General features: G+C 36.9%; 1 long non-coding RNA gene across 1 annotated transcript; it reads right to left on the bottom strand.

The window, feature by feature from the left end:
* Nucleotides 1–20,981: 20,981 nt before the first annotated feature.
* On the bottom strand, nucleotides 20,982–51,083 carry LOC123560175 (uncharacterized). Its single transcript, XR_008371379.1, has 5 exons — nucleotides 50,890–51,083; nucleotides 48,133–48,270; nucleotides 37,237–37,338; nucleotides 26,381–26,565; nucleotides 20,982–21,145 (listed from the first exon to the last, which is right to left on the bottom strand). It is a non-coding gene; the product is annotated as an uncharacterized LOC123560175 (long non-coding RNA).
* Nucleotides 51,084–72,089: the final 21,006 nt, after the last annotated feature.

Here is a 72,089-nt window from a genome sequence, read left to right as displayed (position 1 = left end):
CATACACAATGTTTTTCTTCGATTTGACCTATTGACCTAGTTTTTGACCCAGATGACCCATTTTCGAACTCGGCCTAATTTTATCAAGGTAATCATTCTGGCTAAATTTCATGAAGATCAGTTGAAAAATACAGCCTCTATTGCATACACAAGGTTTTTCTTTGATTTGACCTAGTGACCTAGTTTTTTGACCCAGATGACCCATTTTCGAACTTTGTCTAAATTTCATCAAGGTTATCATTCTGACCAAAATTCATGAAGATCAATTGAAAATACAGCCTCTATCGCATACACAAGGTTTTTACGTGATATGACCTAGTGACCTAGTTTTTTACCCAGATGACCATTTTCGAATCGCCTAGATTTCATCAAGGTTATCATTCTGACCAAAATTCATGAAGATCAATTGAAAAATACCGCCTCTATCGCATACACAAGGTTTTTCTTTGATTTGACCTAGTGACCTAGTTTTTGACCCGAGATGACCATTTTCGAACTCGGCCTAGATTTCATCAAGGCAATCATTCTGACCAAAATTCATGAAGAAGAATTGAAAAATACAGCCTCTATCGCATACACAAGGTTTTTCTTTGATTTGACCTAGTGACCTAGTTTTTGACCCGAGATGACCCATTTTCGAACTCGGCCTAGATTTCATCAAGGTTATCATTCTGACCAATATTCATGAAGAAGAATTGAAAAATACAGCCTCTATCGCATACACAAGGTTTTTCTTTGATTTGACCTAGTGACCTAGTTTTTGATCCGAGATGACCCATTTTCGAACTCGCCTAGATTTCATCAAGGTTATCATTCTGACCAATATTCATGAAGATTAATTGAAAAATACCGCCTCTATCGCATACACAAGGTTTTTCTTGATTTGACCTAGTGACCTAGTTTTTGACCCGAGATGACCCATTTTCGAACTCGGCCTAGATTTCATCAAAGTTATCATTCTGACCAACATTCATGAAGATTAAATGAAAAATACAGCCTCTATTCGCATACACAAGGTTTTTCTTTGATTTGACCTAGTGACCTAGTTTTTGACCTGAGATGACCCATTTTCGAACTCGGCCTAGATTTTATCAAGGTTATCATTCTGACCAATATTCATGAAGATTAATTGAAAAATACAGCCTCTATCGCATACACAAGCTAAATGTTGACAGACGACAGACGACAGACGACAGACGACAGACGACGGACGACAGACGCCGGACATCGAGCGATCAGAAAAACTCACCTGAGCATTGCTCAGGTGAGCTAAAAATGTAGCCAGTATACACTGACAAAGTTCGTAACAATAAAAGGTAACCATTTAGTTGATTCTTATAAAATGTAGCCAATACTTGATGACACAAGTTCATAACAATAGAGGGTAAGCTTAATTGGTAATATTCCTACATCTCTTTGTCTGCCTTAATCAGTCATAAAAACATTTAACAACTAGAAATTGCTTTTGTAAAAAAGAGCATGTCTCCCCTAATGCAAAGTCCTATAAGCAAGAAGTCAATAGGGGTCAGGAGCGAAAGTCAAAGAGACACTGATGGTTGGCTGCAATAGGAATCATCTACTTGGCATGTTCAGTCATCCCGCTAAATTTCAACACTCTTGGCCTAGTGGTTCTCAAGTCATTGTTCAGGCTCCTGTGACCTTGACCTCTGATCAAGTGACCTCAAAATAAATAGGAGTCATCTACTCTGCATGTCCAATCCTATTAAGTTTCAACATTCTAGGTCAAGTGGTTCTCAAGTTATTTTCCAGAAATGATTTTACATGACCAAGCCCCTGTGACCTTGACCTTTAGTAGACTGACCCCGAAATCAATAGGGGTCATCTACTCTGCATGTTCAATCATCCTATGAAGTTTCAACATTCTGGGTCAAGTGGTTCTCAAGTTATTGATCGGAAATAGTTTTCCATGTTCAGGCTCCTGAGACCTTGACCTTTACCAGTGACCCCAAAATTGATAGGGGTCATTTACTATGCATGAACAATCATCCTATCAAGTTTCAACATTCTGGGTCGAGAAGTTCTCAAGTTATTGATTGGAAACTGTGACCTTGACCTTTAACGGAGTGACCCCAAAATCGTTAGGGCCATCTACTCTGCATGTACAATCATCCTATGAAGTTTCAACATTCTGGGTCAAGTGGTACTCAAGTTATTGATCGGAAATGGTTTTCAATGTTCAGGCCCCTGTGACTTTTGCCTTTAATGGAACAAGAGGACCATGATGGTCCTGAATCGCTCACCTATCCCCACATGACCCAGTCTTGAACTGAGTATGACATCGTTATTTCTATTATTTGACATAGTGACCTAGTTTTTGAGCACATGTGACCTAGATACAAGAAAAAAAATTCTAAACCTTTTTTCATGAAGACCCATTAAAAAAAATAGGGGGCCTCTAGGAGGTCAAAAGGGTTTTTTTCCTTTTATTTGCCCCTAATGACCTGTTTTTGAAGGCACTGACCCACTTTTAAACTTAAACCTAGATATCATAAAGGGCCCAACATTCTCCCCAAATTTTTTCATGAAAAACTCGTGAAAAATTTTGGCCTCTAAGGGGTCACAAGGGTTTTTCTATTTTTCAAACCCTACAGACCTTTTTTTTTAAAACCGCACGTGCCCCTTTAAAAAAACCCTGACCTGAACATCAAGCTGAACATTCTCCCCCCAAATTTTTTCTTTAAAAAACCATTGAAAAATTATGGCCTTCTAAGAGGTCAAAAGGGTTTTTTCTATTTTTGGGACCTACTGACCTATTTTTGACCCCCCCCCTGACCCTTTTCCCAAAACCTGACCTAGATATCTCAAGGGGGAACTTTCTGACAAAATTTTCCCATGAAGATCTCATGAAAAATATGCCTTTAGAGAGGTCAAAAGGGTTTTTTTTCTTTTTTTTAGACCCAAACTGACCATTTTTTTAACCCCCAAAACCTTGATCCAGTTTCGAATTTAAAACTTAGATATCATAAAGGGTAAAAAATTCTGCCCAAATTTTTTAAATGAAGACCAGAAAGAAAGGCCCCTCTAAGGGGTTCAAAAGGGTTTTTTCCGGTTTTTTTAGACCACTAAACCTATTTTTTTGGACCGCACGTGCCCCAGTTTCAACTTTTTTCTAGATATCATCAAGGTGAACTTTCCCCTAAACCAAATTTTTTCATAAATCCTTTTGAGAAATAGGGCCCTAGGGGGTTCAAAAGGGTTTTCTATTTTTAACCTAGATTTTATTTTTTTGACCCCCATGACCCCAGTTTTCGAACCTGACCAAGATTATAAAAGCTGAACATTCTCCCCAAATTTTTCATAAAGGAAAAACCATTAGAAAAAATGGCCTCCAGAGGGGCCCCAAAAGGTTTTTTCTATTTTTAACCAAATTGACCTATTTTTTTGCCCCCACCTGCCCCCATTTTCAAAACTTGACCTGGGATTTTCATCAAATGAACATTCTGCCCAATTTTCATGAAGACCCCATTGAAAATTATGGCCCTTAGAGAGGCCCACAAGGTTTTTTTTTTTTTTTTAGCCCCTACTGACCAATTTTTTTTGACCCCCGCAGGGTGCCCCAGTTTCCCAAACCCGACCTAAAAAATCATCAAGGTGAACATTCTGACCAATTTTCATGAAGATCCATTGAAAATAAAAAAGGCTTTTGAAAACAAAGGCCCCAGGGAAGGGTTTCCTGAATCCCCTCCCAAACCCCACATGCCCCAAAGGTTTCAACTGAGTATGAAAACGTTATTTCAAATTATTTACATAGGGGACCTAGTTTTTTGAGCACATGTGACCTAGATATCATCAAAAAAAAAATTTCTGACCAATTTTCATGAAGATCCATTAAAAAATAGGGCCCTCTAGAGAGGTCACAAGGTTTTTTTCCCTATTATTTGACCTAATGACCTATTTTTTAAAGGGGCACAAACCCATTTAAAAAACCCATGACCAAGATACCATCAAGGTGAACTTTCTCCCCAAATTTTTTCATGAAAAACTCGGAAAAATATGGCCTCTAAGGGGTCAAAAAAGGGGTTTTTCTTTTTTTTTCGCCCTACGGGCCCCTATTTTTTTGGGACCGCACATGACCCATTTATGAACCGACCTAGATATCCTCAAGCTGAAAAATTCTCCCCAAAATTTTCATGAAGTTTCCATTAATAAATAGGGCCTCAAGAGAGGCCCACAAGGTTTTTTTCTATTTTTGGGACCTACTGACCTTTTTTTTTTGCCCCCCACGTCCCCATTTTCGGAACTGCCCTAATATCATCAAAAATAAAACTTTCTGACCAAAAATTCATGAAGATTCTCATGAAAAATATGGCCTCTAGAAGGTCAAAAAGGTTTTTCTTTTTTTAAGATCTACTGACCTTTTTTTAAACCCCCCCGGGGCCCCCATTTTTTCGAACTTGACCTAGATATTTCAAGTAAACTTTCCTGCCCAAATTTTCATGAAGTTTCCCTTTTGAAAAATATCGCCTCTAAAAGGGGCCCACAAGGTTTTCCTATTTTTAGACCTACTGACCTATTTTTTTACCGCAAAAAGCCCCCAGTTTCGAACTTGACCTAGATATCAAAAAGGGTTTGAAACATTCTGACCAATTTTCATGAAGATCCATTGAGAAAGGGGGCCACTAGAGGGGTCAAAGGGTTTTTCCCTTTTTTTAAGATCAAACTGACCTATTTTTTGATCCCAAAATGACCCATTTCGAATTTGTCCCCAGTTTATCACCCAAGGGTGAAAAATTCTGCCCCAAAAAACATAAAGATCCATGAAAAAAAAGGCCCCTCTAAAGGTCAAAAAGGTTTACCCAATTTTTAGATCTACTGACCTATTTTTTTAAAAACCCCCCCACGTGCCCCCATTTCCCGAACTTGACCTAGATATCATCAAAAAGAAAAATTCAGCCCCCTTTTTTCATGAAGATGCATTGAGAAAAAAAGGGCCCCCTCTAGAGAGGTCACAAGGTTTTTTCTTTTTTTAAGACCTAATTCCCAAAATTTTTTTGACCCTACGGACCCATTTTTTCGAATTTTACCTAGATATCATCAAGATAAACATTCTGACCAATATTCAAAGATCTCATAAAAAATTTAGGGCCCTCTAGAGGGGTTCAAAAAGGTTTTTTCCCCCTTTTTTTAAAGGACCTATTTGACCTTTTTTTTAAACCCCCAAACGAGACCCAGTTTCGAACCTGACCAGATATCATCAAGTTTGAACATTCTGCCCAAATTTTTCATGAAAAAGGGGCCTTTGAGAAATAGGGCCCTTTCTAAGAGGTCAAAAAGGTTTTTTTCCTTTTTTTTAAAGACCTAATGACCTAGTTTTTAAACCCTACGGGGACCCAGTTTCAAAATTTTGGACCTAGATAACATCAAGATAAAAAATTTCTGACCAATACCAAGAAGTCTCATAAAAAAATTTTGGCCTCTAAAGAGGTCACAGGTTTTTTAAAATTTTTTTGGGACCTACTGCCCTAGTTTTTGCCCCCCCACGTGCCCCCATTTTCAACTTGACCTAGAAATCAAAAAAGGTAAACATTCTCCCCCAATTTTCATAAAGACTTGTGAAATATTTTCCCTCTAGAGAGGCCCAAAAGGGTTTTTTTTTTTCTTTTTTTTTTAAAAACCTTTACTGACCTAGTTTATGTTTGGACGCCCCCCCATTTCGAATTTGACCTAAAATCATCAAGATGAACATACGGGACCAATTTTCTAAAGCCCCCATGAAAAATGTAAACCCTTTTAAGGGGTCCCAAAAAAGAAAAATTTTTAAAAGGGGAGGGGCAACGGCCCAAACGGACGCACGGACGAAAACGGGGGGACGCGGACGAGGGAAAAACCCCCGCACCCAAAAAAGCTCCCCTTCATTTTTGTAAAACAGGTGAGCTAAAAATCCCATGTCCCCCCCCCAATGCAAAGTCCTAAAACAAAACAATAGGGGTCAGGAGCGAAAGCAAAGAGACACGAGGGTTTTGGGCTGCCATGGGGATCACAACTTGGCGGGTCCCATTCTTTCCCGCAAAATTTTTAAACCCTCTTGCCCTAGTGGTTCTCAAGTCCCCGGTTCAGGTTCCTGGACCTTACCTTAAACAAGTGACCTCAAAATAAATGGGGCCCCACTCCTGCATGCCCAAAATCCTTTTAATTTTTAAAAACATTGAAAGGTAAATTTGGTTCCCCAAGGGTTTTTTCCAAAAAAATGATTTTACATGAACAAAACCACTGTGCCCCTTGAACTTTAATAGCTGCCCCCCAAAATCAAAATGGGTCATCTCCCTCGCATGTTAAATCATCCTATAAGTTTTCAACATTCGGGGTAAAAAGGGGTTTTCTCAATTTTATTGATCGGAACGGGTTTACAATTTCGGGGCCCCCCTGTCCCTTGGGCCCTTTTAAAACGGAGTGACCCCAAAAACAAAAAAAGGGTCTTTAAACTCTGCATGAACAATCATCCTATAAAAGTTTAAACATCTGGGTCGAGAGGTTTCAAGTTATTGATTGGAAATTGTTTTTTCCTTTAAAGGCCCCTGGGGCCCTTGCCCCAAAAACCCAAGGCCCCCAAAAAATCGTTGGGGTTCATCAACCCCCTGCATGACCCCACATCCTACAAATTTTCATCATTCGGGGTCAATGGTTTTTTCCCCAAAGGGTTACGCCCGGGGAAAGGGTTTTTCCAATTTTTGGGGCCCCTGTGCCCCTTGACCTTTCACAGAGGCCCCCAAAAATCGTTAGGGCCCCTCTACCTTAATGCCCAAATTTCCCCCCCTTTTTAAAATTTTCCCAACATTCGGGTTCAATTTGGTTTCTCAAGTTACTGCCCGGGAAAAATTTTTTTAAAATTTTCAGGCCCCTTAAACCTTTGCCCTTTTAAAAGGAGGGGAAAACCCCCAAACTCGATAGGGCCCATCAACTTTGCAGTAAAAACATCCTATAATTTTTTCAAAAACCCTCTGGGTAAAGTGGTTCTCTAGTTTTTTGATCAAAAAAGGGTTTTCCCAATGTTCAGGCCCCTGTAAACCTTTGACCTTTAAAGGGAGAAAACCCCCAAAATCAAAAAGGGGTCCCTACCCCTTTATGCCCCAAATCATCCAATCAAATTTTAAAAACATTTTTTGGGGTCAGGTGGTTCTCTATTTTTGGGTTTGGGAAATTTTTTTTTCCAATGTTCAGGCCCCTGGGGACCTTCACCTTTGGGGGAAAGTGCCCCCCAAAAAAAATTTTGGGGGTCATCACTCTTCATGACCAATCATCCTAGGGAATTTCAACATTCGGGGTCAAGGGGCCCTCTATTTTATTAAAAGGGAAAAAAGGGTTTTCCCTGTTCGGGCCCCTGGACCTTAAACCTTTTGAGGGAGTGACCCCAAAATCAATGGGGTTTTCATCTACCCCTTTCCATGACCAATCATCCTATGAATTTTTCAACATTCTAGGCCCAATTGTTCCTAGTTATTGATGGGGAAAGGGTTTTTCAATGTTCGGGGCCCCTGTACCTTGACCTTTGATGGAGGGGCCCCCCAAAAATAAAGGGTCGTCTACTCCAGCACCCCCTAAAAACCTTATGAATTTTGAAGGTTCTAGTCAAATGGTTTTCCCATTATTGCTCGGAAATGAATTTGGCCCTACAGAGGGGACGGACGGACGGGGAAAAAAAAATATGTCCCTCCGGGGGGAGACATAAAAAAAGGGCCTCTAGAGAGGTCCCCCAAGGTTTTTTCCTATTTTTAAGACCCCTATTTACATAGTTTTTTTGACGGAAACTTTCCCCAGTTTCGAACTTGACCTAAAATTTACAAGATAAACCATTCTGACCCATTTTCATAAAGACCCCCAATGAAAAAGGGTTATCTCAAAGGGGTTTCCCACAGGGAAAATTTTAGGGAAAACCGGACGCAGGGACACGGACACTGCGCAATCAAAAAAAAAACTCATTTTTGTGACGGGTTAGCTAATGACCCCCAAATCAATAGGGGTCATCTACTGTGCATGTACAATCATCCTATAAAGTTTCAACATTCTGGGTAAAAAGGGGTTTTCCATTTATTGATGGGGAAAATTGTTTTTAAAAATGTTCATTCCCCTGTAAACCTTGACCTTTGACAAAGTGCCCCCAAAAATCGAAAAGGGGTTTTTTCTACTCTTCATGACCAATCATCCTTTTAATTTTCAACTTTCGGGGCAAGGGGTTTCCCTTTATTTTTTAAATCGGAAAGGGAAATTTCAATGTCCAGGCCCCCGTGACCTTGCCCTTTAAAGGGATGACCCCAAAAAAACAATAGGGGCCCATCTACTCTTAATGACCAATCACCCTATGAATTTTCCAACACCCCTGGGAAAAAGTGGTTCACCAGTTATTATGGGAAATTTTTTCAAATGTTCGGGCCCGGGCCCTTTGACCTTTGTTTGGAGTAAACCCCAAAAACATTAGGGGTCGTCTACCTCCAGAAAGCCCAACAACCCATAAAATTTGAATTCCCAAAAGGCCCAAATGGTTCTCCGTTTTTTGGCTGGGAAATAAAGGGTGTGACGTAGGGACGGACGGAGGGGGCAAAAACAATAGGGGTCCTCCACCAGAGGGGGGGAAAGCCCAAAAATAAGAATGGGCCTTACCTTAATAAATTAAGTATTTAAAAAAACACAGCCAGGATTTTTTGGATCAACATGAATTTTTTAAATTATTCATTATAAAAATCCCTAAAAATGTTAATCATCTTTAAAAAAAAAGAGCCTTTTAAATTTTTGGGTAAAATAAAAAAGAAAAAAAAAAAAAATTCATTTTGGACAAAAATGTAAAATTTCCCGTATTCCCCAAATTTTTTTAAAACAAAGACTGGAAATTTTAAAACTTTAAATTCTTTAAAGCAGTCATAAAATTTTTCCCCGGACTGATGATGGGCATTTTAAAAATGAACAAGAGCAAACCCCCTTTGCTGGGCTGACGCCATTCTGATTTTTTTTGGGATAAAAAAATTGTCCCCAAAACCCCTGATTTTTTTAAAAATCTAAAAAGGGCCAACACCTTTCAAAAAACAGGATAAGTTATGTTTTCCCTTTATGTACCTTTTCCACTTTGATTTGGGAAAAAAATGTTTGCAAGTTTTAAAAACAATAGCTTTAAAGAAAATGAGAAAAGTTTTACTTTAAAACCCAAAAAATAAACCAAGAAAATGATTTTCTAAGGGTCCAAAAAAAGGGGAATAAAATTAAATTTCCCAAAAAACAGGATGGGTTAAGTTTTCTTTTCTGTACAAAAGGGGCAGCTTATGATGGTGAACAAGAGTTGCAAGTTTTAAAACAAAAAGCTTCGATAGTTTAAGAGAAAAAGTTGACCTAAACCAAAAAAACTTTTAAACCCAAAAAATCGATATTTTTTAATTTTCCCAAAAGGGGGATAAATCTTGCAAAAAAGCAGGGTGGAGTTTTTGTTTCCCTTTCGAAAAAGGGGCAAACTTTTATGGTAACCCCAAATGTTTTTCAAGTTTAAAAAAGGGAAAAGCTTTGAAAAGTTTAGGATAAAAGCCCACCCAAAAATAAAACTTTTAAACCAAGAAAACTGTTTTCCAAATCCAAAAGGGGCCAAAATTTTTGCCAAAAAGCAAGATGGAGTTAAGTTTTCCCTTTATGTACCAAGGGGCCCGCTAAAGATGGTGAACAAGTATTCCCCAAATTTCAAAGCCAATAGCTTTTATAGTTTAGAGAAAAAATTGACCTAAAAAATAAAACTTTAAAAAAGAAAAACTGATATTTTTTTAAAAATACAAAAGGGGCCCTAAAACTTGGGAAAAAACAAGATGGGGTTATGTTTCTTGCTATAACAAGGGGCAGCCATTGATGGTGAACAAGGGATTCCAAGTTTCAAAGCAATAGCTTTGAAAGTTTAAGGGGAAAAAACTGACCTAAATATAAAAAAATTAACCAGGCAAAAGCCGACGCCCGGGCGCCGACAACCCCCAAGTGGGTGACAATAAAACCCCTCCCTTTTTTTTTTTAAAAAAACAGATGAGCTAAAAAGGAGTTCCCCTTTTTATTTTATCCCCTTTTTGGCCCTTTAAACCCGTCATTAAAAACTACAAATAACCATAACCAAAAACCCGAAAGCAGGCCCCGTTTTGACATTAAATATAGGGAATTTTTGGGTTTTTTCCCGTTCTACATTAAGTAAGAAAATAAGAAAACTTTCATTATATCTTAAAAAAAATGAAAGGCAGATGATGACCCCAGTGGCTAAGGGGGTGATGCTTCCTAAAGAAATACAGGTTTTGCCCAAAAACACCCAAAGTACCCTCCAGAAATTTCAGATAAAGGGCTGGAAAGAACACCGCATACAAAAAAACTTTCTGTTTAAATTACTTAAAAAAATATGAGAACAAACAAATCCCTTCCCCCCCAAATTTTGGCATACTTTTTTCTCCAACACTTCAACTTTAAATTTTTACTGAGAAAAAAGGGAAAAAATGCAATTTCAGTGCAAGGGAAGGAGGGGTACCAAATGCAAGGGAGGAATGGGAAAGCCACCTTCCAACTGAATTCCTTTTCAAAGTCAGAGAAATAAATGAAGCAAAAATTTTTTTAAAAAACAAAATTTTTGAAAGAAAAGCTCAAAAAAAAAAGGTTTTTTTGATTAAGGCAAAACAACTTGGAAATTAAAACTTTGGAAAATAAAATAACCTTTTTTGGGGTTTAAACCCAAAATGGAAAATTCCCCCCATTTATTTGTTCTCCAAGACCTAGTGCCAGTCACTAAAAATAGCACTTAATTTGGGGGCTTTAAAGGGGCCATCCTTTTTGGGTTTTTAAAAATTTTTTCAACCCCCTGTGATTAAAACAGAATCCTTAGGGGGAAAACTGGGCCCCTTGGGGGTTTTTTTTTTATGGGTTAATTAAATTTCAAGGGGGGGGCATAACTCTTAAATAAAATTTTCTAAAATGGGGATTTTTATCACTCTTTTACCTTAAATTAAAGTGGGGGGAGAAATAAAACAAAGGAAAAAAACCATGGGCCAAAAAGGGGGTTTTTGGGTTTTTTTTTTCCTATTTAAAAGCCAAATTAAGGGGGCAGGGAAACAAAAATACTTTCAACCCTAAATTGGGGTATAAAATCTGGTTGCTAAATTTTAAGGAAAGTTTCCTTTCCCCACAAGGCCCGGTGATTTTTATGCTTAAAAATCCATGGAAAAAAAATCACTCTCATCCTGAAAATTTTTCAAAAAAAAGAAAAGAAAAAGCCCCCCCAAAAAGAATCGAAGAAACAAGGGGGTTAAAAAAATTCAAAGCAACAAAATGATAAATTTTAACAAAGGTACGCCAAAAAATTTATATTTTTAAAAAGAGAAAATATTAAATTTCACAAAACTGGGAAATGGAGACACGGCTATTTTAAATTTAAAAGGGAAAAAAAGTTTTAAATTTTTTCTACTGTTGGGTACTGGGTTACCCTTTAGAGAAAAATTTTAGTTATTGAACAGATGCAATTTAATTTTGGGCAAAAATTTTCACAATTTTTTGACCCCCTTTCATTTAACATAAAATATTTTACATTTGTGTTTGGAAAAAAGAATTAAAATTTAAGAGGAAAAATAAAAAAAAACTTTAACCCCTTTGTCTGATTTTTTTTAATAAAGAAAGTGCACGTGAAATTATTTTGCATTAGCAGCTACAAACCCAAAGGGCCTTTTTAATGTTTCCCAAAAAACTTTTTAGGTTGCTTTCTTTATTTAAAAATTTCCCCTTAAAAAAAAATTAAATTGAAAACAAAAAAATTGAAAAAAAATATTGGACAGTACTTGGTAAAAATTCAAATTTCTTACAAAAACAATTTTTTGTTTAAAATTTTTCCCATTCTGGTAAGAACAAATACCTTTTTTTGGAAAAATCCTTGAAAAGAAGTTTTTGTCCATGTAATATTGCAAACAAGTTAAACCCGGGATCAGCGATTGCTTTTGGGGGAAAAAATTAAACCTATACAAAAACGAAACTTGGGAAAAAAAAATTTAATTTCCCCCCTCTCAACACAGGGAAAAACAGTCGCTACAAACCGCGGCCCAGAAATGTAAAATCTGTTGCTCCCAAAAAAGACCCCTTTTTCGGATAATTTACCCAAAAACCTTCAATAGTACCGGGTTGTAGTCTTTAATTTGGGATTCCCCAAAAAGGGCAAAGAATTTTATTAACGACTGTGAGACGGACCTTTAAAAAATGGAAAAGAAAAAATTTTCTGAAAATGGAAGGGAAAAAAAACCTGACAATTTCCGATTTCCCCTCCTCTCCCAAAACTGGAAAAAAACCCTCATCCCAAACACTGCTGGCCCCAAAATTGTAGATCAGTATCTCCAAACCAAAACTCCACCTTTTCGGGGTAAATTGTCACCAGGATCCTAAAAAGGGCCCGATACTGTGTGGACCAACAGAAAAAGGGATCTGGCCGGGCCCCAAAAATCAGAAAAAAAAAAAAGGGGGAAAAAAAAATTTGGGCCCCAACCGAAAACCCGCACCAATGGGGGCCAAACATAAAAATAATTAAAAATTTACCCCAAAATTAACAAAAAAAAAATTTTTTGCTAAATCTAAAAGACCATAACAAAATTTTAATACATAAAAAATCCCCCAAGGTGTAGCAAACACATGACTTCCCTTTAAAACTAAAAGGGGACAAAATCAACAATGGGTATCATTTTAGTTCCTACCTTTTAAAACCCCCCCCTTTAACAAAGACGCAAAGAAGACAAAATTTAAAAAAAAACTTGGCAAAAAAATGAAAGCTAGGAAGCTTCATCAATAAAAGCCAAAATTATACGAAAAAAAAAAAAGCTAACCAGCTATTTTTTCAAATTTAAAAAAAAAATTTTAAAAATTAAAAATTAAAGATAAAACCTAAAAAATTTTATAAATTGGGTACGTAATTTATTTCAAAATGCCTTTTCTTTAAAACTTTAAATTGCATCTCAAAAAAAAAAACTTACTTTGTAGAAAAAAAGAGGCTGATTAAGTGAGTGACTTGAAACAAAAAAAAAATGGCTACTGACAGGGCCAAATTTTAAAATATGAAATACCAAAGGTTTTTTCCACTGATTTACGAATAAAAAACTCCAAAACCTATTTTAACGTTGGTTTGGCCCTTCTACTGACAGAAAAAATGCAAAAAATTCCCCCAAATTTTGTGCATTTTCCACTGTAAGTTGAAAAATCTATTAGAAATTTTAAAACACTTAAAAATAAATTTGCCACTTTGGGGATACCAAAAAAAAAAATCAACTCTAAAAACCCTTTCAGCTGTGTTTTAAAAATTTAAAAAAACCAAAAGTTCTCCACTTTTTCCCAAAACAAAAGAATACTAAAAATTTCCTGCCACTGCCCCCTTTAAAAAAATAAATTTAAATCTGCCACTGCTTTACAAAAATCATTAAATTTTCTACTGTCTTGGGCATTTGTTTTTAAAAAACAAAAATTTGATTTTGATATTCACCGCAAAAATTTTTTCAATATAAAATTTATTTAACATTCAATTTACTGCACTTTCCCTTTCCCCTTTCATCAAGGGGAAAAACTTTTACAGTCCCTTTAATGCACAAAAGCAACATTGGGACAACATTTTTTCAAAAAACCCATTTTCAAATTTAAAAATTCACTTCATGATAAAAAAATTTTTTTTTCAAAAAATTTTTGTTTTTTTAACCCAAAAAATTTTTAACTAATCTTTTCCCTTTTTTGTACCTAAACCCTCCATAATTCTTGAAATTTAAATCCAAAAATTTCCAATATTCCCAATTAAATTGTTGATAAAAAACAGAGTTTTTAATTGATAAAACTTCTAATTCATTTATTAGCAGGATTTTCTCTAACTGGCTACAGTTACAAAATTTTAGCAAAAATAATTATGGTACCTAGTGTTTTGGACTTTAAAGTTTGACATGGCAATAAAACATACAGTCCGCAGTTCAGTCCAGGAGAAAAGAAAACCTCACAAAGTATCCCTCAGCAGTCAGAAATAACAACACAATAACCCCAAAACCACACAAAAAAATGAATAAAAAAGCTGTGGGAAGACCACAACCAAAACATACTTGTATTTAAACCCTTTAAACTCTAAATAATATCTATTACGTAAGTATCAGATTTCTTTGAAAGGGAAAACAAAAATTTCTGTTGCCAAAATGCTGCATTTTTAAACGATGTGCAGGCGAGTGGGGAAAAATTTTTGGGCAAGTTCACACATAAAATTTTAAACAGAAAAAAAGCTATTGTAATTATACTGAAAGACACATACAAGTCATTTTCAGTTTTGATACAATTAACACTTTTGGAAAATATGGAAATGTTTTACGGGCCCAAGTTTTTAATACATTTGACTTTTTGGGCTACGTTGCGGGACTGCCTTAAACTAAACAAACACCTAATCTTTTTCTGTTACAATGAAAGATATTTGGAACTACAAGACTATTTTTCCAAAACACTTGTTACAAAATTAAGTTTTTATCCCAATCAATATGCAGAACTAAATATGACAAACAAAAGCGGTGAAAATGTTTTTCCCCCTTTTGTTATGTTTCACAACTTGACAAAATTTTTAAGTATTTGACAAATGACTCACATTGAAATTTACTTTTTTTTACTACATGAATTATTTAATTTTTTTAACAATTCCATTTAAAACCAAAATAAATTCCTTGCGATTCCCCCTTGAAATTACATAAAGTATCAAATCTAAACACAAGCTGAAAAAATGTTTTTCCCACACTACCATTTTTTACTATCTCGGGCAACGTAAGGGCAACGGTTTGGGTGGAATTTTTCTTCAATAGCTGTACCGGACAGGGGGATTACAGATCCTTCCAAATAGTTTACAGGACTGGTTCTTTTCCCCCACTCAGGGTTTGGGACAGATGGCTTGGGGGAATTTTCCTCCCGACATTTGGGTTTGGGGAACCTTTAAAAAGCTGTTTTGACAACCTATTTGGCCCGTAAGTATGGGACATTAGATGGCTTGGGGGAAATTTTTCTCAAAACAGCTGGGGACGCTGCCAGAAAAGCTTTTGGGAAGACTTTCCTCCCCAAACGGGTTTAAAAGGGCAGGTGCTTGGGGGAACCTCCCGAAATAGCGGGAGGGCAGCTGCTTGGTAGAATTCCTCCTTCGAATTGTCGCAACGCTTATTTGGACAGAAATATGGGACTTTATTGGACAAAAAAAGGGCAGGTGTATGGGGGTTTTTGCTGGTTTTGGGGAATATCATCCTCAGCACTGAGAGAGACGGGGTTGGTTAAATTTCTACAAGGTAGCAGTTCTGGCCACAGCCAATTTTGCTGAATTTCCACTTTTAGATGAACTGGACAGCTATTTGTGGGGAATGGGGGACAGCTACCAGGTTGAATCCACCCCGACAACAAAACCCACAATTGTTTTTGAGCAAAAGCCATGAGACAAAAAGCAGAAAGAGAAAAGAATTTTGACTTTTATTCTATGTAAAGAACTGGATTCCATCCCACATTCTTTCAACAATTTAAATAAATGAGCAGTTAGAAAACCTAATTCAAAAGAGAAAGTTCAGTTTTCCTTTGAAGGAAGTTTTAAACCCTAAAAAAAAATAACAAAATCAGAATAAAACCTTTGAACTGTGAAATTAAGACAATTTTTGACCTCATTTTCTCAAAAAAAAATTTTTGAAGAAAATCAAAAACCAGCCATTACCCGACCTTTTTCGTACCCCGTAAATACTGTTTTAAATACCCGCAGAAGTAGTTTTTAAGTTAAGCTCCATTTTTCAATCTTTTAAAGATAAACAGGGCCCCCAAACTTTTTTTCTAATTTTTAAATAAAGCCATTGAGAATGGATGTATGTTTTAAAAAAAAAAACAATTGTTTTATTTTATCTTCAATGCAGATATTTATATCAACAGCTTTAGAAAGAAGTGAAGGCTGATGATCTTCCTACATTCTACCATACATCCCATTTACGAAATTTTTGTCCAAAAATCATGAGGGGAATTTTTTCAGCCCTTACAATGTTTATATGGCTTTCATATAAAACCAGTACCAGAATGGAACCTTTGCCCTTTTTCTAAACCATAACCCTAAACAGCTACAGGATTTAAACATTAAGAAATTATCAAAATGCAAGAAGAGTTTACTTTTTATTTAAAAGAACCAGTTTTTTCTTTGGCTTTTTCACCATACCAAAGTCCTAGAATGAAATCAGTGTTCCCCTGATTTCTGGATGATGATTACTAATTTTGGACAAATTCTGGGTGAATCCCATTTAAAAAACTGCTGTCAAAATAAAAACTTATAGTAACCTTCACTTTTGAATTAACGCCCTTTTACACCCTCAAAGACTTTAAAAATTTCCCAAAAAACACACTAAGATTAGTGAGTTATGATTTAAATGAATGTTTTAGGTAGAACACTAAATCATATCAAATAAAAAATTTAGGCAAAAAAAGAGAAAAAAAAAATGTCCCACAAAAGCAAAAAAAAAAAAAGAAAAAAAAAAAAGATATGACCGCAAAACCCCAATTTTGATGTTGGGGTTTTCACTAAACCAAAAAAGGCCTGGCTACAACTGATCACACATTGTATGATATGGAGAAAACCATTCTTTGTTATTTGAGGGCACTTTAAACCTATCATAAGTACTCTTCCACACTAACGTTTGCAGAAAACAACCTTATTTTACCTTTTCACCCTACCACGAAAATTAGCCAAAAATCAACCCTTTAAAAGCAGTATAGGTAGTTTCTAGAAACCTTTTGCCTATATCGTCTATCCTACCATATCCCTACAAAAATTTTATATGAGAAAGTCTGCAGTTTTTTTTAGTCTTTTTGTAGTCAGTTATAACCGGTCTCCGCTTGACTTTGTTTTAAACCGGCCGGGTACAAAAGGTTGACAAAGTAAATGAAAAGGGATAGTATCTTAAAAATGTATTTAATTGTGGGGCCAAAGCAATTGGAGACACCTTTCTAAAACCTACTATATTTTTTGCATTTTAATCTAGAACATTACAAGCCGCATTTAATTAACTTTTTCTTTTTCAACCTAACCAGCATAACTTAATTAATGTGTGATATGAATAACAACTATAGACAACATTTTTTACAGTGATTTTTGACCTTCCCAAAAACAATGGCTGCCCTTTCCCAAAACAGTCGACACTTCAAAAATATGAATTTACTTGTTTTAAAACATTTCAGTGACTAAACCTTTTTAAAAAAATTTTTTTTTTTTAATGTGGTTTGTGAACAATGCAATATAAAATAACATCCATAATTTAACCCCAAAGGTTGAAATAATGTACTTTGCGAAAAACAGTTATATAAAAACATAAACCAACCGCATTATACAAAAAATAGCATTTTAGTACCAACTTTCTGCATAAAAATTAGTTAATTTTAAAAATGTAGCCAGTACCTAATGACAAAGTTTTAACAATGAAAAGGGAACCATCAAATTAAACTTATAAAAAAACCAAGAGGGGGCCCAAAATGGCCCCCAGGTCCTCACCCAAGAAACACAACCATAACATTTAAAACATTTGAAAACCCAGTATTTTATGAAACAAATATTCGACCAATTTTCATTTAAATGGACCAAAAAATTGTCCTTTTGATAAAACAAGCAATTTTCTTAGATTAAAAATTTTTTACCCGGATGACCAAAGTTCAAACTCGACCTAATTTTATCAAGGCAATCATTCTGACCAAAATTTATGAAGACAATTGAAAAAAACAGCCTCATCACATACACAAGTTTTTTCTTTTTATTTGACCAATGACCTAGTTTTTGACCTCAAGACCCTATCAAATTTGACCTAGATTTCATTTAAAGGGAATCATCCTGACCAAATTTTATTAAAATCAATTGAAAAAAAAAAGTCTCACGCATACCAAGATTTTCTTTTTAATTTTACCTATGACCTAGTTTTGGGCCCAGATAACCCATATTCAAAACCGACCCGTTTTTATCAAGGCAATCATTTTGACCAAATTTCATGAAGATCAATTTATAACTACATCCTCTATTGCATACACAATGTTTTTCTTCGATTTGACCTAGTGACCTAGTTTTTGACCCCAGATGACCCATTTTCAAACTCGGCCTAGATTTCATCAAGGTAATCATTCTGGCTAAATTTCATGAAGATCAGTTGAAAAATACAGCCTCTATCGCATACACAAGGTTTTTCCTTGATTTGACCTAGTGACCTAGTTTTTTGAACCCAGATGACCCATTTTCGAACTCGACCTAGATTTCATCAAGGTAATCATTCTGACCAAAATTCATGAAGATCAATTGAAAAATACCGCCTCTATCGCATACACAAGGTTTTTCTTTGATTTGACCTAGTGACCTAGTTTTTGAACCGAGATGACCCATTTTCAAACTCGGCCTAGATTTCATCAAGGCAATCATTCTGACCAATATTCATGAAGATCAATTGAAAAATGCAGCCTCTATCACATACACAAGGTTTTTCTTTGATTTGACCTAGTGACCTAGTTTTTGACCCGAGATGACCCATTTTCGAACTCGGCCTAGATTTCATCAAGGTTATCATTCTGACCAATATTCATGAAGAATAATTGAAAAATACAGCCTCTATCGCATACACAATGTTTTTCTTTTATTTGACCTAGTGACCTAGTTTTTGACCCAAGATGACCCATTTTCGAACTCGGCTTAGATTTCATCAAGGTTATCATTCTGACCAATATTCATGAAGATCAATCGAAAAATACAGCCTCTATCACATACACAAGGTTTTTCTTTGATTTGACCTAGTGACCTAGTTTTTGACCCGCGATGACCCATTTTCGAACTCGGCCTAGATTTCATCAAGGTTATCATTCTGACCAATATTCATGAAAATTAATTGAAAAATACAGCCTCTATCGCATACACAAGCTAAATGTTGACAGACGACAGACGACAGACAGACAGACGACGGACGCCGGACATCGAGCGATCAGAAAAACTCACCTGAGCATTGCTCAGGTGAGCTAAAAATGTAGCCAGTATATACTGACAAAGTTCGTAACAATAAAAGGTAACCATTTAGTTAATTCTTATAAAATGTAGCCAGTACTTAATGACACAAGTTCATAACAATAAAGGGTAAGCTTAATTGGTAATATTCCTACATCTCTTTGTCTGCCTTAATCAGTCATAAAAACATTTAACAATAATGAATAGCCAGTACCTTAATCATTCAAGTATTTGAAAAACAGCAGCCAGGATATTTGGATCAGACATGAATTTATTAAATGATTCATTATAAAAATGCCTAACAATGATTAATCATCTTGAAAAACAGAGCCATTAATTCTAGCTAAAATATAATGAAAAAAAAATTCTATTTTGGACAAAAATGTAATTCCAGTATTCCAATTTGTAACACAATGACTAGGAAATTTTAATCTTTACTTCTTAATGCAGTCATACACCTGCACTGATGATGGGTATTTTACAATGAAAAAGGAGTCCGTTTCTTTATCTCTTTGCCTTAATCTGTCATTATAATTACGAATAACCAGTAACCAGAACACTGAATGGCAGGCAGTTTCGAGCATTAAATATATGAATTTCCATTTTGTCTGTTCTACATTAAATAAGAGAAAGTAAGATTACTTTCATGATGATCTTAAATGAAATGAATGGCAGATGATGACCTAGTGGCTAAGTGTGTGATGCTTCCCTAAGAACTACAGGTTAGAGCCCAATAACACCAATATACCTCCAGATTGCAGATAATGGACTGACGAACACCGCATACTAAAACACTGCTTGTTTACTTACTTTAAATAATTATGAGAAACTAGACAAATCTTCCCTCCCAATTTAGGCATACTTATTTCTCCAACACTTCAACTTGGAATTTCTACTGAGAAAGCAGCAAACATGCAAAGTGCAGTGCAAGGGAAGGAGGTGTACAGTGCAAGGGAGGAATGCATGCCACCTTCTCAACTGAATGTTCCTTGTCAAAGATCAGAGAAATAAATGACTGCAAAAATGTTTTTAAAGCATTTATGAAAGAAAAGCTCAAAAATAAAAGTTTGTAGATTAAGCAAAGCAAGCTTGGATTCAGTACTTGGTGAAAGATAATATAGACCTTTCTGGAGTTACCAAGATGGAATTCTCCATGATTATGTTCTCAAGACCTAACCAGATCATATCTGTACATTCAGTAACATAGTGCCAGTCACTACATATAGCACATTAATTTGGACTTTAGACCATCCTTCTTTGTATTAATTTATCAACACTGCTGATCAATGCAGTAACTCTTAGAGATCTGCTCTGGAGTTATATGGTTTATAAATTCAAGGGACATAACTCTGAAGTAACTTCTCTAAAATGGCATTTTTATCACTCTTGACCTAAATTTGTGCAGAAAAAGGTAAGACCAATATCAAAGAAAAAATACAAAATTTGTATTAAGTGCATACACAATTTTCTAAACATTCAGTAATTCAAGGGCAGTAACTCTGAAAATCCTTACATTTTACTGAGAATCCTATAGTGTACTGCTATAGCCAAGATAAATAAACCTATCCTTTTACTGACTCCTATTCACATTCAACTTCAACAAAATCACATGTCATTCAGTACAATAATAGCTGAAAGTGACAAACCTGCTTCAAAGTCCCATAAAAAAACTCCACTAAAATTTCTATGCGATAATAAGAAAGGACTTTGTCAAAAATTCCAAACAGCTATACTTTTGCTTAAGATTTTGCTGGAAGTTGACACAAATTTTCTAAAGGCTGCTTAAAATTCTACACTATTAAATGTAATAATAACAAAGTCACAGGATGCCTACAGATACACTGGCAGGAAGTAAAGAATGGCAATAACAAAGGCATTGTTTTTAAATTTTAGTGGCTGCCACTCAAGCTGAGAAAAAAGTATCAAACTGTTTTCGAGAATCTGTATTGTAAACATAAAAAATCAAGCCAAAGTCAAGATATTCTAAAAAAAAAAACAACCTTACCTGTCCAGATGCACAGCTTCTGCCTTGATACACTGTCGCTTGCTTAGAAAAACATACATGCTGGCATTACACTGTACAGCAATTGCTATGTGAGAATCCCTATTCAATGGTAACCATGGTGAAGATTGTAGAATATTTCCTCAGTGTCATCACAGTTCCTGCAAGATAGATCAAACAAAAAGAATCATTTGGCCATATACAATAAAAGAATTTAATATTAGTTATATTATCTTATTTCAAAGTCCAACAACAAATACACATATTAACTTTAACCTTTAGCCGGCTGGCAGCAAGTGATAGTGCCTTTGCAGCTAGTGCAGACCAAGATCAGCCTACACATCCTTGCAGGCTCATCAAGGTCTGTACTGTTCACTGTTCAGTCAGTAAATTTTCAGTTAACATCCCTTCGATAAACAAGTGAATGAAGTATTGCCATGCAATACAAAGTCCCCTACTGGAAGGCAACTAATATTCTCTACTGCAGTGTAACATAATGAACTCAGGTATCTGCAGTTATGTATAAACAATATAGTACTATATATTTAATATGTTATAACAAAACACTTGGATTAAAATTTGTATGTATAAAAACCTATTGTTAGGCCTATTATCAAAAAGGTATCTTATAAGTTATCTATAGTAAAAAAAAAACCCAACAACAACAAGAGTGCCAGAATGTCACAATGCACGCCCGTCATAGCAAATTTCTTTACACTACTACCTCTATTTGCAAATGGAATTCTAATTCTATGGTTGTGTAGTAATTCTTTGTTTTTCTGAAACCACAAAAAAAAACTCCTTACCAGGCAAAGCTTTCTTAAAATATACCTAAAGTTGAAAGTAACATTATGTTGTACCACAGAAAAGTCATCTTGGTTTTTCCTTATGGTCAATTATAAAAAAGTTACAATATAAGTTATTATTATATTACAACTAAGGAAAGTTAATCTTAAAAAAAATATATAAAAAAAACCTAAGTCCACATAAAAACCCTTACCTGAGGTAGAGATAGGTCAGAATACACCTCAAAATTTGATGTAACATACATGTTATACTACAGAAAAGTGGTCTCGATTTTTCCCAATGACTAGTAATGAAAAAGTTACAATAAAAGCTATTTATAGTAACAACAAAGGGAAGTAATTCTAAAGAAGGGACCTGTGCATGACACTCTGTCTCATGATGGTGTACAATTGTGCTAAGTTACATCAAAATCCCTCCATGCATGAAGAAGAAATGCTCAGAACAAAGTCATTCTTGAATTTGGCATTTGACCTCTAAATGTGACCTTGACCTTAGACCTTGGGACCTGAAGCTTGTGCACAACAATCCGTCTCATGTTAGTGAACATTTTTTGCCAAGTTACATCAAAATCCCTCCATGAAAAAAGAAGGAATGTTCCAGACAAAGTCATTCTTGTAACTGCTTTGGCCTCTATGTGTGACCTTGATCTTTGACCTAGGGATCAGGTTTTTACGCAAGACACCCCGTCTTATAGTGGTGAACATTTGTGCCAAGTAATATTCAAATCCTGTTTGACATGAAAAAGTTATACAGGACAGGAAACAAGAGCTGTCGGAGGACAACAATGCTCGACTATTTCAACAGCCTTGTCAATTGAATTAATAAGAAAGTCGAAAAAGGGGCATAATTTTGTAAAAATGGGAAAAATGGTTATGGAACCTTCACAGTGCTTAACAGCTCATAAAGTGAACAAGTGCGTGAAGTTTCAATCATTTCCCATAGGTGGATACTGAAATACCAGCTTACATACAAAAACTTAACCAAAAACTGCTAAGTCGAAAAAGGGGCATAATTTTGAAAAAATGCAAAGTAGAGTTATGGGACCTACACAGTGCATGTCAGATCATGACAGTGAACAAGTGTGAGAAGTTTCAATCCATTCCCATTAGTGGGTACTGAGATACCAGCTTACATACAAAACCTTAACCAAGAATTTCTAAGTTGAAAAAGGGGCATAATTTTGTAAAAAAGCAAAATAGAGTTATGGAACCTGTGCAATGTAGGTCAGTTTATCACAGCGAATAAGTGTGTGAAGTTTCAATCCATTCCCACAAGTGGTTACTGAGATACCAGCTTACATACAAAACCTTAACCAAGAATTTCTAAGTCGAAAAAGGGGCATAATTTTGTAAAAAAGCAAAATAGAGTTATGGAACCTTTGCAATGCAGGTCAGTTTATCACAGTGAATAAGAGTGTGAAGTTCTAATCCATTCCCACAAGTGGTTACTGAGATATCAGCTTACATACAAAACCTTAACCAAATCGGGACGCCGAAGCCGATGCAGACGCCGACGCATGGGTGAGTCCAATAGCTCTACTATTCTTTGAATAGTCGAGCTAAAAAGTCCTGCTGACCTTTGAGCCAGGGTCCGGGGATTTCCGCATTGTCTCATCATGGGAAGCATTTGTGCCAAGTGATATTAAAATCCCTTAATGAATGACAGAGTTATGGACCGGACACGAAACAGACCCTGTTCATGCCATGTTAACATCTGACTGCCAAGTGTGACCTTGACCTTTGAGCTAGGGGTCTGAAAGTTGTGCATGACACATCTTATTCTTGCATGTTTCTCTCTGTTTCTCTGGTGTTTCCGGTGATTTTACCCATGCCGGCAAAACCCATCTGGCACCCAACATGCAAGATGACTCGTGCTGTTAATGACAACTAGTGATTCATGCACTGATAATATTATTGTTTATGTAAAAATACGAAAAAAGCAGGTACCTTGTTAGTTTCTCTCCGTTCCTTACAGTATATTTCTTGATTCAAAATACATTAGTTTACCATAAGAACATAACGTTACGCTACAAATGATAAAACTTAAGTGGAACTTTGTTATTGTGCATTACGCAAAACAACATGACGTCTCATTTGCTTACGGACGTTAATTTCCCGCGCTCTACTATAAGAAAGAGTGCTACAAAGAAAATACTTCTACCTGTTATTTGTAAAATACGGTGTGCAAGAAAAATAATCTGCCAGAATAAAATGCTAACATGTAGACAATATGCAAGAAAAACTAGAAAATGCTTTTGTGAAAAAGCGCATGTCTCCCCCAATGCAAAATCCTATAGGCAAGAAGTCAATAGGGGTCAGGAGCGAAAGTCGAAGAGACACTGCATGTCCAGTCATCCCGCTAAATTTCAACACTAGTGGCCTAGTGGTTCTCAAGTCACTGTTCAGGCTCCTGTGACCTTGACCTTTGATCAAGTGACCTCAAAATAAATAGGGGTCATCTACTCTGCATGTCCAATCATCCTATTAAGTTTCAACATTGTAGGTCAAGTGGTTCTCAAGTTATTTCCAAAAAATGATTTTACATGAACAGGCCACTGTGACCTTGACCTTTAATAGACTGACCCCAAAATCAATAGGGGTCATCTACTCTGCATGTTCAATCATCCTATGAAGTTTCAACATTCTGGGTCAAGTGGTTCTCAAGTTATTGATCGGAACTGGTAATCAATGTTCAGGCCTCTGTGACCTTGACCTTTAACGGAGTGACCCCAAAAACAATAGGGGTCATTTACTCTGCATGAACAATCATCCTATGAAGTTTCAACATTCTGGGTCGAGAGGTTCTCAAATTATTGATTGGAAATGGTTTTCCATGTTCAGGCCCCTGTGGCCTTGACCTTTAACAAAGTGACCCTAAAATCGTTAGGGGTCATCTACTCTGCATGACCAATCATCCTATGAAGTTTCAACATTCTGGGTCAAGTGGTTCTCAAGTTACTGACCGGAAATGGTTTTCAATGTTCAGGCCCCTGTGACCTTGACCTTTCACAGTGACCCCAAAATCGTTAGGGGTCATCTACTCTGCATGACCAATCATCCTATGAAGTTTCAACATTCTTGGTCAAGTGGTTCTCAAGTTACTGACAGAAAATGGTTTTCAATGTTCAGGCCCCTGTGACCTTGACCTTTAATGGAGTGACCCCAAAATCGATAGGGTCATCTACTTTGCATGCACAATCATCCTATGAAGTTTCAACATTCTGGGTAAAGTGGTTCTCTAGTTATTGATCGGAAATGGTTTTCCATGTTCAGGCCCCTGTGACCTTGACCTTTGATGGAGTGACCCCAAAGTCAATAGGGGTCATCTACTCTTCATGACCAATCATCCTATGAAGTTTCAACATTCTGGGTCAAGTGGTTCTCTAGTTATTGATCGGAAATGGTTTTCAATGTTCAGGCCCCTGTGACCTTGACCTTTGACGGAGTGACCCAAAAAACAATAGGGGTCATTTACTCTTCATGACCAATCATCCTATGAAGTTTCAACATTCTGTGTCAAGTGGTTCTCTAGTTATTGATCGGAAATGGTTTTCAATGTTCAGGCCCCTGTGACCTTGACCTTTGACGGAGTGACCCCAAAATCAATAGGGGTCATCTACTCTTCATGACCAATCATCCTATGAAGTTTCAACATTCTGGGTCAAGTGGTTCTGTAGTTATTGATCGGAAATGGTTTTCAATGTTCAGGCCCCTGTGACCTTGACCTTTGACGGAGTGACCCCAAAATCAATAGGGGTCGTCTACTCTTCATGACCAATCATCCTATGAAGTTTCAACATTCTGGGTCAAGTTGTTCTCTAGTTATTGATCGGAAATGGTTTTCAATGTTCAGGCCCCTGTGACCTTGACCTTTGACGGAGTGACCCCAAAAACAATAGGGGTCGTCTACTCCAGCAGCCCTACAACCCTATGAAGTTTGAAGGTTCTAGGTCAAATGGTTCTCCAGTTATTCCTCGGAAATGAAGTGTGACGTACGGACGGACGGACGGACAGGGCAAAAACAATATGTCTCCTGGGGGAGACATAAATATCAGTCATGTGAATACGAATCGGATGGAAATATCCGTCCCTCGGCCACCTGCACATATGTGATAATTCGGCAAGTCTCATTACCACCCAATACACAGGTGCCCTCGGGACGGGTATTTCTATCCGATTTGTAAACACATGACAGATATTATTATTATGAGGTATATTAGTGCCAAATAATATTAAAATCCCTTCATTGATGGCAGATTTATGGACTGGACAGGAAAAAAGCCCTGTTGACCTTCAACTGTGACCTTGACCTTTAAGCTAATGGTCCGGGGTATGCGCATAACAGGTTGTCTCATCATGAGGAACATTGTGGCAAGTGATATTAAAATCCCTTCATGGATGACAGTGTTATGGACTGGACATGAAAGTGCGGATGGACGGAATGACGGATGGAAAAGCACATTCCTATAGTCCCTGAAACTGGTTTTCAACTAGTAGGGGACTAATAAATGGTATTGCCCAAATTGAATGATGGACAAAACCGTTTTAGAAAACTGTTGAATACAGTAAATTTAAAGAAGATATACTTACCAGTACTAACTGAAGATACTGAAGATCCATGCAGTAGTGGTTTAGTAGAGTGAAGGCAGAAGACATACACAGAACTTCGCACCATTTCACATCACCTTGGGAACAAAGTGTCTTGATCTCTACACAAGGAACATCATCATTTCAGTTTCCATGCATGGAAATAATGAAAGTATCTGCTCTCAAGCCTGAAATTAAATAAGCCGAAACAGGGGAAAAAATGCAAAATTATTTTATGTTAAGTTTGCTTAATTAAGGAAAGAATTCAATATTGCAGAAGTGAGCTACATTAAAACAATTCCGACAGACTGGCCAGTCCTGACAGAGGATGGCAAACATGCATAGAAATCTGAAAGAGAGAAAATCCTGCCCGGTACTTGCAGGCCTTGAACCTGAAAAAAATACAAAACCTGCCCAATGTATGTTCCGTCCAAGTAAAACATGCATTAGAAGAAATAGGCAGGGTATTGACCTGAAATGAATAAGAAATCCTTGCAATCCCTGATTTCCATCTCACTCAACAAAGGAACAACTATCATCTAGCAACCCACCGGCAAGGATTGCAGATCAGTCACCCCCACACGCTTGTATCTTGCGGACATATAGGCACCGGGTCCCCGATAGTCACGATAGCAGTCTTGATCAACAGTTAAGGAATCTGCAAGGCCTTGAAACCTGAAAGAAATATTCTGCTGCTTCTGTATCCTCTGCAGTCTTAGGCAGACCTTGGACCTGGAAAAGATGAAATCCTGCCCACCTCATAAAGGTTGTCCTAGGCAGGTCTTGACGCTGAAAGAAAATCCTGCGGACTGTATTTATGGACGGGACATACAGTCAATTGTCATTGGCAGGCTTTGTACCTGAAAGAAATTAAAATCCTCACAATCCCTGATTCCCATCTCTCAAAACACAGGAATAACTTTCATCTAAACACTGCCGGCACAGAATTGTAGAAAAGAAGTTACTCCGACGTAAAAATCTTGCGGACATACAGGCACTGGATTGTCCTCGATGGCGTGTCTTGATCAATAGTAAAGGGATCTGTCAGGCCTTGGCTGCTGTAACAGAATGCAACTCTGCCAATCTTTTGAAGCAGCATCTCCTCAGCGGTCTGGAAGATTGGCAGAAATATAAAACAAAAGGAAATAAGCTCACTCCTACCATCTTAAAAAGTAAAAAAAAAAAGTCCATACCCTATCAAACCATAACTAATGAAACATCAAGTTTAAAATTATTCAAACTGAAACTTACAACAAAATTGCTTTAAACTTCTGATTAATTTACAAAACCTAAGTGGGTCACGATAGTGCTAGATTGCCTGACCATGGATGCATGCTTCACATCTAAAAGGTAATATAACTAGAGTGTAACCAAGGTTTTTTCTGTGGTCTATTTTTTGACCTCAAATGGTTTAGTTTCCAACTGAACCTTCCACTTTACATAATACCTGGTGACTTTAAACACAAGATGACCAAGTTGAACATAAATTTAATTCAATTCCAAAAATAACCCAAGTTTCTATTTTGACCTTTAGACTGTTAGAAAATATCTCTTCTATTGCATTTACATGGGATTTCTCTCCAATACCATTTTTTAAGTATTTTTTTTTTTTTTACCCAAGATATTCAAGCATGTATATTGACTTCATTTCTGACAGGCTTTTTGAAAAATAGGTAGATGGTGCTAACATTGATTTTTTAAGATTGACCTAGTACATGTATATAGCTGGTGACAAAGTAAATACACTGTACTCTGTATCTGCTTCTTTAAAAAAATAATTTGATTTGGTTTCCTATTAATAGTACAGGAAAACAACATGAAATTACACTATTAAGACATTACTCAAGAGCCAATGACTCATGGGTTATTGAATCAATCTTGCCAATTATTGTCTTGCAACAATTTGTGTTCAAGGTCTATAATTCTGGTTTTATAAAAATGATCTTGCCAAAAATCTTATCACAAACATTCTAGGATATGTAATATGTAACCGTGGTGAGTTTTTGAATAATCTTGTCAACTACTGAACTTGAACAAAATACTTAATATTATCTAATTACTAATATCTTTAGTTAAAATTTTAATTGGCTTTACAAAAAGTTGCCCATAGGATTAAATGTTGAAAAAAGTTAAGATCAACTCTTGCATCCATTCATCTCATTCACCTTGCCACTTAACTTTCCATATTATATCAACTTTAGACTTTGTCAATTTACCTTAAAAAGTTATTCCTCAAACAGACATTGCAAATCCCAATGAATTTAAACTAGAAATGTGTCCATGGGACACAGATGCCCCCACTACATGACATTAAAATGACAATTTTTTCCCAGGTCAGGGGCCAGAACTCCTACAATACTGAATGAATCCGGATGCGAAACCCCAGGTGCACAACTGCACATGCTGACCAACATTCCTGTAAACTTTGGTGACTCTAGGTCAAATACTTTTGGAGCTACGCACGACACAACATTAAAATGACCCATTTTTAACTAAGTCAGTGGCTATAACTCCTACACGACTGAATGAATCCGGACGCGAAACCCCAGGTGCACAACTGCATATGCTGACCAACATTCCTGTAAACTTTGGTGATTCTAGGTCAAATACATTTGGAGCTATGCGCGACACAACATTAAAATGACCAATTTTTTACTAAGTCAGGGGCCATAACTCCTACAAGACTGGATGAATCCGGACGCGAAACCCCAGGTGCACAACTACACATGCTGACCAACATTCCTGTAAAGTTTTGTGACTCTAGGTCATATACTTTTGGAGCTAGGCGCGACACAACATTAAAATGACCAATTTTTACAAAGTCAGGGGCCATAACTTCTACATGACTGAATGAATCCGGACGCGAAACCCCAGGTGCGCAACTACACATGCTGATCAACATTCCTGTAAAGTTTTGTGACTCTACGTCAAATACTTTCAGAGCTACGCACGACACAACATTAAAATGACCAATTTTTTACTAAGTCAGGGGCCATAACTCCTACATGTTTGGATGAATTCTGACGCGAAACCCCAGGTGCACAACTACACATGCTGACAAACATTCCTTTAAACTTTGGTGACTCTAGGTCATATACTTTTGGAGCTAGGCGCGACACAACATTAAAATGACCAATTTTTACAAAGTCAGGGGCCATAACTTCTACAAGACTGAATGAATCCGGACGCTAAACCCCAGGTGCACAACTACACATGCTGACCAACATTCCTGTAAAGTTTTGTGACTCTACGTCAAATACTTTCAGAGCTACGCATGCCACAACATTTTTGGACGGATGGAAGGACGGATGGACAAGAGCAAATCTATATGCCCCCCCCCAAAGTGGTGGGGGCATAAAAACATAATTCATTTCAGTAAATTTGATTCATAAAGGAAACTATTATCAATTAATGCCTTGATACAGCAACTTTCTATCTTATTAATTTTTTTCTTGGCCTGGTAACCCTCCCCCCCCCCCCCCCCACCCCACCCCAGTAACCTAGTCAGTATCAATGAACCCTGTTTAAATGAAATGCACCATTAACCAAAATGAATCAACAGAAGTTCATGCCTTGCTTGCTTTTAAACATCAGCCATTGAGAATATAGACTAGCTCCTAGACTATGATATATCTTTTTTTGCAATTTTTTTATTGAATGTAGTGAACCGAGCCTTTCTATATCCTATGTCCAATATCAAGTCCTGTGTGAAAATCGCTAAAATAGACTGGCTTTTGTCTCTATAAAATTGAATTTGTCAAAAAAGGGAAAATATAGAAATATAGTTATTATAAGTCTAGTGGCTAGTCTATTGAGAATAGTACAAATACTAAGAAATAGCAACCAACACTTCACTTAAGTGAACCTTGTCAAACAATGCCATAGATACCAAAAGTGTAGGTCACAATATATACCCTTCAAATTAATTGATATTTTCTATAATACTCCTCTTAATAGATTTAAATTTTGCAATTTGATTTATTCAAGGGCAATTACTCTTGAAAACTGGTCCTGACTAGCAAATTATCAGAAATGACCTAGAAATATCCGGTATGCACGAGATCAAAGAACAACAGATGTCCCAAAGACATTAATGCTCTACTATTTGAATCAGGAATATTACCCTAATTTTTAAAATACCTACAGAGTTGAATGCAAAACTTTAACCAGGATTTACCTAGTCCAAAAAGGGGGAGGGGGCATAATTTGGCAATTTGGCTAAAATGAATGTCAGAGTTATGGAATTTGATGCTATCATCTATTTTTATAACCCTATGATATAATCACTGTAAAGTTTCATTATTAAAGTAACTGAAAAAAATGCTTTCATACAAGTTTTAGAAAACAACCATTATGATGCAGGTTTTAAAGGCTTCAAGTTTTGCTTTCTTTCATTTACTAAAAAAGATCCTATCAAACATGGAAAAATCATACAAGCTTAATTGTTTTGAATTACTTTCTGTGGTAGGTTTAAATTGTAAGTGTTACTTTAATATTAACTTGATAGGTCCCATATTTCCATAATGATCAACTTATAATCTTCTAGTTTAAACAATTATACAATCAGAAGATGCTAAATACTGAAAGACTGAAAGACTTTGGTCAAGAGCAACAGGTAGAAGACTGGAAGCTATACAGCCTGTAAAAAGAAAAGAAAGCTAGCTTGCTGTATACAACAATACAAGGTAGCAGCTTTTGGCTGGCCTGATGAGATGAAAATAATATCAGCCTGGTAGCACACAGGACAGAGTTATGGTTAGATATATATAAATATACATAGACCATAATGTAATATACTACCATAATAAGACCCTAAGTAGGATAGATGAGCCTTATAGGAATATATAAGGGTAACTATAAAGAAGCAAAGAATGGTAAATGCTCCATATGAAGAAAACATGGGCGATGGCTGGCAGTAATGCATGCATCTCTCTCGGTAGCCAGCTTCACTAGCTTGGTGGATGAATATTACAACCTGGCACAAATGTGAGAGCTACGATGGATTATAAATAGGGTCCTAATGTAGTTACAAGGAAGAAATATATACATATTAGCATCATGGGGACACTATGGATAGCCAGCTAGAGTTATGTGGATAATAGTTCTGGATATTACATGTAGCTTGAAGACATTACGGCACCCTAGTAGCATCATGGGGGAACACCATGGATACGTAGCTAGTTTGGAGGTATCATAGTTGAAAAAAAGATAGGAAAGAGTTAGATGGAAAGTTAGCTAAATGCAGAACAAGCACAGCGGACAAGCTGCACTGATAGAAAAGAACTGAGCAGGAAAAGAAAATGACTTATCTTTCAGTCTTTAATGCAGGTACAAAAATAGTACAATCAATAATTCATGTGATCAATAGATATTTCACTCAAATTCAACAAAATATATGAAAAAATACTTACAGTAACCAGTGCTTAGCTTGCTAAGGGGCAATGAGAGGTATAGCAATTTTCATAACCTCTCAAAATTACTCATTCATACCAAGATACTAGTAAGAAAACCTGCCTATTTCACCTTTGATCTCACTATATGACCTTGATACTGAACCAACATGACTGAAAGATGTATCTTGCAGGCCATTTTACTTTGGTAAACCATGTGACAACTTCTTGAAAATTTTTCAAATAGAATAAATAAAGCAAATAAAAAAAAAAGAAAAAACAACACACATAACAAAATGGTGCCTATGTGGCCTTTGATATCACCATAACACATGTAGTGACCTTGACCTTGAATTGATAGGACTTAAAAAACATTACCCAATCATTATGACAAAAGTTTATGAGCAAAGCCAATCCTGTCATACTTTTATTTTTAGCTCTAAATTTACAAGGAAAAATTAGTGAAATGTTGGTCTCTATTTCATAGTACAAACTGAACCACACTGATGAATATTGCTGAAGTAAGCAGACTAAGATGTAACATTGAGGGAAGTGAAGACCTGAACATTTGCTTTGCTTATGTCAGTGCTGGACTCGGCTATAATTTTGCTCAATGCATTTTCAGTTTTCAAAAGATATTAGAATGATTTTTTAATTTTTCATAGATTATTCAAACACTTTCACTGCAAAGACAGAAATGTCTCTATCAAAACCTGTTCTATATGAGAAAATCCTTCCGTTTATTATGACAGGTAATCTGCCTTACAAATATATGCTCTGAATTTCTATAATTATATGCTTTGAATTTCATAAAAATAAAAATCATGAAAGAAAGATGTAAATGTATCAATTTATTTTATTTATCTGTTAAATTATCAAAAAGTAGTTCTAAAGAAAAGTCTACATGACATACAAATTCGAGAATTACGCAGTGTCTGTGAAATAAATACCATTCAAAATACAGTAAGTTCTTAAAGTAAGCTTTAACAAAAATATGCCTTTTCCCCTTAAAACTGTATACATCCTAAAATTTTAGCTATAATTACTTCCTGAATATCTAATAACAAACAAGTAAAAGGTAGATAGGACAGAGTTTTTTCTAACTTGTATGAAAACTATCTTGAATAAATATAGGATACATTTGTATGTGGTAAATAGGGTTGGCAGGCCAATGGTTAACAGACCATCTCTAAATCCTGAAATACAGTAGTTCAATATTAGTCAGTAGCCAGTATTTCTTAACCCAGTCCTATGATATTCCAAACAGCTAAGCTTCACATCAAAATTGTTTGACACTTTATCTGTTCTGACATTAATCCATACTAAGCAAGCTATTATAACCAGCTGCAAACATTTTTGAAAGATGATCAATACCATAAGAATGTTTGACTCAATTCAGGAGAAATGTTGACTTTTTTAAATTGTGTTTATCAGCTGAAAAATGACCTGTAATACAGTTCACATCTTGACCTAGAAAAGAATGGTGTCTTTAAATGCAGTTACATGAACCAGTATTTAATACTCTGATACCACTAGAGCCCTTTCATGTTATATGAAGAATCCAGTCGATTTTAAATGATATGCTTGTAACTTGTAGCCAACACTTCGGTTTACGCATAGATCTTTAACCAGTACCTCTCTGCCAGTTTATCTTGGGTAATTATTGACCAGAAACTGTTTTCTACTCTTAGTACCAGTGACCTGACTCCAGTAGCCTTTAATACAAACTGTATAAGCTTATAAACTTGCTATACACTAAGTTTGGTGACAATATGCTGTTTAAATAACGGTGACCTTGACTTCATTTGGCATGGAGACCCCCAGTCTTAAGCCTTTTCTCTTCAAAAGCTTTCTATCAAGTTTCATTGCAATATCTAATCCATAATTTCAAACTTGCTACACACCATGTTTGGTGACAACTAAATTATTGCCTGAAACCCCATTTGATGCAGTTAACCTAGCCCCACTGTTTTAACTAATTCAATTACCACAACTGGCAGAAAACTGTATACAGTGATCCCAACTGCTTCAATACAATCCCAAGCTAGGGCTAAACATAGGTTTAGTGAATAAATATCAATTTTAACTACAACCCAGATTGACCATGCTTGTCAGCCCAAACTTGGTAACCAGGATTTTCAAAATTGGACCATGTGAAAATGATTCCTTGAAATCCCTTGAAATCTTAAAAGTTATTTCTGAATGAACAATCTGGAGGAAAAGTGCCATTGTCTGTGACCTAATCTTTGAGGGACATAATTGACTCTCAACATAGCTTCTCATTATGCTTAACTTTTGATAAAAGTTTCATTGGAATCCATTGAATAGTTTAAAAGGTTGAAATATAGCTGAGACACAAAAATAAGTATTACAGTCCTTTTAATGTGTAATAATGGTGACCTTGACATTTGATGTACTGACCTCAGACTGACTGTTTTCCATAACATAACATCATGCTGAACATTTCATTTAAATTACACTAGATGTTTTGGAGATACTAACAGTGTGATTATATGAGAACATGAAAACAGTCAAAATTTGATGGTACATTATACTAAATTTGACTTGGAACTTTATGAGGAAGTGGCAAGCATAGTGCAAGGTGCATGCTGGGATGCTGAACAATGCAGGAGAACAGTGCAATGGAAGGATGCAAAGGGTAGAAGGAACATAAAGTCCCAAGTCAATATTGTAGTATAATGAACTTAGAAAATTGTGAAACTATAAAAAGATAATGTAACAGCAGACGTACATTATGCAAAAAGCCTGCCTCCAATTTTACTAAGTTGTTGAATTTTTTACAAAATATTATTTTTATTTAAGCTAAACAGAATAAAAGCAATATAATTAGGTTTAAATGTGCTATAAAGTGTAACCAATTCCCAAAATCTAATTATTTAGATTTAATACAGAAAGATTAATGTCAAAACGGGATACTGGTTGCAGAGAGCCAATCAATCTTCAAATTATGACAATGGCTTTTTTGGAACCCCAAAATCTGTTCCCAGTTAAGACAATGTTGTTCAAAGGAAATTAACTTGTTCAGAGCCCTACCAGGCAAGTAAATGATTTCAGTAGTGATATTGGTTGGCTCCAAGCCTGACATACTTTTCCCAATAAATTTAGCAAATACAATGTATAGTGTAAACCAACTTGACTATTGAGAGGACATTGATTAAGACCTGACATGGTTTTCCCAATTAACGTTTAAAGCATACTGGTTCAAATCTATTGTAAACCAAATTGTCTAATGAGAGAATAGTGGTTGAGACCCGACATGGTTTTCCCAATTAACTTTTAGAGGATACTGGTTCAAATTTATTGTAAATCAATTTGACTATTGAGAGCATACTGGTTTAGATCTGATCAGTTTTCCCAATTAACTTTTAGAGGATACTTGTTCAAATATAGTGTAAACCATCCTGAATTTTGAGAGGACATTGGGTAAGACCTGACATGGTTTTCCCAAATTAACTTTTAAAGTATACTGGTTCACATCTATTGTAAACCAAGTTGACAGACAAAAGAGTGGCTGAGACATGACATGGTTTTCTCAATTAACTTTTAGAGGATACTGATTCAAATCTATTGTAAACCAAGTTGAATACTGAGAGAGTACTTGTTTAGACCTGATGGGGTTTTCCAAATTAAGTTTTGGAGGATACTAGTTCAGATCTAGTGCAAATCAAAATAACATCTAAATCTATTAAGATATTTGTTCATAACATTCAAAATGTTTTTCCATTAATTTCAGAGTACACTGGTTCAGATCTATTGCAAATCAAGACAACGACTATTGACAGTACACTGGTTTAAAGCACTGATATGTTTTCCCCAATTAATTTATTGTGAGGATACTGGTTAATTTCTCTGGCAAATTAAAATTTTGCAATTTGCTTTCCAGATAACCCATTTCATAGTTTTCGAATGACCTGACCCAAACAAATCAAAACTTATTTACCAACAAACTTCAGCATATAATCAGCATATACATGTGCTGTGTAAAAATAATTGAGTTATGGCCCTTTTAATAGTTACCACATCCAAATGTATCAATATTAATAGTAAACCAAACCGTTTCATGTATTAAATTTCTTGACAATCTTCAAAATATATCACCTACATAAACTACTACCTGCACATTGAAATATTAAAACAGCAAAACCATACAAATCAATGATTTCACCTTTTGTATGTGACAAATAGAATGATGGTCCATAGTGCAAAGACCTTGAACCATAACTGAATTTTAGGATATTTATAGGTTATTAGCTTTGTATCGGGAAATATGCAAGACTTCTTAGCGGAAATATTGCATGACTTTAGGAGCGCAATATTCCTCCGCTGAAGAACGAGTGCATATTTCCCGATGCGAAGATAATAACCTTTTTATTACATACAGAGCTACACGTATAAATATAATGTAAATATCGCAAATTTGTTCAATAGCCTGAATAGGATTGACAATACTGCACTAAATAGATAAAAAATAGTACAAGAACAGACACTGAATTACGTCACGTACCCGATATGAAATTCAGGCGTCAGTATATGGAAAAATATTGCCGTTTCCGGTACCAGTGTAACTTAAAGGGAAATAGAAACGTGTATGTAATAAGTACAGTTTCATCTTCCCTTCGTGTGATGGCAATTTTAATGTACTAAACAGAACTCAAATTACACTGAATACATTGATAGATGGCAATGAGAGGAAATGCAATATGCAAGAACCATAACTCTGAATTGATTATTTACAAGTTTATCTTCTCTTATATTTTTTACGATTTCTCATTGTGAATTCATACGATTATTTGATATAGGTACTGGTATCTAGGATGAAACTAGAATTTTCAAGCCAAAAGGGCACAATATTTATTTGTTGAGACAAAAATATATTTTATTTAACCAATTTTAAAAAAGACTTCTCCTTGCATGTCAAAGTTACAGCTCAGAAAAGATCTAACATTACCTTTGACCTCTTTATTAATGAAACCTTGACCTTTGAGATAGAAACCTGCATCTTACTCCAAACACTGTTTCACTGTGGCAAACAGTTATGGCCCTGACAAGACCTTACATGAACTTTAACCCCTATATGTGACCTTAACCTTCAAGAAATAATATGAAGACTGATCCATGCATGTCAATGTTGCAGCTTGGACAATAACCTTTGAATTAGGAGCCTGCTGCTTGTGCTCTATAGGCAAATAAATCTGTCAAATATAAAGAACTACTGCTTATGCATGACAAAGCTATCACCCACATGAAATTAGATAGAAATAAGACCTAGCAAATAACCATGGATTTAACAGAAACAGGTTCAACCATAACACAACATGACCACTGCGCTTTATCAGAAAAAAATTACTTATCACCAAATCCCTCTGAAGAAAATCTAGAAAAAAACAACAAATACAAGTCAAAACAAAGCAAAACTCTATTTAAACATCCTTTTTTGAATTATTTTACCTTCTTTCCTTGTTTTGTGTTCTTGTTATTTTGGTCCTTTACCAACAGTCTGTTGAATGAACACGCACTCTCAACAAGCGTCACATTATTACCATTGGTTAGCTGTAGAATAAAGGTATACAGTAGTAAGTAAATTTACAATATGTTCTATACAAAATTAGCAATGTAACAGTCATTAATTCATAAAATATTGGTGCAAGAGTTATGCACCTTGTGCGATATGGTGTGGGTAATGTTGTGGAACAACACTTCAAGTTTTAATAAAATCCATTTAGTAATAACTATAATATAGTGAAAATGCATCAAAATTAACATTAATTCAAAGTAAAAGGGGACAATTCATTAACAAGAGCTGTTGAAGGACAGCAATGCTCCACTATTCAACAGCCTTGTCAACTGAATGAATACAAAAGTCAACAAGAGCTATCCATAAGACTGAAACAACTTTTCTCAGTGTTTGACTCTGAATTAGAGCTTTGCCAGTAAAAAAAAATAAAAACAAGAGCTGTCTCCGTAGGATGACACATGCCCCCGATGGCACTTTGAATGAATAGTTATGGCCGATGTTAGAGTTTAGGACCTTTGACCTAAGGAGCTGGGTCTTGCGCGCGACACATCGTCTTACTGTGTCACACATTCATGCATAGTTATTTTAAAATCCATGCATGAATGACAAAGATATGGACCGGACACGCCCATCAATGCACTATCATGAAAAATGATCTTTAGCGTCTAAGTGTGATCTTGACCTTTGAGCTACGGACCTGGGTCTTGCGTGTGACACGTCGTCTTACTGTGGTACACATTCATGCCAAGTTATTTGAAAATCCATCCATCGATTACAAAGATATGGACCGGACACGCCCATCAATGCACTATCCTTTAACGTCTAAGTGTGACCTTGACCTTTGAGCTACGGACCTGGGTCTTGCGCACTGCACATCGTCTTACTGTGGTACACATTCATGCCAAGTTATTTGAAAATCCATCCATCGATGACAAAGATATGGACCGGACACGCCCATCAATGCACTATCCTTTAACGTCTAAGTGTGACCTTGACCTTTGAGCTACGGACCTGGGTCTTGCGCACTGCACGTCATCTTACTGTGGTACATATACATGCCAAGTTATTTGAAAATCCATCCATCGATGACAAAGATATGGACCGGACACGAAAATTGCGGACAGACTGACAGACGGTTCAAAAACTATATGCCTCCCTTTGGGGGCATAAAAATTCCAAGTTAAAACAGGTGAATGAAGTATTGCCATGCAATACAAAATCCCCTACTGGAAGGCACATAATTTTCTCTACTGCAGTATAACATAATGAACTGATATCTGTCAATGATGTATAAACAATATTGTACAACATATACAATATGTTATAACAACACACTTGGATTAAAATGTGCATATATAAAGACCCACAGTTGTTTTCATATTGAATTTTTTTCGCTGATTATATAAATGTTATCATGTAAGTTATTTATAGTAGCAACAAAGGGAAATTAATCTTAAAAAAAAAAAAAAAAAAAAAAAAAAAAAAAAATCTATACAATTTAAGTCCACAAGAAACTCTTTACCAGGTAGAGATAGGTCAAAATACACCTAAAAATTGGATGTAACATGCATGCTGTACCACAGAAAAGTGGTCTCGATTTTTCTCTACCGCCAGTAATAAAAAAGTTACAATAAAATCTATTTATAGTGATAACAAAGGGACGTAATTCTAAAAACAAGGGTGCTTCATGGTGGTGAACATTTGGTGCAAGTTACATCAAAATCCCTCCATGCATGAAGAAGAAATGTTCGTACAAAGTCATTCTTGAATTTGACCTTTGACCTCTAAATATGACCTTGACCTTAGACCTAGGGGCCTGGTTCTTGCACATGACATGTTGTCTCATCCAGGGGAATATTTGTGCCAACTGATATCTAAATCCTTCTTTGCATGACAAAGTTATAGACCGGACAGGAAAAAAATCCTCTTGACCTTTGATCTCAAAGTGTGACCTTGACCTTTAAGCTAGGGTACTGGGTGTTGCGCATGACACGTCGTCTCATCATGGGAAACATTTATGCCAAGTATATTGTAATCCCTTGATGGATGACAGAGTTCTGGATCGGACAGGGAAAAAAACCTTACTGACCTTTGACCTCCAATTGGGACCTTGACCTTTGAGCTAAGGGTCTGGGCTTTGCGCATGACATGTTGTCTCATCATGGGGAACATTTGTGCCAAGTAATATTAAAATTCCTTCAAGAATGGCAGAGTTATGGATGGGACAGGAAAAACTTTGACCCCCAATTGTGACCTTGACCTTTGAGCTAGGGGTCCGGGATTTTCGCATGACACGTCGTCTCATCATGTGGAACACTTGTGCTAAGTGATATTAAAATCCCTTAATGAATGTCGACTTATGGACCGGACACGAAACAGACCCTGTTCATGCTATGTTAACATTTGACTGCTAAGTGTGACCTTGACCTTTGAGCTAGGGGTCTGAAAGTTGTGCATGACACATCGTCTTATTATGAGGTACATTTGTGCCAAGTAATATTTAAATCCCTTCATAGATGGGAGAGTTATGGACCGGACAGGAAAAAAGCCTTGTTGACCTTTGACCTCCAATAGTGACCTTGACCTTTAAGCTAGGGGTCCAGGTTTTGCGCATGACACGTCGTCTTCTCATGGGGAACATTTGTGCCAAGTAATATTAAAATCTCTTCATGGATGGGAGAGTTATGGACCGGACAGGAAAAAAGCCCCGTTGACCTTCGACATCCAATTGTGACCTTGACCTTTAAGCTAGGGGCCCGGGATTTGCGCATGACACATCATCTCATCATGGGGAACATTTGTGCCAAGTAATACTAAAATCCCTTCAAGGATGGGGGATGTGGACCGGACAGGAAAAAAGCCCTGTTGACCTTTGACCTCCAATTGTGACCTTGACCTTTGAGCTAGGGGTCCGGGTTTTGCGCATGACACGTCATCTCATCATGGGGAACATTTGTGCCAAGTAATATTAAAATCCATTCATGGATGACAGAGTTATGGACCGACACGAAATTGCGGACGGACGGACAGACGGACGGAATGATGGAAAAGTGCATTCCTATAGTCCCGAAACTGGTTTTCAACCAGTAGGGGACTAAAAAGACATAAATCTGTCAAAATCAAAGTAATGGGTATTGTTCCTGGTGTAGATTTTGATAGTAAATAACTATTTTAAGTTTCTAGTCAAAAACTTTAATAGAGATATTTGACTTTATCACAAAATTCTAAGTTAAAAAGGGGCATAAATCAGTCAAAATTCAATCAGAGTTATAACAAGAGAGCCATGATGTCCCTATGTATAATCAAGTAACCCCTGGGGCGGGGTTAATTTGACCCTGGGGGATCAAGATTTGAACAAATTCTGTAGAGGTCCACTAGGCAATGCTACATGTCAAATATCTAAGCTCTAGGCCTTCTTTATTTTCTATTTTTTTTTTGAAGATTTTCCTATAGAAATCTCTGTAAAATCAAGCGACCACTGGGGCAGGGTCAATTTTGACCCTGGGGCCATGATTTGAACAACTTTAGTAGAGGTCCACTAGGCAATGCTACATGTCAAGTATCTAAGCTCCAGGGCTTCTGGTTTTTGAGAAGAAGATTTTTAAGATTTTCCTATGTAAAATCATATGACCCCTCAGGCGGGGTCAATTTTGACCCCTGGTTCATGATTTGAATAAATTTGGTAGAGGTTCATTAGGCAATGCTTCACACCAAATATCTAAACTCTAGGTCTTCTGGTTTTTGAGAAGAAGATTTTTAAAGTTTTTCCTTTCAGTTGCCATGGCAACCAGAGTTCTGCATGGAGTTCAATTCTTTGAACAATTTTGAAAGGGGGCTACCAAAGGATTATTCCTGTGAAGTTTGGTGTAATTCTGCCCAGTGGTTTTCAAGAAGAAGATTTTTATAGACATTGTTGACGGACGACGTACGACACGCTATGGACGACGGACATCAAGCGGTCACAACAGCTCACCTTGTCACTTTGCGACAGGTGAGCTAACAAGAGGGCCATGAAGGGCCTGTATCGCTCACCTGACCTACTGACCTAAAGATCATCAAGATTAACATTTTGACCAAGTTTCATTAAGATATGGTCATAAATGTGGCCTCTAAGTGTTAAGCTATTCATTTGATTCGACCCCGTGACCTAGTTTTTGACCCGACATGACCCAGATTTGAACTTGATCTGAAGATCATCAAGTTAAACATTCTGACTAAGTTTCATGAAGATACAGTTATAAATGTGGCCTCTAGAGTGTAAACAAGCTTTTCCTTTGATTTGACCTAATGACCTAGTTTTTGACCCGACCTGGCCCAGATTCTAACTTGTCCTAAAGATCATCAACTTTAATATTCTGACTATGTTTCATGAAGATACAAATGTACAGTCATAAATATTGCCTCTAGAGTGTTAAGCTTTTCCTTTGATTTGATCCAGTTCCCTAGTTTCTGACCCCACATGACCCAGATTTGAACTTGACCTATAGATCATCAAGATCAACATTCTGACCAAGTTTCATTAAGGTATGGTCATAAATGTGGCCTATACAGTGTTAAGTAGCTTTTCCTTTGATTTGACCTGGTGACCTAGTATCTGATCCTACATGACCAAGATTCAACCTAGACTCTGAGACATCAAGATTAACATTCTGACCAAAATTCATGTAGATACAATCATAAATGTGGCCTCTACAGTGTTATAAAGCTTTTCCTTTGATTTGATCTGGTGACCTAGATTTTGATCCTAGATGACCCAATATTAAATTCGTCCAAGATTTTACTGAGAGTAATATTATGACCAAGTTTCGTTAAGATTGGGTCAAAATTATGACCTCTAGGGTGTTAACAAGCTTTTCCTTTGAATTGACCTGGTGACCTAGTTTTTGACCCCAGACAACCCAGTATCAAACTCGTCCAATATTTTATTAAGAGTAATGTTCTGACCAAGTTTCATTAAGATTGGGCAAAAATTGTGACCTCTAGAGTGTTAACAAGATTTTCGTTAGATTTGACCTGGTGACCTAGTTTTTAACCCCAGATGAACAATATCAAACACATCCAAGATTTTTATAAGGGTATTATTCTGACCAAGTTTCATTAAGATTAGGCCAAAAGAGTGTTAACCTCTAGAGTGTTAACAGTCATATTGTTGATGATGGACGATGGACACAGGGCCATCACATAAGCTCACCTTGAGAGCTTTTGAGAAAAGGAAAACTTCAAAAAACAAATCTAAGTCCACGAAAAAAATATTCAAAGTCCACAAAAACAATCCTTATCAGGTACAGATATGTAAAAATACACCTAACAAGAAGGTCATGATGACCCTGAATCGCTCACCTGAGTAATATGAGCCACATGTTTAAAATGGCAAACTGATGCTAAAACAAGAGTGCCAGAATGTCACAATATACGCCCGTCACAGCAAATTTCTTTACTCTAGCACCTGTATTTGCAAATGGAATTTAAATTTTGTGGTTGTTTAGTAATCATTTAAGTCATTTGTTTTTCTAAGTCCACAGAAAAACTCCTTACCAGGTAGAGATACCTTAAAATACACCTAAAATTTGAAAGTAACATCTATGTTGTACCACAGAAAAGTGGTCTTGTTTTTTCCCTACGGTCAATTATAAAAAAGTTACAATATAAGTTATTTATAGTAACAACTAAGGGAAGATAATCTTAAAAAAAAAAAAAAAATCCATAAAAAAATTGTAAGTCCACACAAAAAGTCTTTACCAGGTAGAGATTGGTCAAAATACACCTCATAATTGGATGCAGCATGCATGTTGTACTACAGAAAAGTGGTCTCGATTTTTCCCAACGACTAGTAATGAAAAAGTTACAATATAAGCTATTTATAGTAACAACAAAGGGAAGTAATTCTAAAGAAAGGAACTGCGCATGACACTTCGTCTCATGATGATGTATAATTGTGCCAAGTTACATCAAAATCCCTCCATGCATGAAGAAGAAATGCTTCGGACAAAGTCATTCTTGTATCTGACCTTTGGCCTCTAAGTGTGACCTTGACCTTTGACCTAGGGACCTGGTTCTTGCGCATGACACTCCGCCTCGTGGTGGTGAACATTTGTACAAAGTAATATCAAAATCCCTCTAGGCATGAAGAAGAAATGCTCCGGACAAGGTTTTCATTCTTGTATCCTTTGACCTCTAAGTGTGACCTTGACCTTAGAGCTAGGGACCTGGTTCTTGTGCATGACACTCTGCCTCATGGTGGTGAACATTTGTGCCAAGTTATATCAAAATCCCTCCATGCATGAAGAAGATATGCTCCGGACAATGTTTTCTTTCTTGTATCCTTTGACCTCTAAGTCTGACCTTGACCTTAGACCCAGGGACCTGGTTCTTGCGCAAGACACTCCGTCTCATGATGATGAACAATTGTGCCAATTTTCATCAAAATCCCACCATGCATGAAGAAGATATGCTCCGGACAGTCATTCTTGAATTTGACCTTTGACCTCTAAGTGTGACCTTGACCTTAGACCTAGGGACCTGGTTTTTGCGCAAGACACTCTGTCTCATGATGGTTAACAACTGTGCCAAGTTTCATCAAAATCCCTTCATGCATGTAGAAGATATGCTCCGGACAAAGTCTGTGGATGCCGCCCGCCCGCCCGCCAGCCAGGGGCGTTCCCATAATACGTCCCGTTTTTCAAACGGGCGTATAAAAAGTAACAATATAAGTTATTTATAGTAACAACTAAGGGAAGATAATCTAAAAAAAAAAAAAGCAGAAAAAAAAAAATCCCCCAAAAAATTGTAAGTCCACACAAAAATCTTTACCAGGTAGAGATTGGTCAAAATACACCTCATAATTGGATGTAGCATGCATGTTGTACTACAGAAAAGTGGTCTCGATTTTTCCCAATGACTAGTAATGAAAAAGTTACAATATAAGCTATTTATAGTAACAATAAAGGGAAGTAATTCTAAAGAAGGGAATTGCGCATGACACTTCGTCTCATGATGGTGTATAATTGTGCCAAAATACATCAAAATCCCTTCATGCATGAAGAAGAAATGCTCCGGACAAAGTCATTATTGTATCTGACCTTTGGCCTCTAAGTGTGACCTTGACCTTTGACCTTGGGACCTGGTTCTTGCGCATGACACTCTGCCTTGTGGTGGTGAACATTTGTGCAAAGTTATATCAAAATCCCTCTATGCATGAAGAAGAAATGCTCCGGACAAAGTTTTCATTCTTGTATCCTTTGACCTCTAAGTGTGACCTTGACCTTAGACCCAGGGACCTGGTTCTTGCGCATCACACTCTGCCTCATGGTGATGAACATTTGTGCCAAGTTATATCAAAATCCCTCTATGCATGAAGAAGATATGCTCCGGACAAAGTTTTCTTTCTTGTATCCTTTGACCTCTAAGTGTGACCTTGACCTTAGAGCTAGGGACCTGGTTCTTGTGCATGACACTCCGTCTCATGATGATGAACAACTGCGCCAACTTTCATCAAAATCCCTCCATGCATGAAGAAGATATGCTCCGGACAAAGTCATTCTTGAATTTGACCTTTGACCTCTAAGTGTGACCTTGACCTTAGACCTAAGGACCTGGTTTTTGCGCATGACACTCCGTCTCATGATGGTGAACAACTGTGCCAAGTTTCATCAAAATCCCTTCATGCATGTAGAAGATATGCTCCAGACAAAATCTGTGGACGCCGCCCGCCCGCCCGCCAGGGGCGTTCTCATAATACGTCCTGTTTTTCAAATGGGCGTATAATATTAGAAAGTGGGTCAGTAGGTCATATTCATGGTCACTGAAAGTCAAATTGCTGACGACGGACACAGGGTGATCACAAAAGCTCACCTTGAGAGCTTTTGAGAAAAGGAAAACTTCAAAAAACAAATCTAAGTCCACGAAAAAAATATTCAAAGTCCACAAAAAAAAATCCTTATCAGGTACAGATATGTAAAAATACACCTAACAAGAAGGTCATGATGACCCTGAATCGCTCACCTGAGCAATATGAGCCACATGTTTAAAATGGCAAACTGATGCTAAAATACTAGAAAGTGGGTCAGTAGGTCACATTCATGGTCCTTGAAAGTCAAATTTAAGATCAGCGTGCAAACCTGTACATGTCATCCAAATTTCAAGGCTGTATAGATCTCAAAAAACAAGGCAGTCTGAAAGAAAGCTAAACCCCCCGCCACTACTATGGATAGTGAAAGGGTAAACCTTTGATTTTAGCTGTGACCTTGACCTTGAACTGACATGGCTGACTCATGAATTCTGCACAGCGTCGTGATGAGGTGATCATTTGACCCAAGTTTCATGAAAATCCTTCAAGGGGTTTAGGAGATACAGAGCTCAAACCTTTGACCTTCAGTTGTGACCTTGACCTTGAGTTGACATGGCTGATTCATGAGTTCTTGATGAGGTGATCATTTGACCCAAGTTTGATGAAAATCTTTCAAGGGGTTAAGGAGATACAGAACGGACACAAAATGGAAGGCTCAAACCTTCAACCCTTAGTTGTGACCTTGACCTTGAGCTCGCATGGTTGACTCATAATCTCTGCACATCGTTTTGATGAGGTAATCATCTGACCAAGTTTTATAAAATTCCTTCATGGGGTTTAGGAGATATAGAGCAGACACGAAATGGAAGGCTCAAACCTTTGACCTTCAGTTGTGACCTTGACCTTGAGCCGACATGGCTGACTCATAAGTTCTGCACATCGCCTTGATGAGGTGATCGTTTGACCCAAGTTTGATGAAAATCCTTCAAGGGGTTTAGGAGCTATAGAGCGGACACAAAATGGAAGGCTCAAACCTTTGACCCTAAGTTGTGACCTTGACCTTGAGCCGGCATGACTGACTCATGGGTTCTGCACATTGTCTTGATGAGGTGGTCATTTGACCCAAGTTTGATGAAAATCTTTCAAGGGGTTTAGGAGATACAGAGCGGACACAAAATGGAAGGCTCAAAACATTTGACCCTAAGTTGTGACCTTGACCTTGAGCCAGCATGGCTGACTCATGGGTTCTGCACATCGTCTTGATAAGGTGATCATTTGATCCAAATTTTTTAAAATTCCTTCAAGGGGTTTAGGAGATATAGAGCGGACACAAAATGGCAGGCTCAAACCTTTAACCTTGAGTTGTGACCTTGACCTTGAACCGACAAGGCTGACTCATGGGTTCTGCATATTGTCTTGATGAGGTGATCATTTGACCCAAGTTTCATGAAAATCCTTCAAGGGGTTTAAGAGATATGGAGCGGACACGAAAGTGTTATGGACAGACGGACGGACGGACAGAAGGATGGAAGGACGGACGGAGACCATTCCTATAACCCCCCACCACTTGTGGCGGGTGGATTAAGAAGAAAGTAGGTCAGTAAGTCAAGGTCACAGTCAAGTGACCCTAATCACTTGGGGTCATCAGGCTGATATAATTAAGCAGTCTAGGAAATATGACCTGACAATATCTGAAGTATTTTTAACTCATATAACAAGTGACCCCCAGGGCTGGGCCTCTTTTCCCCCCAGGGGAATAATTTGAACAATTTTGGTAGAGGACCACAAGGCAATGCAACATATCAAATATGAAAAGCCTAGACCTTGCAGTTTCAGACAAGAAGATTTTTAAAGTTATTTCATATACAAGTATATATAAAATTGGGACCCAACGGGTGTGGCCTCTTTTTCACCCCAGGGGCACAATTTGAACAATCTTCATAGAGGACCATTAAATGATGTCACACGTCAAATTTCAAGGCTGTATGCCTTGCGATTTTGGACAAGAAGATTTTTAAAGTTTTTCCTTTCAGTTGCCATGGCCACCAGAGTTCTGCATGGAATTCAATTCTTTGAACAAGTTTAAAAGGGGCCCACATAAGGATCATTCCTGTGAATGATTTCAAGAAGAAGATATTTTTAGAAAATTTTGACGTCGACACACGACGGACGATGGACATTGAGCGGTCACAAAAAGCTTACCATGAGCCTTTGGCTCAGGTGCACTAAAAACTAACAGATCGACAGTCAGACCGACTGACACACTAGCTTACTGCTATATACCCCCCAAACTTGTTTTGTAGGGGTATAAATACATCAATTTGTTCGTAAAAGTTTTCATATAATTTGTATACGACATTTGTATATGATAATGTGTAACAGGCTGATCATACTTTAGCCCTGACCGGGAATCGAACCCGGGACCTCTCACACCCAAGGCGGACACTCTACCACGCCACTATAAAAGCTAGCTCAATAGCAAGGAAGTATAAGTGCACCCTTATACTCTACCCTACTACATACACCCCCTCCATTTTAGAATTCGTCCTCGAATTCCAGGAGTTTGAACCTCTATGGGACGTTCCAAGGTGTCCATTCACATCTACTCATGAGTTATCTACGTTGGGCGCCAAATGTAACAGGCTGATCATACTTCAGCCCTGACCGGGAATCAAACCCGGGACCTCTCACACCTAAGGCGGACACTCTACCACGTCGCTATAAAAGCTAGCTCAATAGCAAGGAAGTATAAGTGCACCCTTATACTCTACCCTACTACAAATGCAATATCCAACAAGAGCTGTCACTAATGGTGACAAATGCCCCAACAGCGCCTTGACCTTTGACCTGGTGACCCAAAAGTCAGTAGGGGCTGTGTACTCAATATGTACTATCAGCATGTGAAGTTTGAAGGTCCTTGGTGCAGTGGTTCGCGAGTAAAGTGCTTTCATGCAAAAAGTTAACATTGTGATGGACTAACAAATGGACGACAGTTGAAAATTAATATGCCTCTCTTCGGGGGCATAAAAAGAATATCACTTACCTTGAAGAAGTCAGCAATTTTCCCTGGAGGAATTTCATGTTTTCTAAACTTGATGGTACAGTCTGTATAAAACTTGAACCTGGCATGTCTTGACTGCCAGAGATCTGTACTGCTCAGTCTTTCCTTCTCTTGTTTCAGCTAAAGAAAATATTTTATACATCAATATGAACAAATCATTATAAAATGTATACAAGCTTCAGTGCTATAACTGGTGAAAATCACCTCTAAACACAATGAAATCATTAATATTTGTGGGGGATTAATGGACTCAATCATTGCCTATAAATCAAGGTTCTGCACATCGTCTTGATAAGGTGATCATTTGACCCAAGTTTTATAAAATTCCTTCAAGGGGTTTAAGAGATAGAGCGGACACAAAATGGAAGGCTCAAACCCTTGACCTTGAGTTGTGACCTTGACCTTGAACCGACATGGCTGACTCATGGGTTCTTCACATTGTCTATATTCATTTTCTATTCATTTCTATAACCCCCCACCAGTTGTGGCAGGGGATTAAACAAGAGCTGTCGGATGACAGCACGCTCGACTTTTCGAAGAACTGATTGAAGAATGGGGTCAAAATATTTCTACAGATATTCAGACAAAAGAAACAAGAGGACCATGATGGTCCTGAATCGCTCACCTCTTCCCACATGACCCAGTTGATAAACATTCAGACCAACTTTCATACAGATCCCATGAAAAATATGGCCTCTAGAGAGGTCACAACTGTTTTTCATTATTTGACCTACTGACCTACTTTTTGAAGGCACGTGACCCACTTTCGAACTTGACCTAGATATCATCAAGGTGAACATTCTGACCAATTTTTATGAAGATCTCATGAAATATATGGCCTCTAGAGAGGTCACAAGGTTTTTCTATTTTTAGACCTACTGACCTAGTTTTTGATGGCACGTGACCCAGTTTCAAACTTGACCTAGATATCATCAAGATAAACATTCAGACCAACTTTCATACAGATCCCATGAAAAATATGGCCTTTAGAGAGGTCACAAGGTTTTTCTATTATTTGACCTACTGACCTAGTTTTTGATGGCACATGACCCAGTTTCAAACTTGACCTAGATATCATCAAGTTAAACGTTCTGACCAATTTTCATGAAGATCTTGTGAAATATATGGCCTCTAGAGAGGTCACAAGGTTTTTCTATTTTTAGACCTACTGACCTAGTTTTTGACCGCACGTGACCCAGTTTCGAACTTGTTCTAGATATCATCAAGATGAACATTCAGATTAACTTTCATACAGATCCCGTGTAAAATATGGCCTTTAGAGAGGTCACAAGGTTTTTCTGTTATTTGACCTACTGACCTAGATTTTGATGGCACATGACCCAGTTTCGAACCTGACCTATATATCATTAAGTTAAACGTTCTGACCAATTTTTATGAATATCTTGTGAAATATATGGCCTCTAGAGAGGTCACAAGGTTTTTCTATTTTTAGACCTTCTGACCTAGTTTTTGATGGCACGTGACCCAGTTCCGAACATGACCTAGATATCATCAAGATGAACGTTCTGACCAATTTTCATGAATATCTTGTGAAATATATGGCCTCTAGAGAGGTCACAAGGTTTTTCTATTTTTAGACCTACTGACCTAGTTTTTGATGGCACGTGACCCAGTTTCGAACTTGACTTAGATATCATCAAGATGAACATTCTGACCAACTTTCATAAAGATCCCACAAAAAATGTTGCGTGATCACAAAAGCTCACCTTGTCACTATGTGACAGGTGAGCTAAAAATACATTAGACAAACAATGTTCCTGTATTTGTGGATTTCGATAAGTCTTGCACTAAATGGCAATGTGTGAACCAATTTCAAAGTACAAAAAGGACCATTATTCAGCCAAAATAGTTGTCAGAGTTATGTACTCTTGCCTACAGATGGAAATCATGATGATAAACAAGTGTTCAAAGTATTAAAGCCATAAATCAAATAGTTTTGACAAAACGTGGACTTGTATGAAATCAGAACCAATTTCCAAGTCCTAAAAGGGCCATAATTCAGCCAAAATATATGACAGAGTTATGTACTCTTTCCTACAGATAGAGACTATAAAACTGAACAAGTGATAAAAGTTTCAAAGCCAAACACTTTACAAAAAATATGAACTGGTATGAAAAACTTAACAAAGATTTCTAAGTCAAAAGGGGTCATAATTCAGCCAAAATCCTTGATGGAGTTATGTACTCTTGCCTATAACTAGACATGGTAATGGTAAACAGGTGTTGAAGGTTCAAAGCTTTATCTTCAAAGACTTTGTCAAAATATGAACCGGTACGAAAAACTTAACCCAGATTTTTAAGTCAAAAAGGGTCATAATTCAGCCAAAGTCCTTGATGGAGTTGCCTATAACTTGACATGGTGATGGTAAACAAGTGTTGAAAGTTTCAAAGCTTTATCTCAAAAGACTTTGTCAAAATGTGGATTGGTACGAAAAACTTAACCAAGGTGTTACACCGACGCAGACACTGACGCTGTGGTGAGTAGGATAGCTTTACTAATTCTTCGAATAGTCGAGCTAAAAATGGTAAAGTCTTATATATTTCCACAAAATATTATCTGTTGGTAATAAAGTTTGAAAGCCTTCTTAAGAATTAGAGCAATACTTTTCTGATATCTAAAATTTTCATTTTTTGTTGTTTTACGATTTGGAGGTCATGGTCTTTAAGCAACATCATGGAAATAACACTAACAAAGCCTTCAAAGACATCTAGACACACCTGACGTATGGTGACATGATGAACTCAAATTCCTGTAATTTTGGCAAACTTTCATGCTTCTCCAAACTTCTGTTTGTTCATTAACTGGTCAATCATAGACAAACATTCCTTCTCATAATGTTGTGATGAAAGATGTGAGCAGAGCTGAGAAATTCACCCGCTGTATCTCTTCCTCCTCTGTACACTGTAACATCTGGATCTGCAATGCATATATAGACAAATGTGTGTGTTATTTGACTCATTTTACTGAAAATCTGAATCTACATTGTATTTACCAGATATACTGCAGCCTTAACATTAATAGGGGATGAAAATCCCCGAGACGGTAACGTCCGTATATAGTTATTCGTATGTGTTCTCTGCATATACAGAGGCAATTTTTTCGATGTTTTCCGGTTCCAGTTTATATACACACTGCAGACTGATTGTCTGCATGAACATCCGAGCACCCTGAATCAGTCACAGAAATTCGTAAACCGGGCCAACATGATTCTTTTACTTCTTTTTCGTAATGAAAACTGTACATGCAAATGAAAAACACTTTTAAAACAGTCAGGAAGTGTAAAGGCCGTCAAGATGCTGCGTGGAGTGCAAACAAACAAACAAAAAATTCCTAAAGCCAGTGCGAGAACGCTGAATGACGTCACCGTCACAGCTTCCTGTAAATTTTGCAAAGTATGATATTCGCTGTAAGAGGTATGATGACACTAAATGTAAACTTCACTGTTAATTTCTTTTGGGTGTTGAATATTTCTTTGTAAGTAGTTATATAAAAGATAAATCCCCATGCTAGGCGGTGCCTTAATTCATATTACAAGTAACTTACATCCATGCCCTTCAATGCCAGACTGTCACAAAAAAGGCCTGTCTAAATATTGAGTTATGTATCATAAAGGTAATAATGTTGATGTTTTACACCTTTTTAACTGACACATGATACACCCTGCTCTTTCACGACTTGGGCATTTAAACATTAAGGTGTAGCCAATATAGATGAGTGGTCTTTTTATCAACAAAGTAAGATAAAGCACAAAAATCTATGTTACATCTTACACTGTTTCTTATAAACTAGAAATTGCTTTTGTAAAAAAGCGCATGTCTCCCCCAATGCAAAGTCCTATAGGCAAGAAGTCAATAGGGGTCAGGAGCGAAAGTCCAATAGACACTGATGGTTGGCTGCAATAGGGATTATCTACTTGGCATGTCCAGTCATCCCGCTAAATTTCAACACTCTTGGCCTAGTGGTTCTCAAGTCACTGTTCAGGCTCCTGTGACCTTGATCTTTGATCAGATGACCTCAAAATAAATAGGGGTCATCTACTCTGCATGTCCAATCATCCTATTAAGTTTCAACATTCTAGGTCAAGTGGTTCTCAAGTTATTTCCAAAAAATGATTTTACAAGACCAGGCCCCTGTGACCTTGACCTTTAATACACTGACCCCAAAATCAATAGGGGTCATCTACTCTGCATGTTCAATCATCCTATGAAGTTTCAATATTCTGGGTGAAGAGGTTCTCAAGTTATTGATTGGAAATGGTTTTCAATGTTCAGGCCCCTGTGACCTTGACCTTTAACAGAGTGACCCAAAAATCGTTAGGGGTCATCTGCTCTGCATGACCAATCATCCCATGAAGTTTCATCATTCTGGGTCAAGTGGTTCTCAAGTTACTGACCAGAAATGGTTTTCAATGTTCGGACCCCTGTGACCTTGACCTTTAACAGAGTGACCCCAAAATCATTAGGGGTCATCTACTCTGCATGTTTAATCATCCTATTAAGTTTCAACATTCTGGGTCAAGTGGTTCTCAAGTTACTGACCAAAATGGTTTTCAATGTTCAGGCCCCTGTGTCCTTGACCTTTAACGAAGTGACCCCAAAATCGATAGGGGTCATCTACTCTTCATGACCAATCATCCTATGAAGTTTCAACAAGTGGTTCTCTAGTTATTGATCAGAAATGGTTTTCAATGTTCAGGCCCCTGTGACCTTGACCTTTGAAGGAGTGACCCCAAAATCAATAGGGGTCATCTACTCTTCATGAACAATTATCCTATGAAGTTTCAAGATTCTGGGTCAAGTGGTTCTCTAGTTATTGATCGGAAATGGTTTTCAATGTTCAGGCCCCTGTGACCTTGGCCTTTGACTGAGTGACCCCAAAATCAATAGGGGTCATCTACTCTTCATTGCCAATCATCTTATGAAGTTTCAACATTCTGGGTCAAGTGGTTTTCTAGTTATTGATCGGAAATGGCTTTCAATGTTCAGGTTCCTGTGACCTTGACCTTTGACGGAGTGACCCAAAAATCAATAGGGGTCATCTACTCTTCATGACCAATCATCCTATGAAGTTTCAACATTCTGGGTCAAGTGGTTCTCTAGTTATTGATCGGAAATGGTTTTCAATGTTCAGGCCCCTGTGACCTTGACCTTTGACCGAGTGACCCCAAAAATAATGGGGGTAGTCTACTCCAGCAGCCCTACAACCCTATGAAGTTTTAAAGTTCTAGGTCAAATGGTTCTCCAGTTATTGCTCGGAAATGAAGTGTGACGTACGGACGGAAGGACGAACGGACGGACAGGGCAAAAACAATATGTCTCCCCCAGAGGGGGTGAGACATAATTAAATAATTATCACTGGATATAAAAGAAACAATGTATTTAAAAGTTTGGTGCTTAAACTATTAAAAGTTTGGTGCTTAAACTAGCTGTTATTAGGAAAAGTTCAACTTGCATTTTATCAGGACTCTGCAATTTGTCTCGACTATGGAGGAACTAGTCAGCAAAATTGTTACACGATAAAATCTGATAAAGGCATCACTTACCTACATGTTTAAACACCAAAGTTATACTTTCGCTGTCAAGGATCTTCAGTAACCGTGGTGACTTTATGAACACTAAGGGTTGAGGTTAGCGTGTATAGGTCGTCCTTTCCAGCCAATCATTATCACTGTTACATTCCAACACTCGTACACTCTTCTCATGGTTGAACTATTTTTAGAAACAAAGAAACAACACTGCATATAATTGAAAACGTTGAGTTTCCCTATAGAGGAGCAACATAGTTTGCCTTTAAGAAAATTGAAGGACCTAATGAACTCCTATGCTTTGCGAGAAGGCAAATATGTGGATAAACTTTTCTGTACAACTCCTGAGGTTCTATCAAAACCATGAATATATTTCCTTCATTTACAGTCAAACCTTGATAATCACCTGTGAACAAGAGTGCAAGAATGTCACAATATACGCCCGTCACAGCAAATTTCTTTACTCTAGCACCTGTTTTTGCAAATGGAATTTTAAGTTTTTTGTTGTTTATAATTAGTAATCACTGTAAGTGTTTTGTTTTTCTAAGTCCATAAAAAAACTCCTTACCAGGTAGACATACCTTAAAATACACCTAAAATTGGAAAGTAACATCTATGTTGTACCACAGAAAAGTGGTTTTGGTTTTTCCCTACGGCCAATTATAAAAAAGTTACAATATAAGTTACTTATAGTAACAACTAAGGGAAGTTAATCTTAAAAAAAAAAAAAAAAAAAAATTTTAAGTCCACACAAAAATCTTTACCAGGTAAAGACTGGTCAAAATACACCTCAAAATTGGATGTAGCATGCATGTTGTACTACAGAAAAGTGGTCTCGATTTTTCCCAATGACTAGTAATGAAAAAGTTACAATATAAGCTATTTATAGTAACAACAAAGGGAAGTAATTCTAAAGAAGGGAACTGCGCATGACACTTCGTCTCCTGATGGTGTATAATTGTGTCAAGTTACATCAAAATCCCTCCATGCATGAAGAAGAAATGCTTCGGACAAAGTCATTCTTGTATCTGACCTTTGGCCTCTAAGTGTGACCTTGACCTTAGACCTAGGGACACGGGTCTTGCGCATGACACTACGTCTCGTGGTGGTGAACATTTGTGCCAAGTTATATCAAAATCCCTCTATGCATGAAGAAGAAATGCTCCGGACAAAGTTTTCATTCTTGTATCCTTTGACCTCTAAGTGTGACCTTGACCTTTGACCTAGAGACCTGGTTCTTGCGCACGACACTCCGCCTCATGGTGGTGAACATTTGTGCCAAGTTATATCAAAATCCCTCTATGCATGAAGAAGAAATGCTCCGGACAAAGTTTTCATTCTTGTATCCTTTGACCTCTAAGTGTGACCTTGACCTTAGACCTAGGGACCTGGTTCTTGCGCATGACACTCTTTCTCATGATAATGAACAATTGTGCCAACTTTCATCAAAATCCCTCCATGCATGAAGAAGATATGCTCCGGACAAAGTCATTCTTGAATTTGACCTTTGACCTCTAAGTGTGACCTTGACCTTAGACCTAGGGACCTGGTTCTTGTGCATGACACTCTGTCTCATGATGGTGAACAACTGTGCCAAGTTTCATCAAAATCCCTTCATGCATGTAGAAGATATGCTCCGGACAAAGTCTGTGGACGCTGCCAGCCCGCCCGCCAGGGGCGTTCCCATAATACGTCCCGTTTTTTCAAACGGGCGTATAAAAAGGACCACCTGTGAGCAGAAACCACCTGTAAAAGAAATCACCTGCCCCTACAAACTACTGGACTTGTTTCAAACTGAGCTTCAACCTGTGAATAAACACCACTTGCAGACTACTTTCAGAGATGTTATACACAGTGGTTAAACAATTTTAAAATGTGTAAGTATAATACAAAACAAGAGCTGTCCATTTAAAGACAGGCAAGCTCGACTATTCGGCATATTGTCACAAAAGCAAGAAAATATTACCCAAAATGTTAAATATCAAAAGAGTTTAAGTTCAAAAGAGGACATAAATTGACCAAAATGCATATCAGAGTTATGGGACTTGCTGCTATCAACTAGTTTTATAACCCCGAAGACACATGTGAAGTTTCAATTCAAAATCTGCATTAGTTTTGGAGATAATAACTTGCATGTAAAACCTTAACCAGAATTTTCAAAGTCCAAAAGGGGGCATAATTTGCTCAAAACACATGTCAGAGTTATGGGACTTCACCCAGTAAGGTTGGTTATTGACCTAGAAAAAGAAAAAATAAGTTTCAAATCTATATGCCTTTTAGTAATAGCTGTATGTACTTGCACGCAAAACTTTAACCAGAATTTTCTAAGTCCAAAAGGGGGCATAATTTGGCCAAAATGAATGTCAGAGCTTGCTGCTATCAACTAGTTTTATAACCCCGAAGACAAAATGTCATGTGAAGTTTCAATTCAATTATCTGCATTAGTTTTGGAGATCGTAACTTCCATGTAAAACTTTAACCAGAATTTTCCAAAAGTCCAGAAAGGGGCATAATTTGCTCAAAATACATGTCAGAGTTATGGAACTTGACCCAGTGAGGTTGGTAATTGACCTAGAAAAAGAATAAATAAGTTTCAAAGCTATATGCTTTTAAATGATAGCTGTATGTACTTGCATGCAAAAACTTAACCAAGGTGTGACGCCGATGCCGACGCCAGGGTGAGTAGAATAGTCTAGCTAATACATCTAGATGTTTTATCGTTACTATTATTAAATTCCTGTACTTAAATATAAGTTAATAATAACCATGTTTGATATGAGAAGTTTTCCCAAACAAAAGCTGTTGTACAGTTGAACATGCGGCCATCTGTATTAAGCAGGCACCTGCTTTAAGGTACCAGTTAGTTAACTTCCCAAAACTTTGTTCTAATTTCAACTTGCCTTGAGCAGCCAGTAAGTATTACTCTCTTGACTGGCAGTTCTATATAGGTTTGACAGTATAATACAGTGCATTCTGCATACAATAAATACCACAAGGATGGCTAAAACATATTTGCTGTAAACAGGTCAGCTGTGTAAAGATTTTTTGATTAAGAACTTTACCTAACCAGCAAGAAAATATCTCTGCATCTGTAGAATGTGTTTGCCCTTTGAATGAAAAATTAACACAGATTTTACTTTATAATTATTGCCAGTTAGTGAGGTAAATAAATCCTCATACTGAACATACTTAAAGGCAAACATTTACAGTGGCTGGTCATTTTTTCCAGTACATTGTATATGACATTATATTGTTATGACATCAGAATGTCATGACATCACATCTGGAGGTCAATACATGTCTTTGGCTCAACCCATGAGTCAATACGGCGTTTTATCATTAAACATGTGACTGTGTTCAGACCAATGGAAATGGTTTAACCCTTACCTTGCTAAATTGCTTAAATGAACTTGTCCATCTTCCGATTTGGACAGTACCATTAACTGTTAAAAGGAGTGCTTACCAAAAAAGGTACTGGCTGAATAGCGAACAGTGCAGATCATGATTTGAGAACAGTGCATATCTTGATCAGACTGCAAGGATGTTAGAGTTGGGGCGATTTCGTCGATGCATCGGTGAATCATGAATTTTGCTTTTGCTTTAACGATATAGTATTACGATACAATGCCTGGGTATCGGTACAGGACAATACTTGATCACATATGTATTATAGTAACAACCACAACTGTCATTGCGCCATTTTGGTAAAGGGAAACTACTATCCACGCTTTTTGTCTACACTAAAATCTAAGATCGCCGTTACATTCCACTAAAGATCAAGTGGTTTTATATTTCTTTTAAACAAAACTAGTTTCATAATAATTTAATGAAATATATAAAAAATTACAAAAATTTTGATGCTAATTAAAGATAAAAGTATTATCTTTAACTGAGATCAAACTGTGAATACCAAAACTGACACGAGGTGACACGCTAATTGCCGATCGAAAACAACATCATCCATTATTGAAAAGAGGAAGCCAATTTGCAACAATCATACTTGATTAGGCAGTCAATAGGTGATAATTAGATTATTGAATAACAAACTGGATAATTACAATCATTATTTTGTTTGCTTTAAATGATTTTATGTGTGGTCGGCCGGTTACGCTTTATAGCATTTTTTTTATTACTGCCGAGGCTTAGTAAAAAAATTCTTCGAATAAGCAGAAATTGTAAGTATTGAACAGTTGTGATGACAGAAAAGAAACTAAACACAATTATTTTATCAAGAATTAAAATTCTAACTTTCGTTTTCCATATATGTCACCAGTTTTTGCGACCGTGATTTTCGGAGATTTCTAGTGCACTCTTAATGATAAGTCAATAAAAGGGCTGCATTCAAGAAAAATATGACAACTGTTGCAAAAGCAGCTCTTAGTTTGGAACATTTTTCGAGAATAAAACTTTTAAAAGTGTCAAATCCCATCCACTTCTAGGCAATGTTAAAATGTGATCTGCCTAAGAAAAATCCTTTTAAACCCCTTTTATAAATGGCAAATAATTATAAAAATGATAATTTAACAAAACTTGATATCTTTAAATAGATTTTAGAAGGGTAGAACGATTAGAAAAAAAAATTTCTAGAGTGCTGTAAGTACTTTGGTAGTCAAGAGCATCAATGCTATGCTTTTTCAGGGGCCATAACTCCTACACGACTGAATGAATCCAGATGCAAACCCCAGGTGCACAACTACACATGCTGACCAACATTCTTGTAAAGTTTTGTGACTCTATGCCAAATACTTTTGGAGCTAGGTGCGACACAACACTAAAACGACCAATTTTTACAAAGACAGGGGTCATAACTCCTACATGACTGAATGAATCCGGATGCAAAACCCCAGGTCACAACTACATATGCTGACCAACATTCCTGTAAAGTTTTGTTACTCTACGTCAAATACTTTTGGAGCTAGGCGCGACACAACATTCTTGGAAGGACGAACAGAAAGACGGACAGAAGGACGGACGGACGGACAGACAAGAGCAAATCTATATGCCCCCACCACTCATGGTGGGTCACAAAAATGTCTTTATATAGGGAGTCTATGAGAAAATCACAATTTTCTATGACATTTTCATATACAGAAAAAATTCTAGACAGTAGATTTTAATGAAACTTCTCAAAGTCATAAATAAGCAGGTAGTCTATTACAAAGTAAAATAAAATGTAATGGTTCTTGTGTCTGAGATACTGGTTTATGATAAAAACTGGTAAACACAGGTTGATTTTGAGACATTATTCGGAATGTTATTGTGTGTCAACATCTTTGGACAGTTAGAAAAATTGCTACTTTTATAGATTATCACATCAGTTGCCATGAATTCATGGGATGAATTTTGTTTCCATATGCCAGGACCAGGCTTTGTTCTATGTTTTCCAGAGGAATTATGTTACGCCATCACTTCAGGTTTATCAAACATGTAGAACTACTTTAATGCCACCATTGTAAACAATCTGATCTAAAACATAACAAGCAAATTCGATGAATTGGTATCCCCCGCCGAAAGGGTTTGTGGTGAGGAATGGCAAAAAAAATATATCCGACAAAAAGTTAAGGATGTTAATAAGAAGCAAATAATTTCATTAGTCAAAATCAATTTAAACAGAAAACAAATGTTTAATTAAAGAGTACATAATAAATGTATGATACTTTGATCCTGACTAAAGAATTTATTTTGAATGGGATATGCTTACTATAATAAGCTTAGCTTTTAAAATTAAATGCAGTTAACTGAAATGTGAGCTTGAAGTTTAACTGGAACGAAATATTGTCTTTGAGTGGTTTGGCACCAGGTGTTGCTGTTTAACATGTACATTTGAACTTAAAACTAGAATGTGTCTGTAGGACACAGGGTGTGCCCCCCACTGGTACATTTGTCACAAATAAGTGGCAAAAATTCAAATGTTTGCAGTCTTAATGGGGTATAGCCTCAACAAACATTTTATGAAAAGGATTCACTATTCTAGGCGCTATACTTTTTGAGCTATGAGCATCACAAACAAAAAATCAACTATTTTGGCTATTTCAAGGGCCATAACTCTGTAATAAAAGCTAAGATTCTCAAGAAGAATGCCAAGTGTGCAAGGTCACATCACAATAAAGACTCCAGCAAGGTTTCCTGAATTTACATCAAATACTTTTTGAGCTAGGTATATAATTAGGTGAAAAAGTGCATTTTTTTACTATTTCAGGGGCCATAACTTTAAAAAAAAGGGTGGAGCCAGCCAAAAAATTAGAGGTGTGCAAGTTTATATCATGATAAAGACTTATGTGAGTTTTCAACCATTTATATTTAATATTTTTTGAGCTAGGTGTGTCACAAGGTGAAAATGTACATTTTTGACTATTTCAGGGGCCATAACTCTTAAAATAGGGGGCGGACCCAATGAAAAATAGGAGTTGCACAAGTTCATATCATGATTAAGACTCATGCAAGGTTTCATGAATCTATATCAAATACTTTTTAAGCTAGGCATGTCACAAGGTGAAAATGTGCATTTATGACTACTTCAGGGGCCATAACTCTGAAAATTGGGGGCAGACCCAAATGAAAATAGAAGGTGCCCAAGTTCATATCATGATTAAGACTCATGCAAGGTTTCATGAATCTATATCAAATACTTTTTGAGCTAGGCATGTCACAAGGTGAAAACGGGTATTTTTGACTATTTCAGGGGCCATAACTCTGAAAATAGGGGGTGGAGCCAGATGAAAAATAGGAGGTGCGCAAGTTCATATCATGATTAAGACTCATGCAAGGTTTCATGAATCTATATCAAATACTTTTTGAGCTAGGCATGTCACAAGGTCAAAATGTGCATTTTTGACTATTTCAGGGGCCATAACTCTGAAAATAGAGGGCGGAGCCAGATGAAAAAAAGGAGGTGCGCAAGTTCATATCATGATTAAGACTCATGCAAGGTTTCATGAATCTATATCAAATACTTTTGAGCTAGGCATGTCACAAGGTCAAAATGTGCATTTTTGACTATTTCAGGGGCCACAACTCCGAAAATAGAGGGCAGACCCAGATGAAAAATAGGAGGTGCGCAAGTTCATATCATGATTAAGACTCATGCAAGGTTTCATGAATCTATATCAAATACTTTTTGAGCTAGGCATGTCAAAAGGTCAAAATGTGCATTTTTGACTGTTTCAGGGGCCATAACTCTGACAAGAGGACCATGATGGTCCTGAATCGCTCACCTGTTCCCACATGACCAAGTTTTGAGTATGACGTCGTTTTTTCTATTATTTGACAAAGTGACCTAGTTTTTGAGCTCATGTGACCCAGTTTTGAGCTTGACCTAGATATCATCAAGATAAAAATTCTGACCAATTTTCATGAAGATCCATTGAAAAATATGGCCTCTAGAGAGGTCAAAAGATTTTTCAAATTTAAGATCTAATGACCTAGTTTTTGACCGCAGTTGACCCAGTTTCAAACTTGACCTAGATATCATCAAGGTGAACATTCAGACCAACTTTCATACAGATCCCATGAAAAGTATGGCCTCTAGAGAGGTCACAAGGTTTTTTTATTATTTGACCTACTGACCTAGTTTTTGATGGCACGTGACCCAGTTTCAAACTTGACCTAGATATCACCAAGGTGAACATTCTGACCAATTTTCATGAAGATCCATTCAAGGGTATGGCCTCTAGAGAGGTCACAAGGTTTTTCGATTTTAAGACCTACTGACCTAGTCTTTGATCGCAGTTGACCCAAATTCAAACCTGACCTATATATCATCAAGATAAACATTCAGACCAACTTTCATACAGATCCCAAAAAAAATATGACCTCTAGAGAGGTCAAAAGGTTTTTTCATTATTTGACCTACTGACCTACTTTTTGAAGACATGTGACCCACTTTCGAACTTGACCTAGATATCATCAAGATGAACATTCTGAACAATTTTTATGAAGATCCATTCACAAGTATGGCCTCTAGAGAGGTCACAAGGTTTTCCTATTTTTAGACCTACTGACCTAGTTTTTGACCGCATGTGACCCAGTTTCGAACTTGACCTAGATATCATCAAGATGAACATTCAGACCAACTTTCATACAGATCCCATGAAAAATATGGCCTTTAGAGAGGTCACAAGGTTTTTTTATTATTTGACCTACTGACCTATTTTTTGATGGCACAAGACCCAGTTTCAAACCTGACCTAGATATCATCAAGATGAACATTCTGACCAATTTTCATGAAGATCTTGTGAAATACATGGCCTCTAGAAAGGTCACAAGGTTTTTCTATTTTTAGACCTACTGACCTAGTTTTTGACCGCACGTGATCTAGTTTCGAACTTGACCTAGATATCATCAAGGTGAACATTCTGACCAACTTTCATAAATATCCCATGAAAAAAATGGCCTTTAGAGAGGTCACAAGGTTTTTCAAATTTTAGACCTAATGACCTAGTTTTTGACCGCAGTTGACCCAGTTTCAAACTTGACCTAGATATCATCAAGATGAACATTCAGACCAACTTTCATACAGATCCCATGAAAAGTATGGCCTCTAGAGATGTCACAAGGTTTTTTTATTATTTGACCTACTGACCTAGTTTTTGATGGCACGTGACCCAGTTTCAAACTTGACCTAGATATCATCAAGATGAACATTCTGACCAATTTTCATGAAGATCTTGTGAAATATATGGCCTCTAGAGAGGTCACAAGGTTTTTCTATTTTTAGACCTACTGACCTAGTTTTTGACCGCACGTGATCTAGTTTCGAACTTGACCTAGATATCATCAAGGTGAACATTCTGACCAACTTTCATAAAGATCCAATGAAAAAAATGGCCTTTAGAGAGGTCACAAGGTTTTTCTATTATTTGACCTACTGACCTAGTTTTTGATGGCACGTGACCCAGTTTCGAACTTGACCTAGATATCATCAAGGTGAACATTCTGACCAATTTTTATGAAGATCTTGTGAAATATATGGCCTCTAGAGAGGTAACAAGGTTTTTCTATTATTTGACCTACTGACCTAGTTTTTGATGGCACGTGACCCAGTTTCGAACTTGACCTAGATATCATCAAGGTGAACATTCTGACCAATTTTCATGAAGATCTTGTGAAATATATGGCCTCTAGAGAGGTCACAAGGTTTTTCTATTTTTAGACCTACTGACCTAGTTTTTCGACAGCACGTGACCCAGTTTCGAACTTGACCTAAATATCATCAAGGTGAACATTCTGACCAACTTTCATAAAGATCCCATGAAAAATGTGACCTCTAGAGTGGTCACAAGCAAAAGTTAACGCACGGACGGACGGACGCACAGACGGACGGACGCACGGACATGACCAAATCTATATGCCCCCACCACTCATGGGGGGGGCACAACAATAGATGTCCTTAAGCGAACACAGGGAAGATATCTTGAACATGGCTGAGGGCAAGGTTTGTGCAGTCACAACTTAACATGTTGAAGGTTTGAACATTGTAAAAAAAAAATAAAAAAGGAATGGAAATAGATATATGTATATATTTATTTTTTTAGGGGGTGGGGGTGCGGGGGAACGGGAGAGGAAACAAACTTTCACATGTTGATTATAAATATTGATGGAAAATTAACAAGAGCACCGCCTTGCGGGTGCTGACGCTCATCTGATTTTTTTTGTGTAATAGAAATATTGTCCTACCCATGATTTTCTAAGTCTAAAAAGGGCCATCATTCTTGCAAAAAGCAGGATAGAGTTATGTTTCTTGATGTTTAGTGTCCACTTATGATGGTGAAAAACTGTTGCAAGTTTTAAAGCAATAGCTTTGATAGTTTATGAGAAAAGTTGTCTTAAACATAATACTCAACCAAGAAAATGATTTTCTAAGTCCAAAAGGGGCAATAATTATTGCAAAAAGCAGGATGGAGTTATGTTGCTTGCTGTACAGGGTCAGCTTATGATGGTCAACAAGTGTTGCAAGTTTCAAAGCAATAGCTTTGATAGTTTAAGAGAAAAAGTTGACCTAAACATAAAACTTAACCAAGAAATCTGATATTTTCTAAGTCCAAAAGGGGCCATTAATCTTGCAAAAAGCAGGATGGAGTTATGTTTCTTGCTGTACAGGGTCAACTTACGATGGTGAACAAGTGTTGCAAGTTTTAAAGCAATAGCTTTGATAGTTTAGGATAAAAGCTGACCTAAACATAAAACTTAACCAAGAAAACTGATTTTCTAAGTCCAAAAGGGGCAATAAATCTTGCAAAAAGCAAGATGGAGTTATGTTTCTTGATGTACAGGGTCAGCTTATGATGGTGAACAAGTATTCCAAGTTTCAAAGCAATAGCTTTGATAGTTTAGGAGAAAAGTTGACCTAAACATAAAACTTAACCAAGAAATCTGATATTTTCTAAGTACAAAAGGGGCCATAAATCTTGCAAAAAGCAAGATGGAGTTATGTTTCTTGCTATACAGGGTCAGCTTATGATGGTGAACAAGTATTCCAAGTTTCAAAGCAATAGCTTTGATAGTTTAGGAGAAAAGCTGACCTAAACATAAAACTTAACCAGGCAACGCCGACGCAGACGCCGACGCCGACGCCGACAACCGCTCAAGTGATGACAATAACTCATCATTTTTTTTCAAAAAATCAGATGAGCTAAAAATGGAAAAAAAGGGTAAAAGGGTGAAGGGAGGAGTGAGGTGGGGGAATGGTACAACTTGCATGTTAATAAATAATCATGGAAGGTTTGAAAAAAAAAATCTAAAAGAAATGAAAAAAATATAAAAAAAATTTTGTTTGGGGTGGGGGGGGGGAGGGGGAGGGTGTGTGACCAAGGCAAGTGGGTGAACAGGTGTGGGTGCGCAACTTCACATGTTTATAATAAATGTTCACAGAAAAGAATGAAAGAAATTTAATGAAATTCTGCCAAATGATCAGTTTGTTATGTACAAATATGTGGATTTTTAGACAATTAAAGGGCAATAACTTTGAAGCTACAAAAGAAATCCGTACTAAATTGTATGTGCACAACCACATTATAGAGCTCTAAATTCTGTTAAAGTTTCATAGTTCAAGGTCAAATATATCAAAAGTTATGATGCAGAAATTGCCATATCTATAGTACCCTATATAGTTAACACTAGAAACTTCTAAGGGCCATAACTCTGGTGTTACTTGGGCAATCTGTCTGAAACTTGATGGGCCCCATAACCTCATAGTGGTGAACATGTATATGAAGTTTGTTTGAAAAAAATCTAAAATAACGATTTTTTTTTTTTGGGGGGGGGGGGTGTCGGGAGGGGGAGGGGTGTGATCAAGGTAAGGGGGTGACCAGGTGTGGGTACACAACTTCACATGTTTACAATAAATGTTCATGGAAAAGAATGAAAGAAATTTAATGAAATTCTACCAAATGCAGGGTTCCCACACTTTTTCGTCTATGAAATTTAAGGACTTTTCCAGGACCTTGTTGCGATTTTCAAGGACCTCTGTACGACATATCGCGTTGTACGTTCCCCTCAATTTTTCTAGATTCAGTGTAAAAATATAAGAACAAGAGGGCCATGATGGCCCGATATTGCTTAAAAATTTCTACTTATTAAATAAATACAGGCTCTGCACTCTGCAAATTTTCTTTTTTCTTTTTTTTTTTGTTTTTGTTTCCTTACTGTCCTGAAGTTTTGTTTCTCAAGGAAACTATGAATCATTTACTTGTCTAGCATGTTGTGAAGAATTAATCAACTCCTTCATAATAACTACACCTCTGGTGCCACCTACATTATTTATATAATCTTTGTTGATACACTTCTAGCAATTAAATTATTTTCAGTCAAGTTGTTGTTTGATCACTGAATTCAAGCGTGTCACTAATCACGATTTTCACAATTGTTCTCGAAAAATAATCGGAATTTCCAGGGTTCTCATTTGGCAAATTTTGGGGCAGAATATCGGCCCCATTCCCACCATAAAATAGTCTGTTTTTTACCCTCCCATTAAAGAAAATTTCCCCCTCAAATTTTTTTTTAAAAAATTGGCGAGCCAACAGGGATCGATCAGTATGCACCGTGTACCGTAAACAGCACTTTATACTTACTGCGGTGCAATCAAGACAGATTTTAGCGCATACATAGTTTCTATTTCCGGTTCTGTAAAAATGTCGCGCTGTCACATATTTCAAAATCCTAACAAGGGCAAGTGCCGGGAAATGTGCTAAAATAGATCTGTTATTTCGTCAGCAAATTTTAAATACAAATGACAGTCACACATCCGTACGAGATTCTCGCTCTTCGAAAATTTCGGAAAGTCAAAAAAGGCCTTTAGATTCCATTGATGACAGTCCTACAGTGACACCCATACAAGATTCGTCCTCGCCAAAAATTACTAAATGTCGAAAGAGTCCATTAGAATCTGTTGATTCACCCAGTAGTTATAATTATGTTTTCCACCAGTGGTAAGGGGAGAAGTTATACATTCATGAGTTAGTAAAGTTGAAAAGAATGTATTTGTTACCATTTCTTCTAGCGTTTGGTATTTCTGAAATTCCCCCCACAAAGATTTTTTTTTCAAAATCATGCGAAATTCCCCCCTTGCATGGACCCTGGCCCCAGTCCCCAAAAGCAAAGGAGAGCCCTGATTTCACAGGGCTTCTTAAAATCGACACAAAAATGACTGAAAGCCTAAAATTACTGTTCAAAAATTCAAGCATAGCTACCTATATAGGCCCATCAACCACAAAAACATCGGTATTTCCAAAATGGAAATTGAAATGACATCCATGTCCGCCATTTTTAATCATGAATTACTTCCCTTAGCAAAATTCGATAATTCCCAGTATTTTCCCGTACCTTTACTGTTTTCTCGCCAAAATCCCGTTTTTTTCACGGCCGGGAGTCAATTTTTGAAATTCACAGACTTTTCCCGTTTTCCGGGTAGCGTGGGAACCCTGCAAATGGTAAGTTTGTTATGTACAAATATGTGGATTTTTATACAATTTAAGGGCAATAACTCTTAATTTACAAATAAATCCGAACAAAATTGTGTGTACCAACCACATTATGATGATCTAAATTCTGTTAAGTTTCATAGTTCTAGGTCAAATATATCAAAAGTTATGATGCAGAAATTGCCATATTTATAGTACCCTATACAGTTAACACTAGAAACTTCTAAGGGCCATAACTCTGATGTTACTTGGGCAATCTGACTGAAACTTGACGGGCCGCAAGAACTCATAGTGGTGAACAAGTATATGAAGTTTTAAATAAATATTCCCAACCTTTTCCTAGATATGGCTCCGGACGGACGGAAGGACGGAAAGACAGACAACGCCAAAACTATATCCCTCCAACTTTCGTCGGAGGATAATAATCCTTCTTCAAACACATGACCAAGGAAATTTGCTATAAAAACTGACTATCCTTATCTGCTAAAACCATTGCTTAAAGAGGCATAAGTCCATTTCATCCATTTAGAGTGTACTGTAAAAGCAGAAATTTTCGTGAGGGTTTAAATTTCGCTATATTTGCGAGGCCCAACATCTTGAGAAAATTCATCCTCACGTAAATATTCACCATTAGTATAATTCAATTTCAAGTAGGATACTATTTACAATTTCGCAAATATTAAACCTCCTGAACATACTCAAAATTTCAAATACGCAAATACTGAATTAGTGAAAATATATGCTTTTACAGAATAAGGACCCCCAGAGTGTATAAGGAAGTGATGCAACTGTTTCTTGCTGAGGTTACCCAATTTTACTGAAGTTGTGTCGTTTTATGCAATGTTCATTTACCTTCTGAAAAATGTCAAATCCTGTAACAAGCAGTGATCCCCATTTTTTACTTATGAACAGATCCAAGATGGCATCTAGGGTATGCATGGTGTATCTCCATGGTGATTTCCCATAATCCTCTAGGAACTGAGCATGCTCAGTGACATCCATCATGGCTACCAACCAGCTGCAGAGACAAGGCAAGACTGAAGCACCCTGAAATATGACAGAACATTAGCGATAAATATGAGATTCAAGTTAAGGTGAAGAAGGTGTAATTCAGCGATGTCTGTCGGAACACCAAACGTTACGCTTCGCAACGTCGCATCATTACGTTCTATAAAGCTATCGGAAACAAAATGATGTCGAGCGATGCAGGAGGGCGATACACCGGACGTTTTATTTTTTCATTCTTAGCTGGATAATCTTGGTGGTTAAGCACTTTATATACTGTGTATGTACAAGTCTTTTCTGTAAACAATGGGTATATTTGAGAATAATGAAAGGCATTACAAAATAAATATCTATTTTGAAGACAGATGATATGTATAAATTTTATTCAGGCATTTTATATCATTGCTGTATTACATACAACCATAGCATTTATCAAGCGCATTGTCGTAATAAACATGAACATTTATGAAAAACATTTGATGTTTGTATTCTGTTTTGCATTGCAGGTAGTAATGATATACTGACAATTTAACTGTTATTGTTTCCAAACTCCCTGTCGGTATTAACTTGCTCACAACATCTCAACAAGTAAAAAAAGCAGGTACGTCCATTAGTCCGACGTTCACAAACGGAAACTTTAGTCTGACTGGTTGAATCTTTCTACACAAATGTCTGAGTTTGTTTAGATGCAGAAGTTCCAAAAGATAAATTATAGCCAAAAAAGCGGTCGCTCAATCTCGAATATGTTACAATTTCACATGCTGCATATTATTACTACATGGCTTCATGTCTCTATTGACAATCTTGGAAGCAAAAATACATACAAAACAAACTTTTTATGTATATTTTCGACTAGTCAGGAGCCATAACATTGGTCTGACTGTGTGAGATCAAATTAAAACATCATATACTCAAACAAGAGCACCGCCTTGCGGGTGCTGAAGCTCATCTGATTTTTTTTGTGTAATAGAAATACTGTCCTACCCATGATTTTCTAAGTCTAAAAAGGGCCATCATTCTTGCAAAAAGCAGGATAGAGTTATGTTTCTTAACGTTCAGTGTCCACTTATGATGGTGAAAAACTGTTGCAAGTTTTAAAGCAATAGCTTTGATAGTTTATGAGAAAAAGTGACTTAAACATACTACTCAACCAAGAAAATGATTTTCTAAGTCCAACAGGGGCAATAATTATTGCAAAAAGCAGGATGGAGTTATGTTGCTTGCTGTACAGGGTCAGCTTATGATGGTCAACAAGTGTTGCAAGTTTCAAAGCAATAGCTTTGATAGTTTAAGAGAAAAAGTTGACCTAAACATAAAACTTAACCAAGAAATCTGATATTTTCTAAGTCCAAAAGGGGCCATAAATCTTGCAAAAAGCAGGATGGAGTTATGTTTCTTGCTGTACAGGGTCAACTTATGATGGTGAACAAGTGTTGCAAGTTTTAAAGCAATAGCTTTGATAGTTTAGGATAAAAGCTGACCTAAACATAAAACTTAACCAAGAAAACTGATTTTCTAAGTCCAAAAGGGGCAATAAATCTTGCAAAAAGCAAGATGGAGTTATGTTTCTTGATGTACACGGTCTGCTTATGATGGTGAACAAGTATTCCAAGTTTCAAAGCAATAGCTTTGATAGTTTAGGAGAAAAGTTGACCTAAACATAAAACTTAACCAAGAAATCTGATATTTTCTAAGTACAAAAGTGGCCATAAACCTTGCAAAAAGCAAGATGGAGTTATGTTTCTTGCTATACAGGGTCAGCTTATGATGGTGAACAAGTATTCCAAGTTTCAAAGCAATAGCTTTGATAGTTTAGTAGAAAAGCTGACCTAAACATAAAACTTAACAAGGCAACGCCAATGCAGACGCCGACGCCGACAACCGCTCAAGTGATGACAATAACTCATCATTTTTTTTTCAAAAAATCAGATGAGCTAATAAAAATGTTGATAACAATCCTGGGAGGCTTGATGACTCTAGGTCAATACTTTCTGAGATATGCCTGACACTAATTCCGACTGAGACACGGAAGGACGTGCCGGCAAGGGCAACACCAATTGCCCCATCCAAACATAATGAGGAAGGCGGGGGCTGTGGGGGGACCTGAAAAGGGGGCGAAAAAAATACGGCTTTCTTTTTACCGTGGGATTCAATGAAAATTCAGATCAATTCTGACTGAATATTTGTATATGCATATGCATGCGCAGTTGCTTATTTGTACTTTGTCTCGCAATTGTACAATCTTCTAAGTAGGTATTTTGAAAATTACAACCTATATTCACGTGATAGAGACAACTATGAAATATAATGATTTGAGCCACACCATGAGAAAACCAACATAGTGCATTTGCATCCGCGCAGTCTGGTTAGAATCCATGCTGCCCGCTAACAGCTTTTCTAATTCCAATAGGCTGGTCGCAAACGCCCTGTGTTGGTTTCCCCATGGCACAGCTCATTTGTATATACAATAATGAAAGTATGTTTCAGAAAGTATTAGAATTTTTAAAACGGAATGGCTAAATATTTATTTGCAAACAGCATACACCGTTTTATGAATAAGATGTTTGCTAACATCACAAAAATGCGGGAAAATGCGCAAAGTCAATCGCCGCCCATAGCACCATTTGAGACTTCTTCGTTTTTTGCTACTTCATAGTTCAAAAATAAAGTATGTAGTCAAGGACATTTTTCTTCGTTATTTTGCTCAGAAATACCTTTAAAGTAATTGTACAAATTCTAAAAAAAAATCTATGGACCAGTAAATGCATACTCCCAATTTATACAAGAAACGTCATTTCCGTAGAGATCAAATTTTGGAACAACACATGCTACAATTTATGGTTACAACTTAATTATTCGGAAAGGGTCAGACTCAAACTTATCACTTAACAAACTCATGTGCAGTCAATGTCGCTGTGGGCTAACAATTATTTGGTAGAAGTGAATTTCATTGATTTATCAAATGATTTTCTTATGATTTTTTATGTTAGAAAAATGCATGAGAAAATTGGAGTAGGGGAAAATTTATCACAATACTGCGAAAACGAAGTCGGTGACCCCCAAATTTTGTTAAATCATTTTACAGTAAAATAAATTTATAAGATAATATTAGTTTTTTTTTTAAAAAATCTATGGACCAGTTTTTGCACACTAGAGCAGGTGCGTGTATTATCGACAGTCTACAGTTTTCGACAGTTCTGTTGATATTAATTGATAAAAAAAAGTGTAAACTAGCTTTTCTTTTAATCTGACCTGGTGACCTAGTTTTTGACCTGACATGACCCAGGTTCAAACTTGACCTAAAGATTATCAAGATTACAATTCTGACCAAGTTTCATGAAGATACAGTCATAAATAAGGTCTCTACAGTGTTAACAAGCTTTTCCTTTGATTTTACCTAGTGACCTAGTTTCTGATCCCACATGACCCAGATTCGAACTTGACCTATACAGCCTCAAGACTAACATTCTGACCAAGTTTCATTTAGATATGGTCATAAATGTGGCCTCTACAGTGTAAAATAGTTTTTCCTTTGATTTGACCTGGTGACCTAGTTTTTGACCCAGATTCAAAATGGACCTTGAGATCATCAAGATTAACATTTTGACCAAGTTTCATGAAGATACAATTATAAATGTGGCCTCTACAGTGTTAACAAGCTTTTCCTTTGATTTGACCTAGTGACCTATTTTCTGACCCCAAAAGACCCAATATCAAACTCGTACAAGACTTTATGGAGGGTAACCAAGTTTCATTAAGATTGGGCTCAAATTGTGACCTCTAGAGTGTTAACAAGCTTTTCCATTGATTTGACCTGGTGACCTAGTTTTTGACCCCAGATAACCAATATCAAACTCGTCCAAGATTTTATTGAGGGTAACATTCTGACCAAGTTTCATGAAGATTGGGCCAAAATTGTGCCCTCTAGAGTGTTAACAAACTTTTCCTTTGATTTGACCTGGTGACCTAGTTTTTGACCCCAGATGACCCAATATCGAACTCATCCAAGATTTCATTGAGAGTAACATTCTGACCAAGTTTCATTAAAATTGGCTCCAATTTGTGGCCTCTAGAGTGTTAACAGTCAAATTGTTGACTACGACGACAGACACAGGGTGATCACAAAAGCTCACCTTTGAGCACGAAGGTGAGCTAAAAATTACAATATAAGCTATTTATAGTAGCAACAAAGGGAAGTAATTCTAACTTCTTGCGCATGACACTCCATCTCATGATGGTGAATAATTGTGCTAAGTTACATCAAAATTCCTCTATGCATGAAATAGAAATGCTCCGCACAAAGTCTTTCTTGTATCTGACCTCTGTGTGAACAATTGTGCCAAGTTACATTAAAATCCCTCAATGCAAGAAGCAATGCTCCAGACAAAGTTGTTATTGAATTTGACCTCTAAGTGTGACCTTGACCTTTGAGTTAGGAACCTGGGGTTTGTGCATGACACTCCGTCTCACT

Source organism: Mercenaria mercenaria, chromosome 6 (genome assembly GCF_021730395.1).
Source record: "Mercenaria mercenaria strain notata chromosome 6, MADL_Memer_1, whole genome shotgun sequence".
Lineage (NCBI taxonomy): Eukaryota > Metazoa > Mollusca > Bivalvia > Venerida > Veneridae > Mercenaria > Mercenaria mercenaria.
The sequence above is the reverse complement of the archived record's forward strand: the minus strand, read 5'-3'. Positions and strand labels throughout refer to the sequence as shown.